Source organism: Mchenga conophoros, linkage group LG2, assembly GCF_057382185.1.
Source record: "Mchenga conophoros isolate Kocher_MC1m ecotype Shallow Benthic linkage group LG2, M_conophoros_male_GT1.1, whole genome shotgun sequence".
Classification (NCBI taxonomy): Eukaryota; Metazoa; Chordata; class Actinopteri; order Cichliformes; family Cichlidae; genus Mchenga; species Mchenga conophoros.
Genome location: NC_140527.1, coordinates 18,824,184 through 18,896,272, shown reverse-complemented (window position 1 = coordinate 18,896,272; position 72,089 = coordinate 18,824,184). Strand labels below are relative to the sequence as shown.

The 72,089-nt window shown below is 42.0% G+C and overlaps 2 protein-coding genes across 2 annotated transcripts; one reads left to right on the top strand and one right to left on the bottom strand.

Annotated features, from left to right (window-relative positions):
- Positions 1-56,309: 56,309 nt before the first annotated feature.
- LOC146581845 (uncharacterized) lies at positions 56,310-58,163 on the top strand. Its single transcript, XM_085245822.1, has 2 exons — positions 56,310-57,452; positions 57,519-58,163. Exons 1-2 carry the CDS (start codon positions 56,310-56,312, stop codon positions 58,161-58,163), a joined length of 1,788 nt encoding a protein of 595 aa, XP_085101948.1.
- Positions 58,164-64,572: 6,409 nt separating this feature from the next.
- Positions 64,573-67,178, bottom strand: LOC146581844 (uncharacterized). Its single transcript, XM_085287441.1, has 3 exons — positions 66,485-67,178; positions 66,033-66,168; positions 64,573-65,750 (listed from the first exon to the last, which is right to left on the bottom strand). Exons 1-3 carry the CDS (start codon positions 67,078-67,080, stop codon positions 64,998-65,000), a joined length of 1,485 nt encoding a protein of 494 aa, XP_085143567.1. The 5' UTR covers positions 67,081-67,178; the 3' UTR covers positions 64,573-64,997.
- Between the last annotated feature and the right edge of the window lie 4,911 nt (positions 67,179-72,089).

Sequence of the window (72,089 nt, the reverse complement as noted above, 5' to 3'; positions counted from 1 at the left end):
AGAGGGGCCTGAAAACTGAAGGCTCTCCCTCCCATTCTACTTTTAAATACTCTAGGAACAACAAGTAGGCCTGCAGAGCGAGAGCAAAGTGCTCTAATAGGGTGATATGGTACTACAAGGACATTAAAATAAGATGGGGCCTGATTATTTAAGACCTTGTATGTGAGGAGCAGGATTTTGAATTCAATTCTGGATTTAACAGGAAGCCAATGAAGGGAAGCCAAAACAGGAGAAATATGCTCTCTCTTTCTAGTCCCTGTCAGGACTCTTGCTGCAGCATTTTGGATTAGCTGAAGGCTTTTCAGTGAGTTTTTTGGACATCCTGATAATAATGAATTACAGTAGTCCAGCCTGGAAGTAATAAATGCATGAACTAGTTTTTCAGCGTCACTCTGAGACAGGATATTTCTAATTTTAGAGATGTTGCGCAAATGGAAGAACACAGCCTTAAATATTTGTTTAATATGTGCGTTGAATAGGGCTGCTCAATTAATCGAATTTTAATCACGATTACGATCTGGGCTTTCAACGATCATTAAAAATGACTTAGCCGATTATTAGCCCCTCCCTCATGCTTTATTCTCGCGCTGCTCCGTGTGGCAAATTGAGCGCACCTCTCTGCATTTCGAACACGGGTCACAACAATTAAGAGGACCCGAGGGAAGCTCTGAAAGCTAAGCAGAAGTTATTTGGAGAGGAGAGGTAAAAAAAAAAAAAAAACTTGGTGTGGAAACATTATGAGTTCGCAGAGTCAGACGTGGGTCAAGTAGACACAGTGTGTAAACTTTGCTACTGTGTCATAGCTGCACCACAGAGCAACACTGCAAAGTTCACTAAACATAGATGTTTACAGTTTTCATTTATTTCTTATATTGCAAACATTTGCACTGTTATCAGTATTTGCACACTATTTTATATTATTTTTTAAAGTCATTATTCAATACATTGTTATTGTTAAGCCTTTAAAGCCGGTCAGAGAGGTTTTGCTAACTATTTTTAAATCCCTGTAGAACCGGAACCATCAGCTTGTCCTCGGTCACGGTTTCCTTCCACATAAAGCTTTGCAAAAATTGCATTAAAAGTGCTTGCAGGAACAAAAACATAATATTCCAGAAACACGCTTTGCCGATCCGATCAGCTGTTCCTAACACTTCCCACATTGAAACAGACATCAGCACGAACTATCGCATTTCCTGCCCGAAACCGGAAGTGATGCCATTTTCGCAGAAAATGTAGTTTTTTACTTGTAGGCCTTAAAAGCCTATACTGGTGTTTTTATAAGTCATGTTTGACTTTTCTGAATAGTTGCTGGGATGCGTAGAACTCGAATTGCACTGCTGGAAATAGTTTATTTTGATGCACATGCTGTTTTCTTTGCAAATTTGCATCATAGGATTGTTTTTTTGTTTTTCCTTCAGTATATAAAAATTGCTGTATCTCCAAAATAAAACTATGAAGACACTCAAAATAAATTTCCTGTTGTTGTAAACTATTTTTTGCAACTTTTTTGTATTTAAAGTTTTGAGGGATAAACCTCTTAAATTTCTCCAAGTAGAAATATATGTAAAAACAAAACAAACGATTTTCAATTTTTTTGTAGTTTATTGCACTTTTTTGCAATTAATGTAGTTACTATGGACTTAATGCATACATATTATTAAAATATGGGCTATAACAGTTGTATTGATGTATAGCAACTTGAAATGCTCCCACAAATGGCACTACAGCATGTAAAAAAAATAATATGAGCTCTGGCGGACTTGGTACTATGGTAGGTCTTAAAGGGTTAAATAAATATCGTCAAATAATCGAGATCTCAATTTCAGTGAAAATAATCGTGATTATCATTTTTGCCATAATCGAGCAGCCCTAGCGTTGAAGGACAGATCCTGGTCAAAAATGACTCCAAGGTTCCTCACAGCGTTACTGGAGGCCAAGGTAATGCCATCCAGAGTAAGAATCTGGTTAGACACCATTTTTCTAAGGTTTTCAGGGCCGAGTACAATAACCTCAGTTTTATCTGAATTAAGTGTTAATTATTAAAAATCATGATTAATTCAGGCAGGTTATTTTGTGTGACCTCGTGTAAATTGAGGATTGTGCTTACAAAGCATTTATAAATAAAAGTGAGCAGTATGTCAAGACTCAAATGTCTCAGTTATCTTCATAACAATAAACACTGCTTGAGGTTACCAGACTACTGAAAAAACCAGAGTCAAACGGCACATTCTGGAAAGAATGAGACACACTGAGGCCCTACTGCCACAGAGTACGTTCACCTTAAATATGCTGATAATACAAAAAACCCAAAACACTTGTATAAGACTATCACAACACAAGCCTGAATGTTTTATAGAAATTCACAAAACGTTGCAGACATCATAAAGAAAGTTGGGTTGAGTGCTCTCAAGTTAAGCAAGTTTAAGTTAAATTACCCACTGCTGTGCTTTCATAACACAGGTGAAATGAAAGAAAAGGGGTGGGTCTTATCTTAACCCTACAATTCCTTTGTAAGCTAAGAATTTCACCTGGATGAATCGTATGCATTTGACTACATTTACATCCAAATAATACAGGCTGGTTTCTTTTTTTAAGAGTTGTCATTATGAGGTTGGACAAACATGAAGTCTAAGCTTAATAAATCACGTTCACCCACTCTGAGTTAGAAATGTAGTGTATATATTTTTGATGCTGTAGCGTGGCATTCCAAGCTTCCACACTATTGTGGAAGCTGAGATTCTCTGTTGCTTTAAACCAAGATTTGAAATCATGCTTCTATCACACAATCACAAATGCACTATTGCATTTGAAACATGTGACCCTTGGGGGGGGGGGGCATGCTGAACCGAACAGGTAAGACTAATGATGTGCTGGTGACCTGTGAGTGGAGCATATCAGTCATGCGGTGCTGTGCTGATCCTCCATCAGGTGGATCTTCACTGCCTTCCTGTGCTCTGATCCCACAGGGAGCAGCAGTGGGGCTGTGTCCACTCAATGGCTCACTGTCCTCTTGTGAATATCATTAGTGTCTTCTGTAGATTCGCCCACTGTCTCTGCACCAACAGATCGAGCTGCTCTCTGCAATTATAGGCGTGCTTCAGTTGCTTGGGAAGGTCTAGCTTTTCATCATCTTGCTGACGTAGCACACATTTAATGGATTATTGCATTGATAACTTCCCACCTCTTCTCTTTGACCAACCTTTGATTTCTCATCAGGTTTGACTGTCTAACATTCAGGGGAAAGTGGAACAGAAAGCTTCATGCTGCCACCACGACACATACAGACGCCATTCTGTCTGCCTCTTGTATGATGTATATGCTTTTATACTTGAGTGCACTGACTTTAGCATTGTGAGTTCATCCGGTTGTCGAGTAATGACTTAACAACCTCTGGCCAATTATCAAAGTCACTATTTGCTACCTTTGAAGGCCAAAAATGTATTGATCAGGCATAACATTATGAACACTGACAGGTGAAGTGAATAACACTCATTATCCTGTCAGCATTGCACCTGTTAATGAATAAGATAGAGCACTCAATGCTTATGTGTTAGAAACTGGAAAAAACGGGCAAGTGTAAGCATTCGAGTGAGTTTGACTCGGGCAGAATTCTGATGACTCGACAGCTGGTCATGGAGGGTCATGTGGGCTTTGTCTGATCTGTAGTGGTCAGTATTAAGAAAGGGACAGTTCAAGGAAGGAACAGTTCAAGGAAGGCGCAGTGATGAACCAATGACAGGGTCATGGGCAGCCAAGGCTCACTGATGCATGCTGGGAGTGAAGGTCTGTGAGGTCTGATCCAACAGTATGTGGCTGTACAGCCTCAGATCAGTCCGGGTGCTCATGCTGAGCCCTGTCAGTGCTGGAAGCATGAACAATGGCCACGTGAGCATCAAACCTGGACCATGGAGAAATGAAAGAAAGCGGCCATGTCTGATAAACCATGCACACATTTGCATGCGTGTACATCACCTACCTGGGGAACACCTTGCACTTCGATGCATTAGGGGAAGAAGACTAGCTGGTGGTTGCAGTGTGATGCTTTGGGCAATATTCTGCTGGGAAACCGTGGGTCCCATATGATTGTGTGCTTAAGATAAACAGATATTTTTATTTTTATTTGATGAGGCATCAGCAGAGTTGTGAAGACAAATTGAGAAAGTCCACCAAGAATAAAAGAAAATCCAATGTGAGAGAAGCAAACTAGAAGTGGATGGTCCAGAGAAAATACATTGGTTGTACCACCACTAGTGATGGGATTTCCGTCTCTTTTTAGAGATCACTAAAAAGAGTCGGCTCTTTCGGCTCCAAACCGGCTCTTCAGGTTGTTTTGTTGCTTTAATTAATTTATTATTAACAATAATATAAAATTATGCACAAAAGGAATTACTAACGTAAAAAAAAGTGGTTTTATTTATGTATGTTTATATATAAACATATGCGGTAGCCCCTAGAGACAAAACATACAAACTCCAAAACACATTTCTAGCATGAACTGAACTTCCAAAGCAGAGCTACTAGATCACTTAAATTACACAATTGAAAACATGTGTGTATTGTTTGTGTATTTATACACAGGCACTCATATATATTCAAATAATTTTAAAAAAAGTTCATTTACCTGTTATTACCACACACCAAATCCGGTCGTTGGTACTTGCTGGCTTGTGTAGCCACAAGATAACAAAAGCTCAACACTGCGTCCAGCATCCTGGAGCACTTCTGTTGTCTTTTGTACGTGTTTTGAGTTTTTATGTGCTTCGGAGTTTTTACGTGTTTTGGAGTTTGTACATGCTTCAGTGTTCGTATGTGATTTGAAGTTTGTATGTGCTTTGTCTCTAGGGGCCACCGTAAATATACTTTTATTTATTCACTCCACATAAAATGTAATAAATAAATCATATAATACAAAAATCAACTATTCACATTTCAACTTTTAAATATTTAAATTTTCAGCTTTTTCCTTTTACAAATTTAAAGTGAAAACAACACAAAACACTGCAAACCACAACACAATTAAATATAAATTATAATATGAAAACAAAAAGAACATGCATATTCTCTGTCATCTGAATCCTTTATCATCTGCAACCAAAAATAGTTGTGGATGATTACTATACCTTTCTAATGTGACGTTGTTGTCCCTGGCTCTCTTTCTCTCTCTCTCCCTCTGGCTCTGTTCCTGTGCTACTGAGTGTAACTACTGCCCCTCCCCCCTCTGCCCAGCGTAAAGCACAAGGCTCGCGTGCAGAGTGAAGCAGAAAAAAGTGCGAGAGAGAGGGTGAGAGAAAGAAAGAAAAAAAAACGACGTGACGGCTCGCAATAAGGAGCCGGCTCGCGTCGGCTCTAAGAGCCATTTCGTTCGCGAACAACCCATCACTAACCACCACTCCCCCAAAAGTCTGACTTAGTATTGAGCTCTGTATGTCTTAGTTGATAAATGGGTGGCTTTATCATATATTGTATTTAACAGCATTTTGATAATGCACTTGATCCTGGGTTTTGTGCAGAGCAAATAAATATACCAAATACAATTCAAATGAAAGATCCGTGATTGCATCGAGTCAAACATGTCATCTGCTTTGTGTATCTGTTACAGGTACCGGGTGGCAGCACCTGTAGGCAGCTATATATGTGTCCTGTAAACAGGAGAGAAATGATCAGACAGGGAGACGTGACTTGCCGTTTCCTGAATACTCCGCCATTATTTATTCAAATTCACAATTATGCACTCCTTTCATTACTTTTACAGTATTACAACTGTGTATTTACTTATTCTTAACATAGCTCACACACACATTCTCCATAACACATTCCAATGTTATAAACATGACCAATTTTCTTGTAAGACTTGGTTCAAAATGAATTCCAACAGGACAAATCTATAAATCTCAAATAGCTTGAAAGAATGGTATAATCAGCACCATCTTGACATGTGCACTGAATTCACGGAAACACTTTATGGCAGAAACAAGATACTAAAACAATACAGAATAACGGTGGAGCCGATCACTAACATCACAGAGCATAGGAGGTGTGCGACCCAAACTAACATGCTAACCTTAGCATGCTGCTAAAGCCGTAAACAAATACTTACAAAAGTGTAATTTACTGTACTACACAATGTTGTACGCTTTCACTTTCCAACCGTAATGGTTAGTCTATGCTATATAATGGATGTGATTGCTATTATATTCTATTTCGGGCACGATACGAACCTGTAAACAGGAGAGAAATGAGCAGACAGGGAGACGTGGCTTGCTGTTTCCTGAATACTCCACCATTATGAGAAAACAGCGCGGAGCATGCGCTGCTAACAACAGGCCAAACCATGGTCTCACACTGCCACCTATTGGTATAAAAATGAAGCGTCCGCTACAAATATCCCAGGGTAGTTACCAAGTTTCCTGTTACAATTACTGTAGTTATTTAGGGCATTTCCAAATGGAAATATCACTTACATTGAAAGTGAAATTACTTAAATTAATTCACATAAATGTGATCACACATTAGTGGGTATCACACACTCCCTGACAAAAATAAAATGGCTCCCAACATTCACAAAATCATGACATTTTTAACTTTTGATTCTCAAATTCTTATTAACTCTTATCAGTCCAGGAACTAGTTATGAAACAAACAGTGGGGGTGGTGTGTATGCAGTGCGTGATACTGGTATGGTGAGTATGGTATTGGGGTGCAGTACATTGGTGACTGTGACATACACACAGGCGGCACAATTGCCAGTGGTGGGTATGGAAATACAGTGTATGATGGTATGGTTGTGGCAGGTAACTGTGGTGCTGTGCGTTCCCCAACTAGATTAACTGCCGCATGTGACTGCACTGAGGGTTTACCCAGTGATTCATAAGTCAGAAACTGTCATGGCTTCCTGTGACGGGTAGATCTTCTAATGTCCGTACAAGTATGTCCCGGTGGTTGAACCTGTACGTTAGACTGCGAATGAGTTTCACACTCCTCACCAGACCCTCTGGGTTCAGATAGGTTGTCACTACCCACTTGCATTTCTTCCATCTCCTCTCTCAGAGAACATGGCAGGTGTGAGCATTCTCTCCCAGTTTCCTCTTCGAATTGTTCAATGCTGACGGATGGTGAATGCTCAGGCATAGTCAGTATGTCTTCCATCGTCTGCACAGGTGAATGTCCATTTTTTGTGTTTGTCGTCACTCTAATAGGTTCTTTGGTCTGGTATGACTGAGATGCAGGGTGTTGCTCATGGTCCAGGTTTCTTCTCACAGTCCTTTCAACAGGTGCTCTTAGCCAGTACCCCGAGCAATCACTCTCAGAACCGCTGTCAGAGTTGTCCCACATGTCTGTTTGTCTTTGTGCATCTGCAGATCTTTCCATCCTTCGTCTGTTGCGTGTTGTCTTTCCAATCGCAGGCTTTGCCAGGGGGGGAGTGATTTGAACAGGTAAGTCATTTACAAGTAACAGCAGATTGCGATGCAATGTTCGGGTTCTTTTTGGGTCTCCAGCTTCAGGATGGACTACGTAAACTGGGCTATCTGCTAGCTGCTCTTTTACTATATAAATAGTCCTCTCCCAATATGATCTCAACTTGCCAGGTCCTCCCCGCTCACTGAGGTTTCTGACCAGAACTCTGTCTCCTGGCTGAAGCATGACTCCTTTTGCCTTTTTATCATATGTTATTTTGCCTCTTGCACTAGACTTCTTGCTATTTTCACTAGCAATCCGATAAGCTTCCGACATTCGTTCGGCCCATTTCTTGGCATATCCTGTAGGTGAGTATGTTTCATTCTCCCCCTTCAATCCAAACAGCAGATCAACTGGTAGATGCGGGTGTCGTCCATAGAGGAGATAGAATGGTGAGTAGCCGGTGGACTCATGTCGAGTACAGTTGTACGCATGTACAAGATGTGGGAGGTGGTCCCACACTGTACTTTTTCCTTTTCGGTTAATGTTCTCAACATCTGGAGTATTGTCCTGTTGAGACGTTCTGAAGGGTTAGTTTGAGGATGGTAAGGTGATGTTCTAGAATGTCCGACACCAGATAATTTTTGTAGTGTCCTGAACAGTTCATTCTCAAACTCACGACTCTGGTCGTGATGTAGTTTGGATGGGTATCCAAATCTGGGTATGAAATCCTGGAAAATCCGTTCAGCAGCTGTTTTCCCACTCTTGTTCCTTGTGGGGTATGCTTGAGCAAATCTAGTGAAATGGTCAATTACCACGAGAATATACTCATACCCTCCACGGCTGGCTTCCAAATGCAAAAAGTCAATACACACCAGTTCTAAAGGGTAGTCCGATCTTATACTACCCATGGGAGCCCTGACGTGTGTTACTGGTTTCTTGGACATGATACAGGGACACTTCTGGGTCACATAGGCTTCAATGTCCTTAGCCATAAAGGGCCAATAGAATCTGTCCCTTGCGAGATGTAGCACTCGGTCTGTCCCAACATGACCCATCGTGTCATGTAAATGTCTTAATGCTAACGTCCTGTACTTGGCAGGAAGCACCAATTGTCTTCTGTCACTGGTACATCTATACAAGAGGTCATTTTCAAGATGTAACTTACCCCACTCGTGGAGGAGTTTATGGGCAGTTCCTCTTACCATCTTGCGTATTTCATCTGTCAGTTTTGCTCCATCTAGTTTCAGCTTGAGGATTTGGCCAATGGCTGGATCCTCTCTTTGAGCTTTAACCAGATCATCATGGCTGATGCTCAGCGAGTTGATATGAGGCTGCTGATGGGGGTCCAGAGAAGAGATATTGAGCATGGCTACCCAAGCAACATCTTTCTGTCTGGCCACCTGGCTTCCATCCCAGACTGCCTGCACCGCCTCATCTGGAAATCCCTCTGTACAAGCAGTTTCATATTTCTGTATATCCAAGGGGAGACGAGAAAGAGTGTCTGCGTCTACATTTGACTTTCCTGGCCTGTATCTGATGTCGAACCGGAAGTCTGAGAGCTCTCCAACCCACCTATGTCCCACTGCGTTTAACTTTGCGGTACTCATTACATAGGTTAGGGGGTTGTTATCTGTATAAACTGTGAAGTGTGGGGCATAGTACAGGTAGTCACGGAATTTTTCACATACAGCCCATTTCAACGCAAGGAACTCTAATTTTCCACTATGCAGGTGGTAGTTGCGTTCTGCTTGTGTCAGAGTCCTAGATCCATAGCCAATTACTCTCAATTTCCCATGTTGACGCTGATACAGGACAGCTCCTAAGCCCTGGTCAGATGCATCTGTATGCAATGTGAAAGGCAGGCTAAAATCGGGATATGTCAGAACAGGGGGGTTGGTGAGGAGGGTCACCAACTGTTCTAACGCTCTCTGGTGTTTCAGGGTCCACTCAACGTGCTCTCGAGAGGATAGCTGTGGGTGTTTGCTGTTTCTCACAGATTTTGGACACTGAGTTTTGCCTGGCTTGGTCTGAAGGAGTTCATAGATTGGTTTAGCTATCCGGGAAAAATCCTGGATATACGAGCGGTAGTAGCTTAGAAAGCCTGCCAGCTTCCTCACATCACCAACTGTTTGAGGTGTCTTAGATGTCAGGGTTTTGACAGCCTCCAGGTCTGCCGGGTCTATTTTGACTCCTTCAGCGGACACAAGCCGACCCACATATCTGACTTCTTGTTTGAAGAGGTCACATTTCTCCGGCCTCAATTTTACTCCATGCTATTGGAGTGCCTGGAGAACCTTGCGGAGGGTCTCAACATGGTCGTCAAATGTTTTTGCATAGCAAAGCACATCGTCGAGGTATGGGATGCAACATTCATCTCTAAGAGAGCCAAGCATCTCTTCCATGCTCCGCTGAAAAGCAGCTGGGGCATTTGTAAGACCAAATGGGATGCGAACCCATTCATAAAGACCCCATGGTGTTATGAAGGCGGTGAGGTGGCGAGAGCCCTCAGCTACAAAACCCTGGTGGTAAGCTTTTCCTTGGTCTAAGATGCTAAACCACGAGTACCCACCCAGAGTATCAATCAGATCCTGTATCCTGGGCAGTGGGTGTCGATCGGGAACAGTCTTTTTGTTCAGAAGGCGATAGTCTATGCATAAGCGTAAACTGCCATCTTTCTTTCTGACACAGACGACTGGGGCGGCGTACGGGGACTGAGACTTTACTATCCAGCCTTTTACCAAAAGTTCTTGTATGTACTCTTTAACCTCTTTAAAAAGTGGCTTAGGGATGGATGAGTAGGTTTTCTGAACAGGGATATCATCTTTCAAGTTGATTGCCATTTGCAAACTGGGTATGCATCCTATATCACTACTGTCACGAGCAAAAGCCCCAGCTTCCTCGCAAAGCATTTTGTTAACTTTTGCCTGTTGTTCCTCATTAAGATGGCTGATGTCGACAGGAGGCTGCCATAGGGGTAAGTTGGTATGAGTAGATGTAGAGGTGGCATTATTGGCTGTCACTGTGGGCTTAGATTCTCCTAGTGAGTCCATTGTAATCACCTTCTCAACAGAATGAATACTGCCAAGGGCTGTTTTCCTTGGTAGTGTGATGTTATGTTTTGTGTTGTTGCCCACAGGTACCTCTACAAAGGGCCTCTTGGTGCTTTGCACTTCAAGCAGTCCTTCACAGACATCTAGCTCAGCAAGCTGTGTGTTGTTATCATCAGGCTCAAAGAGGAAAACAGATTCGGACAGGTTCATGGCAGGTGAGACTGGACACTTAACCCAAATCACCTGACCCGCTGGAATAAGGGTGTCATACCTGCCAGTCCGCAGACGTCCACATTGTGCAGGGGCTTCATCAGCCTTGATGAGGTTTACCAGGAGCTCTGCCTTTTCTGTTGGTATTGACATGGCATTTCAAAGCAGGGTGACGAGAGTTGGCATGAACCGTCCTGGTTGTTCCTGCACAAGTTCCTCCATCACATTGAAACCCAGCAGCGGTCTCTCCAAAACAAAACTGCTTACAAGAAAAGGCACAGTTATTGACAAATTAGGGTCTTCATTCCCTCTCAAATTAACTGTGATTGGCACCCAGCCATCAAATGGGAGAGTGTCACCATTCACAGCACGGACTTTTAACTCTTCTTCATTATCAATGACTTCATCAAGTGACCTTACAGGTGTATCTGGTAGATACTTATTTTTCCACTCTCTGTCAATCATGCTCACTTGAGCTCCCGTGTCCAACAAAGCACTAACTGCTAAACCATTTAGATGGCACTGGGTGAGAGCTTTTTTTCCAATTAGTTTGGCTAATTTTTCACTTTTACTGTTGGGTGAACTGCCAAGAAGTATAGCAGATTTATTTTCTTGGTTATTCTGTCTCTGGGTTGGCACTACATTATGTTTGGTGTCAGCGTCACATTTTGCCAAACTTACAGCAACAGTCTCACTAGTACTACATAGGTCAGATTGGGACGGAGAGTGGGGCACAGTCACTGTTTGTCCCGTGACAGGGACCGGCTCCCGTTTCCCTGACGTATTGTTTTCTTCATGCAGCCAACTGCGCGGTGGCCTTCCTCACCACAGTGAAAACAGTGGGGACAGTCGGGGCGGTCTTGTTCTATGCACTTTTCACAGCCATACTTTCTTTCTCTGTGGTGATCGGTTTTGATTTTCTTGTACTGGCTGCTCTGTTCAGCTGTTATTTGTAGTGACTGTGTCATTTGTTCAACAATGCTTGCAAGTTTTTCCACTTTATCTGACAGCTGCTGGATCATATCCACCTTAGGTCTTTTTCCTGAATTTTCCTCTTTCAATACAGGACACTGCGTACCGTTAATCTCAACTTGTGTGCTGTGCACATTGGTGTTTCTCTGACGGGTGACTGATCCTAGACGACGCTGTCTTTCACTTTCATCACTCATTACTTTCTTCATTTGTTTAAGGATAGTCTCATCTGTGACATTGGCATCTGCAAGGAGTGGCTTTAACTCTCTACGAATGTCACTATGTTTGTGGCCCAGTCCTTGATACACAGTATGAAGAAATACATCCTGAACTGTACTGGCTGAGTACTTTACATCTGAGTTGGTATGCTTCGAGGTGAGCAAAATCTTTTGTTTGAGACCTATGACTCGATACAGAAACTGTTGTGGTGTCTCACTGTCACTTTGTTTGGTGCACATGAGTTCCTGGAAGAGTTCTGTGTTGTTTTGCTCACCAAGGTGAGAATGGAGGAAGTCTTTAAGCTCCTCTACTGTCAGTTCATCCTTGTTCATTAGCATGTCTTTGAAATTACCAGGTTTGATAACTCTCATGACAGCCCTCACAATTTCGACATCATTAAACTGTTCTTTGAGACCCTCTTCAATCTGGCGGCAGATGCTGTTATAACTGATGGCTGATCCCTGGTCTCCAATCTGGCCCCCGTGAATCTTAAACTCCCTGCGATGGAGGTAAGACAAGTCTCTTAGGGACACCACCTTGTCATGTCTCATGGGTGCTTGAGTTTCAGCTAAGCTGTCATTGTGTGGTGTGCTTCTACAATGAGCCTGTGATGGTGTCTGAGAGGTGAGTTGAGAACCTGATGTGGGCATGTACTGTTTAATTTTCTTAGAAAGCTCTTCGTAACTGAAGAGTATTTTTTGTAGTTCTATATCACGTTGGGAAACAGCAGTAGAGCTGGTATTCTGGGTCACACTGTCAGTTACTTCTGTACCACTATTATGACCATCTTCTAAAAACATTGCATTAGTTGGACTCATTTCAACACTGACATCATGAGGCTGAGCATTTGGACATAGATCACATGAATCATTACCAGTGGCAGCCTGTATCTGCAAATCAGAAACATGACCCTGGGTAACAGCATCAACAACATCTTTCAGTGACAATAAGTGTGACATGCCCTGATCTTCTGACTCTAATAAAACCTTACTGCACATGAAACCACTGATGTACTCGAAGCAGCTGTCTTCATCCCCTGACTTAAGGCAAGACTGGTCCACTCCTGGCACTGGACCCAGAGACTTGGCAATCTGGAACAGTTCATCAGCAGAGAGGGTGAGAAGGTCTTTCTTGATGGCCCACACCAAGCTCCTCCTCTCACCTTCCGCCATGGTTGCTTCCCTATCCCTTGCAGTGGGTCACACAATGTCAGCTTTCCTACAGTTTTTGCCTTGATGGGTGATGGTCCGAGCACCAAGCAGCACCAAGCAGTCCTTATTTGTCTTTTTTTCCTTACTTCTTGTCCATTGCGCTAGTTGTGACACATGGCCAATGCATTTCCTGCACAATCAGTAGCATCTGGCAGCAGCAGGTGTAGGTAACAACCAGCAGACTGGAGTTGTTGGTGTTTTCTTGCTACTCTTGGCCCAAAGTACCGGTATTACTGGATCAGCTCCCAGCCTCAAAGGCAGGACTGATCCCGGACGAGCCCCCAGAAAACTGTTACAGGTACCGGGTGGCAGCACCTGTAGGCAGCTATATATGTGTCCTGTAAACAGGAGAGAAATGATCAGACAGGGAGACGTGACTTGCCGTTTCCTGAATACTCCGCCATTATTTATTCAAATTCACAATTATGCACTCCTTTCATTACTTTTACAGTATTACAACTGTGTATTTACTTATTCTTAACATAGCTCACACACACATTCTCCATAACACATTCCAATGTTATAAACATGACCAATTTTCTTGTAAGACTTGGTTCAAAATGAATTCCAACAGGACAAATCTATAAATCTCAAATAGCTTGAAAGAATGGTATAATCAGCACCATCTTGACATGTGCACTGAATTCACGGAAACACTTTATGGCAGAAACAAGATACTAAAACAATACAGAATAACGGTGGAGCCGATCACTAACATCACAGAGCATAGGAGGTGTGCGACCCAAACTAACATGCTAACCTTAGCATGCTGCTAAAGCCGTAAACAAATACTTACAAAAGTGTAATTTACTGTACTACACAATGTTGTACGCTTTCACTTTCCAACCGTAATGGTTAGTCTATGCTATATAATGGATGTGATTGCTATTATATTCTATTTCGGGCACGATACGAACCTGTAAACAGGAGAGAAATGAGCAGACAGGGAGACGTGGCTTGCTGTTTCCTGAATACTCCACCATTATGAGAAAACAGCGCGGAGCATGCGCTGCTAACAACAGGCCAAACCATGGTCTCACACTGCCACCTATTGGTATAAAAATGAAGCGTCCGCTACAAATATCCCAGGGTAGTTACCAAGTTTCCTGTTACAATTACTGTAGTTATTTAGGGCATTTCCAAATGGAAATATCACTTACATTGAAAGTGAAATTACTTAAATTAATTCACATAAATGTGATCACACATTAGTGGGTATCACACACTCCCTGACAAAAATAAAATGGCTCCCAACATTCACAAAATCATGACATTTTTAACTTTTGATTCTCAAATTCTTATTAACTCTTATCAGTCCAGGAACTAGTTATGAAACAAACAGTGGGGGTGGTGTGTATGCAGTGCGTGATACTGGTATGGTGAGTATGGTATTGGGGTGCAGTACATTGGTGACTGTGACATACACACAGGCGGCACAATTGCCAGTGGTGGGTATGGAAATACAGTGTATGATGGTATGGTTGTGGCAGGTAACTGTGGTGCTGTGCGTTCCCCAACTAGATTAACTGCCGCATGTGACTGCACTGAGGGTTTACCCAGTGATTCATAAGTCAGAAACTGTCATGGCTTCCTGTGACGGGTAGATCTTCTAATGTCCGTACAAGTATGTCCCGGTGGTTGAACCTGTACGTTAGACTGCGAATGAGTTTCACACTCCTCACCAGACCCTCTGGGTTCAGATAGGTTGTCACTACCCACTTGCATTTCTTCCATCTCCTCTCTCAGAGAACATGGCAGGTGTGAGCATTCTCTCCCAGTTTCCTCTTCGAATTGTTCAATGCTGACGGATGGTGAATGCTCAGGCATAGTCAGTATGTCTTCCATCGTCTGCACAGGTGAATGTCCATTTTTTGTGTTTGTCGTCACTCTAATAGGTTCTTTGGTCTGGTATGACTGAGATGCAGGGTGTTGCTCATGGTCCAGGTTTCTTCTCACAGTCCTTTCAACAGGTGCTCTTAGCCAGTACCCCGAGCAATCACTCTCAGAACCGCTGTCAGAGTTGTCCCACATGTCTGTTTGTCTTTGTGCATCTGCAGATCTTTCCATCCTTCGTCTGTTGCGTGTTGTCTTTCCAATCGCAGGCTTTGCCAGGGGGGGAGTGATTTGAACAGGTAAGTCATTTACAAGTAACAGCAGATTGCGATGCAATGTTCGGGTTCTTTTTGGGTCTCCAGCTTCAGGATGGACTACGTAAACTGGGCTATCTGCTAGCTGCTCTTTTACTATATAAATAGTCCTCTCCCAATATGATCTCAACTTGCCAGGTCCTCCCCGCTCACTGAGGTTTCTGACCAGAACTCTGTCTCCTGGCTGAAGCATGACTCCTTTTGCCTTTTTATCATATGTTATTTTGCCTCTTGCACTAGACTTCTTGCTATTTTCACTAGCAATCCGATAAGCTTCCGACATTCGTTCGGCCCATTTCTTGGCATATCCTGTAGGTGAGTATGTTTCATTCTCCCCCTTCAATCCAAACAGCAGATCAACTGGTAGATGCGGGTGTCGTCCATAGAGGAGATAGAATGGTGAGTAGCCGGTGGACTCATGTCGAGTACAGTTGTACGCATGTACAAGATGTGGGAGGTGGTCCCACACTGTACTTTTTCCTTTTCGGTTAATGTTCTCAACATCTGGAGTATTGTCCTGTTGAGACGTTCTGAAGGGTTAGTTTGAGGATGGTAAGGTGATGTTCTAGAATGTCCGACACCAGATAATTTTTGTAGTGTCCTGAACAGTTCATTCTCAAACTCACGACTCTGGTCGTGATGTAGTTTGGATGGGTATCCAAATCTGGGTATGAAATCCTGGAAAATCCGTTCAGCAGCTGTTTTCCCACTCTTGTTCCTTGTGGGGTATGCTTGAGCAAATCTAGTGAAATGGTCAATTACCACGAGAATATACTCATACCCTCCACGGCTGGCTTCCAAATGCAAAAAGTCAATACACACCAGTTCTAAAGGGTAGTCCGATCTTATACTACCCATGGGAGCCCTGACGTGTGTTACTGGTTTCTTGGACATGATACAGGGACACTTCTGGGTCACATAGGCTTCAATGTCCTTAGCCATAAAGGGCCAATAGAATCTGTCCCTTGCGAGATGTAGCACTCGGTCTGTCCCAACATGACCCATCGTGTCATGTAAATGTCTTAATGCTAACGTCCTGTACTTGGCAGGAAGCACCAATTGTCTTCTGTCACTGGTACATCTATACAAGAGGTCATTTTCAAGATGTAACTTACCCCACTCGTGGAGGAGTTTATGGGCAGTTCCTCTTACCATCTTGCGTATTTCATCTGTCAGTTTTGCTCCATCTAGTTTCAGCTTGAGGATTTGGCCAATGGCTGGATCCTCTCTTTGAGCTTTAACCAGATCATCATGGCTGATGCTCAGCGAGTTGATATGAGGCTGCTGATGGGGGTCCAGAGAAGAGATATTGAGCATGGCTACCCAAGCAACATCTTTCTGTCTGGCCACCTGGCTTCCATCCCAGACTGCCTGCACCGCCTCATCTGGAAATCCCTCTGTACAAGCAGTTTCATATTTCTGTATATCCAAGGGGAGACGAGAAAGAGTGTCTGCGTCTACATTTGACTTTCCTGGCCTGTATCTGATGTCGAACCGGAAGTCTGAGAGCTCTCCAACCCACCTATGTCCCACTGCGTTTAACTTTGCGGTACTCATTACATAGGTTAGGGGGTTGTTATCTGTATAAACTGTGAAGTGTGGGGCATAGTACAGGTAGTCACGGAATTTTTCACATACAGCCCATTTCAACGCAAGGAACTCTAATTTTCCACTATGCAGGTGGTAGTTGCGTTCTGCTTGTGTCAGAGTCCTAGATCCATAGCCAATTACTCTCAATTTCCCATGTTGACGCTGATACAGGACAGCTCCTAAGCCCTGGTCAGATGCATCTGTATGCAATGTGAAAGGCAGGCTAAAATCGGGATATGTCAGAACAGGGGGGTTGGTGAGGAGGGTCACCAACTGTTCTAACGCTCTCTGGTGTTTCAGGGTCCACTCAACGTGCTCTCGAGAGGATAGCTGTGGGTGTTTGCTGTTTCTCACAGATTTTGGACACTGAGTTTTGCCTGGCTTGGTCTGAAGGAGTTCATAGATTGGTTTAGCTATCCGGGAAAAATCCTGGATATACGAGCGGTAGTAGCTTAGAAAGCCTGCCAGCTTCCTCACATCACCAACTGTTTGAGGTGTCTTAGATGTCAGGGTTTTGACAGCCTCCAGGTCTGCCGGGTCTATTTTGACTCCTTCAGCGGACACAAGCCGACCCACATATCTGACTTCTTGTTTGAAGAGGTCACATTTCTCCGGCCTCAATTTTACTCCATGCTATTGGAGTGCCTGGAGAACCTTGCGGAGGGTCTCAACATGGTCGTCAAATGTTTTTGCATAGCAAAGCACATCGTCGAGGTATGGGATGCAACATTCATCTCTAAGAGAGCCAAGCATCTCTTCCATGCTCCGCTGAAAAGCAGCTGGGGCATTTGTAAGACCAAATGGGATGCGAACCCATTCATAAAGACCCCATGGTGTTATGAAGGCGGTGAGGTGGCGAGAGCCCTCAGCTACAAAACCCTGGTGGTAAGCTTTTCCTTGGTCTAAGATGCTAAACCACGAGTACCCACCCAGAGTATCAATCAGATCCTGTATCCTGGGCAGTGGGTGTCGATCGGGAACAGTCTTTTTGTTCAGAAGGCGATAGTCTATGCATAAGCGTAAACTGCCATCTTTCTTTCTGACACAGACGACTGGGGCGGCGTACGGGGACTGAGACTTTACTATCCAGCCTTTTACCAAAAGTTCTTGTATGTACTCTTTAACCTCTTTAAAAAGTGGCTTAGGGATGGATGAGTAGGTTTTCTGAACAGGGATATCATCTTTCAAGTTGATTGCCATTTGCAAACTGGGTATGCATCCTATATCACTACTGTCACGAGCAAAAGCCCCAGCTTCCTCGCAAAGCATTTTGTTAACTTTTGCCTGTTGTTCCTCATTAAGATGGCTGATGTCGACAGGAGGCTGCCATAGGGGTAAGTTGGTATGAGTAGATGTAGAGGTGGCATTATTGGCTGTCACTGTGGGCTTAGATTCTCCTAGTGAGTCCATTGTAATCACCTTCTCAACAGAATGAATACTGCCAAGGGCTGTTTTCCTTGGTAGTGTGATGTTATGTTTTGTGTTGTTGCCCACAGGTACCTCTACAAAGGGCCTCTTGGTGCTTTGCACTTCAAGCAGTCCTTCACAGACATCTAGCTCAGCAAGCTGTGTGTTGTTATCATCAGGCTCAAAGAGGAAAACAGATTCGGACAGGTTCATGGCAGGTGAGACTGGACACTTAACCCAAATCACCTGACCCGCTGGAATAAGGGTGTCATACCTGCCAGTCCGCAGACGTCCACATTGTGCAGGGGCTTCATCAGCCTTGATGAGGTTTACCAGGAGCTCTGCCTTTTCTGTTGGTATTGACATGGCATTTCAAAGCAGGGTGACGAGAGTTGGCATGAACCGTCCTGGTTGTTCCTGCACAAGTTCCTCCATCACATTGAAACCCAGCAGCGGTCTCTCCAAAACAAAACTGCTTACAAGAAAAGGCACAGTTATTGACAAATTAGGGTCTTCATTCCCTCTCAAATTAACTGTGATTGGCACCCAGCCATCAAATGGGAGAGTGTCACCATTCACAGCACGGACTTTTAACTCTTCTTCATTATCAATGACTTCATCAAGTGACCTTACAGGTGTATCTGGTAGATACTTATTTTTCCACTCTCTGTCAATCATGCTCACTTGAGCTCCCGTGTCCAACAAAGCACTAACTGCTAAACCATTTAGATGGCACTGGGTGAGAGCTTTTTTTCCAATTAGTTTGGCTAATTTTTCACTTTTACTGTTGGGTGAACTGCCAAGAAGTATAGCAGATTTATTTTCTTGGTTATTCTGTCTCTGGGTTGGCACTACATTATGTTTGGTGTCAGCGTCACATTTTGCCAAACTTACAGCAACAGTCTCACTAGTACTACATAGGTCAGATTGGGACGGAGAGTGGGGCACAGTCACTGTTTGTCCCGTGACAGGGACCGGCTCCCGTTTCCCTGACGTATTGTTTTCTTCATGCAGCCAACTGCGCGGTGGCCTTCCTCACCACAGTGAAAACAGTGGGGACAGTCGGGGCGGTCTTGTTCTATGCACTTTTCACAGCCATACTTTCTTTCTCTGTGGTGATCGGTTTTGATTTTCTTGTACTGGCTGCTCTGTTCAGCTGTTATTTGTAGTGACTGTGTCATTTGTTCAACAATGCTTGCAAGTTTTTCCACTTTATCTGACAGCTGCTGGATCATATCCACCTTAGGTCTTTTTCCTGAATTTTCCTCTTTCAATACAGGACACTGCGTACCGTTAATCTCAACTTGTGTGCTGTGCACATTGGTGTTTCTCTGACGGGTGACTGATCCTAGACGACGCTGTCTTTCACTTTCATCACTCATTACTTTCTTCATTTGTTTAAGGATAGTCTCATCTGTGACATTGGCATCTGCAAGGAGTGGCTTTAACTCTCTACGAATGTCACTATGTTTGTGGCCCAGTCCTTGATACACAGTATGAAGAAATACATCCTGAACTGTACTGGCTGAGTACTTTACATCTGAGTTGGTATGCTTCGAGGTGAGCAAAATCTTTTGTTTGAGACCTATGACTCGATACAGAAACTGTTGTGGTGTCTCACTGTCACTTTGTTTGGTGCACATGAGTTCCTGGAAGAGTTCTGTGTTGTTTTGCTCACCAAGGTGAGAATGGAGGAAGTCTTTAAGCTCCTCTACTGTCAGTTCATCCTTGTTCATTAGCATGTCTTTGAAATTACCAGGTTTGATAACTCTCATGACAGCCCTCACAATTTCGACATCATTAAACTGTTCTTTGAGACCCTCTTCAATCTGGCGGCAGATGCTGTTATAACTGATGGCTGATCCCTGGTCTCCAATCTGGCCCCCGTGAATCTTAAACTCCCTGCGATGGAGGTAAGACAAGTCTCTTAGGGACACCACCTTGTCATGTCTCATGGGTGCTTGAGTTTCAGCTAAGCTGTCATTGTGTGGTGTGCTTCTACAATGAGCCTGTGATGGTGTCTGAGAGGTGAGTTGAGAACCTGATGTGGGCATGTACTGTTTAATTTTCTTAGAAAGCTCTTCGTAACTGAAGAGTATTTTTTGTAGTTCTATATCACGTTGGGAAACAGCAGTAGAGCTGGTATTCTGGGTCACACTGTCAGTTACTTCTGTACCACTATTATGACCATCTTCTAAAAACATTGCATTAGTTGGACTCATTTCAACACTGACATCATGAGGCTGAGCATTTGGACATAGATCACATGAATCATTACCAGTGGCAGCCTGTATCTGCAAATCAGAAACATGACCCTGGGTAACAGCATCAACAACATCTTTCAGTGACAATAAGTGTGACATGCCCTGATCTTCTGACTCTAATAAAACCTTACTGCACATGAAACCACTGATGTACTCGAAGCAGCTGTCTTCATCCCCTGACTTAAGGCAAGACTGGTCCACTCCTGGCACTGGACCCAGAGACTTGGCAATCTGGAACAGTTCATCAGCAGAGAGGGTGAGAAGGTCTTTCTTGATGGCCCACACCAAGCTCCTCCTCTCACCTTCCGCCATGGTTGCTTCCCTATCCCTTGCAGTGGGTCACACAATGTCAGCTTTCCTACAGTTTTTGCCTTGATGGGTGATGGTCCGAGCACCAAGCAGCACCAAGCAGTCCTTATTTGTCTTTTTTTCCTTACTTCTTGTCCATTGCGCTAGTTGTGACACATGGCCAATGCATTTCCTGCACAATCAGTAGCATCTGGCAGCAGCAGGTGTAGGTAACAACCAGCAGACTGGAGTTGTTGGTGTTTTCTTGCTACTCTTGGCCCAAAGTACCGGTATTACTGGATCAGCTCCCAGCCTCAAAGGCAGGACTGATCCCGGACGAGCCCCCAGAAAACTGTTACAGGTACCGGGTGGCAGCACCTGTAGGCAGCTATATATGTGTCCTGTAAACAGGAGAGAAATGATCAGACAGGGAGACGTGACTTGCCGTTTCCTGAATACTCCGCCATTATTTATTCAAATTCACAATTATGCACTCCTTTCATTACTTTTACAGTATTACAACTGTGTATTTACTTATTCTTAACATAGCTCACACACACATTCTCCATAACACATTCCAATGTTATAAACATGACCAATTTTCTTGTAAGACTTGGTTCAAAATGAATTCCAACAGGACAAATCTATAAATCTCAAATAGCTTGAAAGAATGGTATAATCAGCACCATCTTGACATGTGCACTGAATTCACGGAAACACTTTATGGCAGAAACAAGATACTAAAACAATACAGAATAACGGTGGAGCCGATCACTAACATCACAGAGCATAGGAGGTGTGCGACCCAAACTAACATGCTAACCTTAGCATGCTGCTAAAGCCGTAAACAAATACTTACAAAAGTGTAATTTACTGTACTACACAATGTTGTACGCTTTCACTTTCCAACCGTAATGGTTAGTCTATGCTATATAATGGATGTGATTGCTATTATATTCTATTTCGGGCACGATACGAACCTGTAAACAGGAGAGAAATGAGCAGACAGGGAGACGTGGCTTGCCGTTTCCTGAATACTCCGCCATTATGAGAAAACAGCGCGGAGCATGCGCTTCAGGCTGCTAACAACAGGCCAAACCATGGTCTCACACTGCCACCTATTGGTATAAAAATGAAGCGTCCGCTACAAATATCCCAGGGTAGTTACCAAGTTTCCTGTTACAATTACTGTAGTTATTTAGGGCATTTCCAAATGGAAATATCACTTACATTGAAAGTGAAATTACTTAAATTAATTCACATAAATGTGATCACACATTAGTGGGTATCACATATCTTTTTGGAGTAACCCACTGAACCGACTAAACTACTGGGCTACCCAGTTTTACTCAGTTTCTACTTTATCTACACAGCAATAGATTCTACCTGTGACCTGGATTTCTTTTTCATTTCTGAGAGCATTTTTACCCCCTTTTCAAATCTTCTGTCCATGATTCTATCAAATTACAGCAAAAGTGACAGGAAAGACTGTGGAAAGTTAATTACGTCTGACAAGGCAGCCAGCTAACGGGCTAACGCCACAGGCTGAACTGTGTGTCCAGTTCATTTCAGGTTATTTCACATATGCATGAATTAAATTTGTGTAATGGCTTTCTTAGATTTTCCAATGATATAGAGGAAATTAATTCATTACAGTCTGTGACTCATTGTGAGATTCAAAATGAAGTGTCACAGAGAAGGTGAAATGCATGGAGGAGTGAAATTAAAGTTAAAAGAATTAATTGTGCCATTTGAATTTGGCATACAGACACATTAGAACTACTACCCCACATAGGCAGCTGATTTTTCTGGTCATTGGTGACTTGATAAAATCAACATATAGCCTAAAACAAAAAAACAAGGACATGATATCCCCTCAGCCACATTCTGGTGAGAAAGGTCGAGCGTGTGTCTGATTTAATACATTTCCAATTATGACAAACATCTTCAAGCAAGTGCAATTGCAGACAAAAAACAAAAACAACACAGCAGGACAATGACAAAGATCAGTGTAGTCCAGCACTAAAAGCATGCAGTCTTAACTTCTCCTTGGGGCTTTTGTGTGTCATTGGAGTGTGAATGCGAGTGAATGCAGGTTAGTTTGCACTTGTGTACAGGGAGTGCAGACTTATTAGGCAAGTTGTATTTTTGAGGAATCATTTTATTATTGTGGGGATAGGTTAATTGGATAATCCAAATTGCCACTAGGTGTGAATGTGCGAGTGAATGTGAGTGTGAATGGTTGTCTGTCCCTATGTGTTAGCCCTGCGACAGACTGGCGACCTGTCCAGGGTGTACCCTGCCCTGTATAGAAATGCTTGTATGAGTGGGTGTGAATGGGTGAATGAGGCATGTTGTACAGGGAGTGCAGAATTATTAGGCAAATGAGTCCACATCATCCTCTTCATGCATGTTGTCTTACTCCAAGCTGTATAGGCTCGAAAGCCTACTACCAATTAAGCATATTAGGTGATGTGCATCTCTGTAATGAGAAGGGGTGTGGTCTAATGACATCAACACCCTATATCAGGTGTGCATAATTAATAGGCAACGTCCTTTCCTTTGGCAAAATGGGTCAAAAGAAGGACTTGACAGGCTCAGAAAAGTCAAAAATAGTGAGATATCTTGTAGAGGGATGCAGCAGTCTCAAAATTGCAAAGCTTCTGAAGTGTGATCATCGAACAATCAAGCGTTTCATTCAAAATAGTCAACAGGGTCACAAGAAGCGTGTGGAAAAACCAAGGTGCCAAATAACTGCCCATGAACTGAAAAAAGTCAAGCGTGCAGCTGCCAAGATGCCACTTGCCACCAGTTTGGCCATATTTCAGAGCTGCAACATCACTGGAGTGCCCAAAAGCACAAGGTGTGCAATACTCAGAGACATGGCCAAGGTAAGAAAGGCTGAAAGACGACCACCACTGAACAAGACACACAAGCTGAAACGTCAAGACTGGGCCAAGAAATATCTCAAGACTGGTTTTTCTAAGGTTTTATGGACTGATGAAATAAGAGTGAGTCTTGATGGGCCCGTGGCTGGATTGGTAAAGGGCAGAGAGCTCCAGTCCGACTCAGACGCCAGCGAGGTGGAGGTTGAGTACTGGTTTGGGCTGGTATCATCAAAGATGAGCTTGTGGGGCCTTTTCGGGTTGAGGATGGAGTCAAGCTCAACTCCCAGTCCTACTGCCAGTTTCCGGAAAACACCTTCTTCAAGCAGTGGTACAGGAAGAAGTCTGCATCCTTCAAGAAAAACATGATTTTCATGCAGGACAATGCTCCATCACACGCGTCCAAGTACTCCACAGCGTGGCTGGCAAGAAAGGGTATAAAAGAAGAAAAACTAATGACATGGCCACCTTGTTCACCTGATCTGAACCCCATTGAGAACCTGTGGTCCATCATCAAATGTGAGATTTACATGGAGGGAAAACGGTACACCTCTCTGAACAGTGTCTGGGAGGCTGTGGTTGCTGCTGCACGCAATGTTGATGGTGAACAGATCAAAACACTGACAGAATCCATGGATGGCAGGCTTTTGAGTGTCCTTGCAAAGAAAGGTGGCTATATTGGTCGCTGATTTGTTTTTGTTTTGTTTTTGAATGTCAGAAATGTATATTTGTGAATGTGGAGATGTTATATTGGTTTCACTGGTAAAAATAAATAATTGAAATGGGTATATATTTGTTTTTTGTTAAGTTGCCTAATAATTATGCACAGTAATAGTCACCTGCACACACAGATATCCCCCCTTTTTTTGGGATCATTGAGAACATGATTGTTGTTCAATAATAAAATTATTCCTCAAAAATACAACTTGCCTAATAATTCTGCACTCCCTGTATAGAGCGGTTTGAGTACTCCGGGAGAGTAGAAAAGCGCTATGTAAGAATCAGTTCATTTACCAATAAATTCAGCAGAACACAACAAATTAAAACATTTAAATCCCTTAAACATGTTGCCCACTCCGGTCGAGAAGAGGGGAACCTTCATTTAGGCAAACTGTCCTCTTTTTGGAAACCAAGACTTGCATAGTGTGCTGTGCTGATGGCTCAACAGTAACTTTTATTTTGGAACCATTTTAAACAAACTTTTTTTTTTTTTTTTTTTTTTTTGCCTGTCCCGTTTGGCTCTTTTGCCATCAGAATTGTTGTCTAAAGGCAAAGAAAGATGCCCAACGCATTTACTTTACCAAATTGACCATCCCAGCCTTGCCGTAATGGTCCATTTGATTCACCTTTTATTGTTTATTTTATTTTCACTTACTGAGTACGGGACAGACTTGACTGGGGGAAAGAAGGGGAGAAAGAAAGAGGGAAAGAGAAACAGCTGAGAAGAGGGATGGGGGAGAAGGGCAAAAGACAAAAACCAACAGAATGAGCAGAAAAAAAAATGCATATATCAATCACCTGGATCACCTGCTGAGAAAGAAAAAAGAAAACAAGCAGAAGAGAACAAGAGTAATAGAATAAACAACATCACAATGATATATGGGAATATGACAGTAAATACTAAATATTAAACATTATTGTGCAGCACATAAGATCAACAGAATACAATGTGCTTTGAGGTAGGAGCCAAAAAGGGTTTAGTTTGTGGGTGTGATCACCCGTGTGTACACCTGTGAGCATGGACGTGCTTGTTTTTTTTTAAAAGGTTCCTTCATGTAATGATCTGCTAGAGGGTGTGGGGGGGGGGGGGCACAGCCCCGTCCTCCAGGGCATGAAGCAGGCATGGAGGAGATCAAAACTCCAGACATCCAGAGGCCCCCAGAACACAAGAGACCAAGGAAGATCAACAGAGGGGCAGCCGCGCCACTGTCCCAGAAAGAGCTGAGGAGAGTCCCAGATGAGGGCTCACTCAGCAGCCGCGGAGCAGAAACCAGGGGGAGTTGCAGTGACGCGCCCGTGAGCTCCGCCGGCAGCCAGCTGTGCCTGAGTGACCGAGCCCCAGGCCGAGAGGCCGGGGGCACCCCACCTCCGAAGTGGCCCAAGCGAGCCTCAGGCTCCAGGCCCCATTTTAAACAAACTTTATGTTTTGCAACAATCACGTGTTTGATTGACCAGAAAAATAAAACGGGTCAGTGGAAACCGTAACACCAGACTGTATTAGTTTCAGTATGAAAGCAGAGCCAAAGCACTGAAAGCTGCGGAGTTTAAACCGACTGGAGCTGTCAGGAATACTGGTGTGTCTGGCAGAAACACTCCATATATGCCATAAATGCAGTTCTTGATAGGTCAAAAAGGTTGTTTGGTTAATGTGCACAAAGAAGGTAACGAAGCACAAAATGAAACTTTAAGTTGGCAGAGGCCTCAAAAAATCCCTTCTTCCAATCATTTGTTGTCCTTTTACTAAGCATAAAAACAACATAAGTACATGTGTGCAACACTAGCAGAAAATACACATTTGGAAACATTAAAAACACAAAGTTCACTGCCTGGAAATATCGTTTTCTTCTGCCCAGTTCCTGTTCTTAAAGACAAATGGATAGTAGCATGTACACAAAGGCACAATATTCAAATGAATAGAAACCCGTCTGTTTTTTTCATGTTCAGTCCCACACTTGATGTGCATCAGCTGATGCTTTGTCTGTTTGCAATAAATCTGTTAAACGCCGCTGCTGATATGAACACAAAGAAGCAGCAGATATTTTTTTTTAAAAAGGCATTTGGCTCTACAGTGACAACAAAAGAAATTATGCACTTAATATAATAACAAGGACATTCTGCAATTAGGAGTCAGGCTTGTGCCTTTGTCCTTTCTTGTTTTGATTTGTTTTGGGGTTTTACAAAAGTTAACATTTTTAAAAAGTTGCTGTTCCAGAACAGTTGTTTTGACTGTACAGTATGTGGAACAGGAAATAGACACAGACTGTTGGATGCCAGCTTCTTCATTTTACTACATACATTTACTGCAGTGGAATACAGAGCTGCTGAGACGTGTTTTCTGGAGTCGATCACGATTCTCTGTCTTCACTCTCCAGACTTTGTGGGGACAGTTTGGGAATGGCCTCTTCCTGATCCTGAGGTAACTGTTGCTGTGATTGGTGCTATATAGAGAAATAGTAATTGATTTATATGTTTTATATATCTAAATATTAGCCTGTAGACTGTTCAGTCAGGATTAATGCAAACATGTTTAGAATACTCCTCTCCTAAACTTCTCCCGAACAAATCCAGGCGTAGTCAGGAAGCACTCAATGTGTATAGTTTATTCTGCTGGCCTCCGAGGTTCACAAAAGATTATTTACAAAGAAAATAAACAACTGACTTAATTCAAAACAAAACAAAAAAATCTATATACAAAACACAAGCGGCTGAGCCAGTCTGCATGTTACCCTCACTGTAACATCTCACAGAATGCCCAGGTCGGCCCTGACGGCCTCCTTTTATACCCCGTTGTCCCTCCGAACAGGCATAATAGTCATCAGTCATCCCTTTATCATTTCTTTCCCCCAAAACACTCTTTTTTCCTCAGCATATTTCCAGCTGTATTCCTACAATACCTTGCCTTGGAAAAAGTAAGTAATCAAACAGACATCATGAGAGGAAATATCTGTATTAGAGCTTTGAAAAACTAACCAAAAAAACACACACATGCTGCATTGATCCCAGTTTCATTCTGGGATTGTCCACATTGTCCACACATTCTCAACAAATTACCACAGACATACAGTCAGTTAGCAATCTGCTAACATGTTACTTAAACACCAACTCAGTCAGTAATTTTTAGTCATTATAGGCATCACCTCTCTGTTTTAGTTGCTATTGTTAATGTGTTCATGATGGCAACACTCACTCAACCACGTACAAACATACGTACTGTAAGGAGAGGATCTTGGAAGGGTGATTAACTTTAAAAAGTGACATCGTAGTTCAAAAGATGTTATTTTCAGGAAGACACAGGTCTTTTGTGATTGGTTAGAGGAAATCAAATCTCCTGGAAATGCGTTGTGAATACACGAAGACGATGAAGACGATTTTATTAAATAGATCGAGTTCACCATTCTGCTCTGCTTCTGCTTTTGACATGAAGCCAGGCAGAAGGAAATGATTTGTGCAGGTATGCAGCAACACTTACAACTGATATTGACTTAGATGATGAATAGAGTCAGGCTAAATGAAATGAAATAAAACAGCATTTTTTCTGCTGCTTGCTGTAATGTTTTCTGTGTTATTTTACAGTATTTAGTCACACAAACGTCTTTGGTTTTTACCACTGAGCTTCAGTACACTTAATGAGATTACTTCTGCCTCTGGAATGAGTTTGCCCCCCAGAAATGTTTGTACAATTCGCTCTCGTATCTGCATTTACCCCAATGAGTTCAACCACGACACGAGTTTCAATGGGGCGTGAGCTGCAGCCACCCAAGTAGAAGCAGAGATGTGTTCAGTTCAATAAACTATTCCAACACAGCAGGCACGGAAACAGGCGTGGGATCCTTCCTAATGCTTTCACCTAGAAGAAAATGTGTGTCCTGATCTGTAGCTTTCAGTGGAAATCGTCCGAGCAGAATTGCTCTGTAGCGGATGTGAGTGGTGAACTGGTAGCTCAAAGTGCCGAAGGGCCCGGCTTATAGGTTTCTCGCCATCGTTTCATTGCCAAGTGAGTGCTGCAAAGAGAAGGCTGAGAGGTGAAAGCCCCTTTCTGGCAGCTGCTGCAGTAATATGACATAAGAAGCTGGAGTGAAAAATTACTGAAGCACAAACATCAAAGGAGGTTTTCTTAAATTCTGTCAGCCCAGGACACCAATAGATGGATATAGCATTACCCAAGAACTGAGTTAGAAGTGTGTACTATCTGCAGCAGGAACCTGCAGAGCATGATCATGTGCTCATCTTGGAGGAAGCATCCACATCCTCATCACGTCCTAAAGTAACGTGAACAACAGACCAGCTATGATGACAGCTAACCCATTTCCAAGGGGAACATCTTACTTTTGACCGGGTGGCTCCCTCACTTCCATAAACATGGTGACACAACAGCTGGCACATCCTTTCTTCTGATGCAACTGGATGACATCAAAACTTGGGGGATGAGGTGAATGCCGCAGTTTAGAAGCCAAACAAATCGGTCATTTCAATGTAATCTCACACAGTCTGCTGTGAAAAACATATAACTGTTCCCCAAACCTAAAAACACAACTGTCAATGGTTTAAAACAACTGAAGCACCTATTGACTGTTGGGAAGAACCACGATGAAAACAAAGGTTTTGTTATCCAACGCCGAATATGTATGTTTTACTGACTTATTTCTGCTGTTCTGTAACCATCATTTTAGCAGAGACATCGAGACAGATCAACGTTTTACTTTTATTAAAGTTACATGACTTCTTTCTTCACATGAGCAATCTCAGTTTTTCTAGCTTAAGCCCTGTTCCAGCAAATAGTCCAGCACTTCCTCAATAATTTTAACAAAAAAAACCCAAACCAAGCTTTTATACGATAGTTAACTTCTGTGAAAAAGTAAGAGGCTTCACTGTATTTTTAAACAGCAGAACACAGGAATCATTCCTGCTTGCAGTAAATGTGCATGATGTAAATCAACTGTCAGGTGAAAGAGTTTGTCGGAGTCATTGGTTTTAGTCAGTGCACAAGTAGAATATTTGTCTTTTATCACATGGCAGAGTGGTTTAAAATATCTATTAGAATATGCTAACATAAAAGCCTTAAACCTAAGAAAGAAGAAAGCAATGAATTGCAAAGTCCAGATTGAAAAACAAAATCAGAATTGGAATTATCCTGTCATTGACATAAGGAAGGGGTAAGGAAAAACAACAAACTTTTATTTGGCTGAAGGCAGAAGTCCAAGAAAAAAACAAAGTGCAGTCCACACTGAAGAAAAAAGATCACAACACAAACTAATTAAAACAATAAAAGAAGTAACATGACAGCTGGGATAGGCTCCAGCGCCCCCCGCGACCCTGAAAAAGGATAAGCGGAAGCGAATGGATGGATGGATGGATGGATGGATGGATGGATGGATGGATGGATGGAAAAGAAGTAACACTAAGAGCACAACACAAACGAAACATGAGACACTAACCGAATAACATAAAACAGGCAATAACTCAGCCATGGAGAACTCAGGACAGAAGACTGCAGAGAGCAAAATGAGCGTAATAGTCATAGTGAGTCACAGAAACCAACAATAAGAAAACTTTGCCTAGAATCAAAATCAAAGCTAAAGTCTAGAATAATGAAAATCCAAAACCTACCAAAGAATCAAACAAAGAAAAACACGGATTGTGACATGTCCGAGGTTTGATAGCAGCGCCAGACCTCAGTGGATGTTTTGTCCAGTCAGTCATTGAGTTATTGAGTTATTTGGTTTAAAACTGAAGAACCTCCAAGAACGTGATTGTTCACATGCTGCTGTGAGATGGTGGGGGTGAACCAAAGTTTAGTTGGTTGTCAGAATGAGAACGGTTGTTTTACTTTTCAGCTACATTCAGACAGACATACATCTCTACATTTTTAGCAAAGGCTTTTTTATCCTTTCAGTTTTTAATTGAATGTAAGTATTGTTCAGATGCTTTTGATTAACCTTTAATAATGTGATAAATTATAATGAGTTTTATATTTAATTAGTTTTAATTAGTTTTATGAGGTTTCTTTTGCAAAAAAGTTCCAAAACAAAAGATGAACTTTGGTGCAGATAAGAAAACAATACACAAAAGACTTTCTTGACTTAAAGCTTCAGTGATTCTCATTATTTGACATACAAAAATGAATCAATTCAAGAACCTTACACAAAACACTGTTAAGGAGTCAAGAAATCAAATAAATAAATGAAACCTACTCAAAGCAGAGTCTTTAAATTCGTTAGTTGGCCAGAGACAGGATTCTAGGTTAATGCTATTCTTCTGTGTCTGCTAAATGTGGACATTGGAATAAGATCATCTTTATATGTACAGCATTAATAGCTTTTAAAGCTCAGCCGTTCATAAATTATTCTACCAAATGATAAAGACTATAAAACTTAAGAGAATAGATGAATGAAGAGAGCACAGTGAATCAGAGTCAAATCCCTCGTTAGCACAAACCTGGTCAAATAAAGATAATTCTGCTTCTGATTGTCAAAACAAAAATGTACCAACCAATGTTGTTAGCTGGATACGTGTTGGTTTGAAGGAATAATAATGTGATTATCTCTCAGACATCAAAGCCATCACCCTAACCCTAATCCCAGCTTTACTTTGGGAGAACCGTACATGCAAATGGAATCTCAAATATCTGTTGAGACAGACATCACACATTCAAAAGCAAAATGATTCTTTTGTATGTATCGTGTTTGTCACATCACAATATATCTACAAAGATTCAGTGGCATCTATATAAGATGTGTCCAAAACAAAGACAACATGTTATTTTGTTGGCTTCAGTGTCTGTTTGTGGTGCAGGGTGTACATGCATCAATAAAATCCATGTAACAGCACTGTTAGCATAAATCGTTTGAAACGAAGAATTGGTGAGGCTGTCTTGCTGCTAGCTCATCTTAAATGCCAGTAATTTAACTGAGTCCTGAGGGCTTTTATTTTTTTAAACATTTATTTTTCGTGTTAAAAAATGATTGTTATAGACGCTAAAACAACATTTTGGATTTTTTTTGGTTACAAGCCCAACACACACCCGGCATTGCACTTGCTTAAAATGCAAAGGTCCACTTCATGAGCATATGGAGTAAAGCCTGTGTGCACGGGTGGGCTGATCACAGTCTATAACTCTTTTTAACCACCTGAAGAAAAAAAAAACATAATCGAATCCAGTCAGTAAAAGCAGCACAAGTCTGAGGCCAACATGAACTCCCTCTGTGCTCTATGGATCCACAGTAAACAAATCAAGTCTCTGTCCCCATCAACAGGCAAGAGTGAGGTTTGCAAAACACTGAATGACTGTAAGGTCGTCAAATAGGGAGAAAACACTGTTAAACCTGCTCTTACATTAAGTACATCTCTGTCAAAAATATTAAAAAAAGATAAGAATAAATATATAAATAACCCATGTGTCATAAAATGCACCACAACATTCAAACTAAAATAAATACAGCTGAAAACAGGTAATTAATACAATGTTCCATAAGTTGATCACATGTGAAATGTAACTTTAACTCATCTAATGTTTTTTGTGAAGCTATTATTAGGCTATTAGGCTAGCGCCTGTGCAGTTATTTGCTGGCTTACACAGTCTCACTTAAAGCTTGTTAATGTTACTCGCAATGTGTTGATCGCAATATGAAATAAAAGCATAATGTTATGTTTGAATGAGTGATGTGATAATGGCAATAAAAGTGTCTAACTTTCTTTTATTTGGAAGATCCTTTTTCACCATGATGTTCTTCTTCTATCCTTCCAACACACAGTGTTGGGGAGTAACGGAATACATGTACCGCCGTTACGTATTTAAAATACAAAATATGAGTAACTGTATTCCGTTACAGTTACCGTTTAAAAAGGTGGTATTCAGAATACAGTTACTTTGTTGAAATAAATGGATTACACTGCGGTACTTTCCCGTTTCATTTTGTCATGGGTCAGGACTGTTTGGGTTTTGTTTGACAGCTACGGTCTGTTGTTCCAGGCGGCAGCGTTACGGTTTCCATGGTTACAGGGCAACGCTCTCTCTCTCTCTCTCTCTGCGACTGTGTGTTTCCTGGGTGAGAGAGCGCCTTTTCGTTGTTGTTGTTGTGCTAAGCTAACAGGCATAATGCTACAAGCATAGCTCTAAAGAATGTAGCATCATGGGCAGTGTAGTCCGTGTTGCAGGGAGAATGGATTGCCATACACGTTGTGGGTCTGTGAGCGCGAGGAGGGAGAAAAAGGGTGGAAAGGTAGGAGTTGTCATCGAGCAAAAACGGGAGCTGGAAGCATGTAAATATAATAATAACCACTTCAGCCAAGAAGAGTGCCTGACGAGCCCAGTTGTAAGTAAGCTATTAAGACTCGACTGTACACCGTGTTCGTGTTTTCCTCCGAAAACAATAAGTTCCGTTGGAGCAGCCTTTCAACGCCTCTCTCTGTCTCTCGCAAGAAAAATTGACCCACACAACAAAGTAAAGCTATTTTTCGGCTATGAGCCGACAGGGACCCCGCCGTATTAGTCAGAGGTCCCTTTACTACAGTTCGGAGTCGCGGACCTTCAGTAATAGTAATAAATCACACAGCAATAGTACATTCACGTTGTTGTAAAAAGCATGATTGCCAGGCGTTGTGGGGAGGCGAGGAAGAAGGAACCCAAACACAGGACTCGCAGGTACAGAAATGACGGGGATTTATTGGAGCGGGTGAATGAACAAAGCAGGAACGAAGGACTGGCTGACTGAAAGACTGGATGAATGGCTGGCTGACTAACTAACTGAACATACAACAGGAACATCACATGTACATCAATGACACGACAGAGAACTGGTGAAACAGAGGAACTTAAATACACAGGTTGAATGATGACAATGATTGGAAACAGGTGAGTACAGGGCTGAACATAATCTGACTAATGACACGGGAGACAAGCTGACACGGGAAAAAACAGGAAGTGAGAACATTAATGTGGCGAACTAAACTGAACATGAACAAACTGAAATCACTGGGTCAACGACCCAGGAACCCTGACAATGATAATATATTAAGTAATCCAAAGTATTCAGAATACGTTACTGTCATTGAGTAACGTAACGGAATACGTTACAGAATACATTTTGGGGCATGTATTCTGTATTCTGTAATAGAATACATTTTAAAAGTAACCTTCCCAACACTGCCAACACACCATATTTTTTGTACTACTTTCTCTTTTCAAAATAAAAGCATTGCATTTCACAAAAAAATATGACAATTTAAAAAACGAACTACAAAACATTCATGATGGCTTAGTGGATGTGGTGGGCTACACTATTTACACCGCAAAAAGTAAAATCATTACAAAATTCCAATGTTAAAAGTGTATTTTCTGCTATAGTATCTAAGGCTACGTTCACACTGCAGGCGAAAGCGCATCAAATCCGATATCCGATCATGCTATGACAGTGTGAACGGCGCAAATCCGATATTTTCAAATCCGATCTGGGTCACTTTCGTATGTGGTACCGAATCCGATACATATCCGATGTTTTAGAAAGCGACTGCTGTTTGAACGGTTAAGTCGCATTAAATCCGCCTTTTACGTCACCGACACAAGACTGAAGCCAATTATCAGCGCCAGAGAAGAGCGCAAACGCTTCCTGGCCATCCAGTGTAGATGTTAGTGAAACTGTTGGGAAGACAACGTGAACATTTTATTTGTACTGTATAATCTGCAGATTCTGACAGAAATCTGCAACTATCCTTTGAAGCACCGCTCCTCTCTTAAACAGCAATAAGGATCATTATTAGGTTATTTACATTATTATGTAAATAACAAAATAACTTAAAGCAAAAATTGGGAAACGTGAAGTCCGAAGTCTTTATAATAAGGGCCATCAATCAAACAATACTGTTGTTCTGGGTCTAAACAGAGTTCGTTGTGTGTGACATCTTCTTTTGCGCATGCGGGCCGCTTTGAGCGTTCACACTAGAGCGCGTTTGCTGTCGCATTTTATTTGTAGTGTGAACGAGCAGACAAAAAAATCTGATTTGATCAAAAAATCGGAATTGAGCATTAAGACCTGCAGTGTGAACGTAGCCTAAACCTCCTGTTTGTTTTGATGCCTGTGCTTTTATTTTGGAATGGTGTTTGCTCTATTGCAGAGCTTTGAAGGAAGAATAGACATCACTTGTCATTTTTGGATTTTTTTTTTCATTAGCTCTGTGTTATCCTGCCACAAACTGGCAATCTATCAGGGTACCTGCCTCTTACCCTGTTGTAGCTGAGTTAGGCACCACCACCCAAGACCTGGAATTGCACAAGATGGATGTATATTTGGTATAGTTATTTACTTCCTGATTCTTCTTTTCCAAACTTCATGATAGTCTGGCAGAAGTGATTGGGAGTGTCTGCAGAACTAAAGAAACAGGACAGATGCAGCAGTCTCACAGAGAAGTGATGGATGAGGCAAAAGTGTGACTTAGAAGGAAAAAAAGCAAGAATTAGTGCCACTCTGTGCAGACAGAAAATAAATCAGCTTCAGCAGCTGCATAAAATATGATTTCTAAACTTGATTATGCATGCTGACAAAGCGTGTGTTCTACAGTAAGTAGGCTCTTGAGATCTGCACAGTGAGGCTGGAAACAAATAAAGTTAATAAGGTAAATATGTTAATATTGCATGGAGGTTCAACAGTAGAGGTCACAGAAGTGGAAAAACAATGGATGAGTTCTGAAGGCTGTGGAACTGTTGCTGGTGTAGATACAAAGTTACAACCCATAGCTTTTTAAAATTACCCTCAATCAATCATAGCAGCAGGCAATCACACCAACACAAAGGACCTGAGTTCACTGTGAATACTGTTACTATGTGGAAAACGAATGAACTCGTAACGCTCTCCAGTGTATGTGATGCTACACTTTGCATTTTACAGGGGAAAGAAGAGCTGTAGTGTGGGCCACGCAGAGACAGAAAACAAACAGCGATTGGCAATGTGAAGACATGGCTGGAGTGTGTCTTCCTCCAACAAACACATGACTGGGCCTGATACGACTCAGTGTATTCAGCACTGTGAACAATGGAAGGACAAAGTATTTATGATGTCCAAAAAGAAGTCAACCCTAACCCAGAGGAATTCCATGTAAACAGAATGATATTAACCAAACCCTAATACCCGCACTGTTTGGTAGATGACAGGATGTTGATCCAGTGGCACCAGTCTTCACAGAGAGCTGAACCTGGTTCCAGTGTTTTGCTGTTGCTTCCATTTTTAATTAGAAGTTTTGATTAATTTGCAAATGTATTTAGTATTGTTTTCATTTGAATCACAATTGTTTTGATGACAGGTGTTATACAGGCCAACAGAATCTTGGTGTGTGATCTTAAACTCCCTCAGAGCGCTCCAACCACTGACCAAAGAGTCAATAAATCAGATGGTAACTGTAATAAATCACATGACTAACAGGAAGACTGAGCCCCACCATCAATACACATCTGTTTTATTAGTGAAACAGTCTGACTCCTGTGTGCAATCACCTTTACTTTCTTCATGACGGTCTTTCAGCCTGCACTCTCTGGACTCATGAACCCCAGGAAACTGTACCTGTTTCTGTCACATTTCCCATATCAACACTTGTTGTCAGCAGAAGTTTTTCTTTCATTCTGGGTTAAAAATATAAATGACTTTTTCCTCACTGTGATTTTTGTTGTTTCTGTGGAGGTTTTCATTGTTAGCAGTGATTCAGCTTTACGCTTTACAGTTCTGTTTCACAAAACTATCCATATTTTGTTTAGCACACATACCTGCTGTAAATACAAAACCATTGAATAAAATGAAGTGAAGGCATTTAGTTTGAGCTGGACGTCTACAGTAGATCATGCACGGTACACCTCATGGCCACATTATCTACCGAATACATCGTTCCAATTTAGGTATTTAAATAACAACAAGTATTTTCCAAAAGATCAAGGTTTACATCAGATTCCTGTTTTCAACAAAAGCCAGTCTAACAGAGTGTATGGACAAATACTGTGCCCAACGATCTGGGTCACATAGCACACCATCAAGAGCTGCTACCATGGAAACTCCTGCCATGAAGTTTTTTCTGCTGATGTTAATGTTAGAGGAGGTTTGGAGCTCACCACTTACACTTGATTTGATGTAGCAGTGCCATCCTGTTAGCGTACCATTCAGCTACTTAGCCATCCAGCCTTTCAAAAATATTTGTGACACAGTGAGTCATTCTAATGGTTCAAACCAGCGGTAGCAATGGGACTGAAAACACCTGAATTCAAAGGCTACTGTTGTTACGATTTGGTGCTTTATAACCAAACTTGAACTGAACTCACTTGAAGCCTGTGGCCATCCCCGGAGTTCCACTTTCCTGTTCCACTCAACTTTCCATGAAAATGCTTTTCACCAAAGAGCTGTGGTTTATCCTCTTTGTAGAGGATGTGAATGATCTTCTCCTGGGCCAATTAAAGTCAGCTGTCCTCCCCATGTTAACGTCTCCGTAATCTAGAACAAGAGATGTTCAGTATTTTTACTGTTTGAATAATCATGTACTTACACTCAAATATACTCTTTTTATGATCAATAAACCTTGATCATCAAAACTGAAACTAAATTTTACAACTAAAATGGACCTTTTCAAGATATTGACATTTTCTGAGATGACCATGTAAATGCTTGTCCACTTACTAACCTTAATAAACATATACTGTGCTCCAGTGGGCCTGTCTTATTTCTAATGGCTCTTAAAGGCTCTCCAGAGGCCTTTGTGTTCATCCAATGAAAGTATGTTAGGAATAATAACATCAAACTCATGATTATCTATTACAAAAAAGAGATGACTTTAAAAATATGTTTAACTCACGATCTGACCTTGAGGGTTTGTTGTTGTTTTGTTTGTGTGGTTATCTAAAAAAGTAGCCAGGGTCAGTTTGCCATAAGGTTTGTCATGCAGGTTAACGCGGTCGCCCCTGGAGAACGACCAAAGTGTTTAACTAACAATGTGACCCTGGTCTGTCGGCCATAAGGTTTAAAAGCAGCTAGAGTTGTCAGCTGTCAGAGGACGGAGCACCTGCTACGCCAGCATCTGTCCGCCTGCACACACACACGCACATACATCATGCACACTCCCTCATATTTAAATGCACAAGATGATGACTTTAGTACCAAAACACGCGTACCATATTTCTTTGGGAAGTTTTAGGAAGTTCTTGCATTTTGTATCAGTATTTTGTTGCTGTCCACTGAGAGTGTGAGTTCAAGGAAGGGCAGCATAAATATTCACGTTAGGATAAACTAATGTTTTTTGTTTCTTGTGTTACCACTTCATTTGGGTTCTTCTCTAAAGGAAAACAACGTTCAAACCTCTTTGAGAGGTGTTATGTTCATTTTTGTCACTTACTCGCTGGCCCTCTGGCCTCAGCCTCAGTGTCTTGGTCCCGGAGACACACCACGATACAAAATCCTTTTGGTTTTACAGCAGGAAATATAATCTTAAGTTTATATTTACCACTAAGATTGTGTCGCTTCTTTTTAGGTTTATTTCATCTATGGTGTTGAATGTTGAGGATGAATGAGTAGAGTGTTTACAGCTGGGCTAAAACACTCTTTTAATGAAGCTCTGCATCACCAGTCTCGTTCTGCTGTTGCCAGCTGCTCTGTGTTTCCTTTTATTAGTTTATACGACCAGCCAGTGTGCACGTCTAACCATGTTTAGAAACTATTTCCATTTTCAATATACTATTTCATCCCTGGCAGCACAGTGGCACGGTGGTTAGCACTGCATATCAAGAAGGTCCTGAGTTCAATTCCCCCATCCCCCGATGAATCTCCTCCTCTCTCCGTTCACGTCCGTCCGCTCACTCCCTCGACCTCCTATCTGCTTCCTGGAATCACATGGACACAAATCAGCCTTGATTATCTAATGTTAGTATTTGTTGTTCTTCTACTGATTCTAAGGTCTGGTTCTGCATCATTCCTCTAATATATCAGTCCAGACAGTCATGCCAAACGAAGCTCTCGACCTGTAACTCATATGAGCACATTTGCAGTGTGTAGAAATAAAATAATTTAAACAGCTTTGTTTAATAATTTCAATAAAAAGTTTCACTCCTAACAGACCTGAGGCTCAGTGAAACGCCACGACAGCCAAACTGTCTGTTCTCTGATTGGATTGTTAAATTTGTGACTGACATGACATTGACATGACAATCAGCTGAAAGGAAGAAAAGTCTATTCAGAATTTGTACTCACAGACAGGCGAGGGCTCTTGGGAGTTTTACATGTAGTTTTTTGCTTTGTATCTGTAACCAGACCTTAACATAAAAGCACAAATCACACAAATCCTCTGTGGATGCACAAACATAAAATATTTTCATTTACAAGGTTAAAAAAAACTAATTTCACAACTACGCAGTCTGACTTAAAGTACAAAAATATTCATGGCCACGGTTTGAGCCCATACACAATGTGGCCGACTCCATTTGATGTGAGAAAGTGCAGCCAGTTGACTCTACACGTTCTGAGATTGGTGATGTTTTCACATTAATATGTTTCTAATACAGAGTGTGTGTTTGTGTGCTGGAGCAGCTGCTTTCGATTACTCTGTTCTTGGCCTCACTTTTAGCTCCGATTCACTGCTCTGTGTTGTTGAAGCAGCTACTAACACTCACATGAAGTATGAGAAGAGCTGGCTTTCCTATAAGAGGACGGGTCTCGCTTTTGGCCTTTGCCCAGTCTGATCGCATGGAGTACAGCCGAGCAACCAGGTGGTCTTCCTCAAGCAGGCCCCCCAGACCTGGCTCCGGGGTGGGGTCCCAGTAACCCGACCCTGGACAGAGCAACCATTTCACAGGTTTTAGTCTGCAGTACTTGGATCACATTCAGGACCAGCTTCCTTGAGAGACCCTACCCTTAGGGGCAAATTGCAGATGGGAACAGACCACCTGGCATCGTTTGGGCACCAACCGCTCAATCATAAAGGTGGCGATTCACAGAGGGAAAGAAATAGTGTTTTTTCTTTTGTTTGTTTTGTAATTGAGAAATTGCGAGTGCTTTTTAGTTAATCCACCTGATCACCTCTTAAAACTCGCCTACATCTTGCTAATTGTGTCATACGCAGATCAATTTTCAATTTATTTATTATTCTTTTTTTTTTTTAAGGTACTGTTTAACAATTCTAGATAAAAAATAATCTTTTCATCCTGTGGCTTTGAGATTCACGCACAAGTCTTGTACTAATGGTTATCCACTCACCACGGAGATAAAAATCTCGCTTCATGACTGCATCCTTCATCATTCTGACACTTCACTAAGCTTCTGTTTACTGATTTTACAGGTGAACACCGCTGCCATTTATACTTTAGCCCTGCTTTTCATTAAAATATGAAGAACAGCAGTTTTATGACCTTTGAAAGTAATGTGTGCTCCATTTCAGATGATTCAGTCTTAAGAAGTCTGGTAAATATGACCTTTGATTTTCAGATAGTCTTCGTCTCTAACAGATTTAGTCATGATGGACTCGACAGTCAAATATGACACCTCGCTGTCGACACAGCATGTCTTCATCCTGTCTTCCTTCTCTCACCCCAACCGGTCGCAGCAGATGGCCCCGCCCCTCCCTGAGCCTGGTTCTGCCGGAGGTTTCTTCCTGTTAAAAGGGAGTTTTTCCTTCCCACTGTCGCCAAAGTGCTTGCTCATAGAGGATCATATGATTGTTGGGTTTTTCTCTGTATGTATTATTGTACGATCTACTGTACAATATAAATAGAATAGAATAGAATAGAATTCAACTTTATTGTCATTGCACATGCACAGGTACAGGGCAACGAAATTCAGCGCCCTGAGGCAACTGTTGTTGTTATTTGGTGCTGTATAAATAAAATTGAATTGAATTAAAAAATATAATCACCTTCTGTTGGACTACAAAATAGACTCAAATGAAAAAAAAAAAACACCTAAAAACTGCTTAAAACTATAACGGTGTGAATGGGACATTTTAGGCTTTTTTTAAAGCAGCTTTTTTTTTCATATAGCAATGATTCAGATTCATTTTCTCTTAAATTATAAAATCCTGTTTGTGGAGTGAAGACGAAAATGTGAAAAGATGTGAGAGATGCTGTGAACTTGCTGTTAAGCTTCTCCATGTTTAGTGGAGCACAGTCAGGTTGTATTTTTAAAAAATCTTTTGGAACCCACGGTGTGACATATCAGTAAATGTCTACAAACTTACCAACCCGTGCTGCTACTTTCCCTCCTTGTTAGATACAGCATGTAGCATAGAGCACAGTCTGATTGTGTATTTCTGAGGAAATGCATCAGTGGCTGGGCAGTAAGTTAGATGTGAAGATGAGAATAACTCTGTTCAGCCTCTTAAATCATATTTTTCATTGGTGCCTGTACGAGTATTTGCCCTTATTTAGAGCTGCTACATTGATCACATTATAAGATGAAGGACCACGTTGAACACTTCATGGTCCCTCTGTATCAGTTTGCTTTGCAGACTAAGAAACATTAGGAGAAGCTCGTCCTCACTGCTTGGCCTTAATCTTTACTACATCTCCTTTAGTGTAGGTAATTAAAGTTTCTGCTGCTGAAGCATTTTTGTGTTTGTTAAACAACAGTTACTTTTTTCTCTTGTGATGCTGTAAAAGGATTCCGACACAAAACTCGTGTTTCCGTTTTGTTTGATGTTATTGCACACACAGTTAGATTTTCCTCCTGGCTCAACAGCAGCTGCACATTCGTTCTCCTTCCCTCTGGTCTCAAACGTCACTGAAAAAGGGAAATCCTCATCAGCACAATCACATCCACCTGTCGCTCCAGCCTTCCTGGCACCACCCCCTGAGCTCACTGCACCACCCCTTCCCTGCAGCTGAGCCAGGGACCACACCTCCGCACAGATGTAAAATAGTTTCTACTCATATGAGAAAACACTTCTCGTATAGAAAAGGATTCAAAGTGATGTTTTGAGTATTACAAACTTCTTGGAATATGGAACATCTAGAGCCTGGTTAATAGCTTCTTTAAATGGTGTTCTTCATACATTTCTGGCCAAGGCTCGATATTAAAGGTGTATTGGAGCAGCTGTCCTCATTTACATTTGTTATCCATATCATGCACCAAAAAATGATGCACAAATTAGCCCCGAAGCCAGTGAAGCATGCTCGCTATGATATAAGAAAATTGGCTGCTCAGAACATATTCACTGATTTCAAGCAACTGCACAAACATATTCTCAAGCTGGGAGAGCTCTCCATCTTAAATGTCACACTAGAGTAATCAGTTTTCAGGGCTTTCTGATTATGTTTACTGAGAATGTGTTGCACAGCAAAAGTACATGAAACTAGTATTTAACAACAGTATAAGGGAAGGAAAACATGAAGATGTTTTCAGACACTTACAGCTCTGCACAGATTTGCACATAGACTCTATGCAAAGAAGCCAAAGTAATAAATTCATTCTGAAATAGAAATGCATCCATACTTCATTTGAAGAGGAGCCTCGGGGTAAGTGTTTGTAGACTTTTCTCTGCTTAACTTTCCAGAAACACATTTCAAAGGTTCTGCTTCACTCATAAATCAAAGAGGTTACAGTCAGGACACCTGTCTCAGGTCTGACAAATTAAAGACAATGTGGAAGTGCCAAACACTGCAGGACCTCCAGAGTCTCCTGAGGCTGGCTTCAAACGCAGGTCATCCCCCAAACACAACCATGTTAAAATGAACCAATTCATCCATGAATATAACATGTCCAAGTTTTTACCTCTATAGCTAATGTCTCTCTTCTTCAGCACATGCATGATGGGGTTTAGGTTTCATCAAGACTGGGTGTAGCTGGGCAGCTGTGCCAGCAGCTGTGTGCTTGGCTTCACCTCTGCTAGCTGGAGTCAGTGAACTGGACCTTCCTGTTTATGGTAATTTTACATTTGGAGCAAAACATTTAAAGAGATAGCTTTGATTCACTGTCTTATCCAAGAGGTCTGCACTGCAGCTTTACTGAGTGTCATGCAAGTATATTAATATCACTGTGTTACTTTAGCAGATGTGTCTGTGTTTTGCACCTGTACAAAGTATGGATGCAGCTTGATAACCAACTGTGTTACCTTTGGTGTCCTTTGTACCAAAACAATGTGTTTGGTGTGTGTTTGTGGCAGACTGCAACCAACAAAGCGTCTAAGGATACAATTTGAAATGAGCCCTTTGTTACATGTGGACATAACACTAGTTTTTCATGCTTCAGTAATTCAATTCAATTTATAATGAGCCAAATCAAATCAACAGTCGCCTCAAGGCACTTTGCCAAAATAAAGACGGTACAATAATACAGAGAAAACCAAACGATAACACAATCCCTTATGAGCAAGCATGCACCAACAGTGGGACAGAAAAACTCTGTCTCTGATTCTACTTTTAAAACCCAAAGAACTACAAATAAACCTGCAGACTGAGGACGAAGGGCTCTGAGGCTTTTATGCTAAGACGTACTCTGACTATTCAAGACCTTAGATGTGGGGAGTATATAATCTCTCAAGCTCTTTGGAGGCAAAGACAGAGAGGCATGGATAAGAGATGATGAAGAAGGGATAGTGGACATGATGGATGCTGAGAGCAGAGCTACAGGCAGGAGGAAAAGAGGAAGACCAAAGATAAGGCTGGTGTGACAGCTGAGGATGCTAGCTTTAGCTCAGCGTTACATGTATCAGTGTGTGTGAAGCTAGATTTAAGAAATGCGTCTTTAAGGTAAAGTTATTAAGACATGTTTAGGGTCATCTTGTGCCAGCACAGAGTGTGACATCATCAGGTTGGTTGGTAGGTTACTAATGTGGTAGATTTATATTAGCTTATGTTAGCTTATGTTTGCTAACTAGTGACTGGAACAAAACTCAGAGGAAAGCAAGGGGACTAAAAACAATGTCCTGTGTCCACCTCAGCAGACAAGGAAATATCCGAGTTTGTGACTCCAGCCTATCTGTCTGCTAAACCACCTGTCCCCTGTCACAGGCTCTCCTCCACACTGTCCTCGCTTACAAAATGAGATATAGCGTCTGTCTTTTCAGATTATATTCTATCATTTATTTGATGCTGTCGAAAAAACAGTTTACGCATTAGAAGAAGCAAGAAAACAAACGACAAGGTGGTCAAATTAAACCTCAGACTGAACTACACTGCAGTATATGTCGTTATGGGGATAAGAAGAAAGTCTGCAGTCATGCCTAATGGCTGCATTGTAAAACCAGATTGCATGTTTTTAGTGAAAGGTTTCAACAACCGCTGGATGGATTGCCATGAAGTTTACACAAGTCTGAGCAACTCAGAAATGAATCATAATTACTTTGCTGTGTAACAAGAGGAACACACAGCCATACATCACAAGTCTAACTGTACAATATATCACACTTGTAGTGCAAAGTGGTGGAGCAAGGAAACAATCTCTGATATCATCGAGATTACTGCAACCATGCTTTCAAGTTATAAAGAGTTCCTCTAAGTTTGTGAATTCATCTCATGCAGACAGTAGGGAGTACATTCACTAGAAAAGGAAGTCATTTACAGCTGCAATGACAAAAGTCAGCAAGCTATAAAAAACTACGAATCTACAATTTGAAAACAGCACTCACTGAACTGAACCCTAATTCTGCATGTTAATGACTGTGGCAGTGATCATCGTTTTCTTTAATGTTCCGCAGGAAACAAACTGGAACGGCACAATGGCATCTGCTTTCTCCTGCACACACACCTACGCACATTAAGCTCTGAAGATGTCACGCTGTGCTTGTCTTTTCACATCGTAATGATCAACAGTGAGCAGGCATCAATAACAGCCGCACCACAAAGTATAACGCTGATGAAATGAGGAGCAGAGTGTTGTCACCTGTCACCTTAGGCAGAGAAAGTGTGTTCTCTGTTACTGACTGGAAACATTCAGGATGCATTTAGGGGCCCCCACTTCTCAGGAAACACAGCTGTGATTGTCTTGAAATGAGCAATTTACCAAAGAAAACTTTTTTTTAAAGAATATAATTCATTTGATGAATCAGAACACGTTATTAATCCCACAGGAAGTTATGTGGTCACAGTTGCTCTAAGACTGCAAGAACACTAACTAACTAAACTAAATTAAATAATATAATATATTTACTTAGAAAATATCACAAATGGCTCTAATTATAAATACCCCAGTATTACACAAAACTAAGTGTATATAGTTCACATGGTGGTGCTCCTTATCATATTGAAAATTAATAAAGCATAGATCTTACATAAAGGGTTATTCTATATCATTTATATGCAGAAAAATATGTTTTTACAAAAAAATCTGTGAATCTGTTCCATTTGTCACATTGTTAAATGTTATTGTATGTTATTTTAAACTGTGGCAAGCTGCGGGAACAAGAAACAACCCACTCTGAGGTTGAGCCTGCTATTCCACTGTGAGCAGAAAGGGGGAGCTCTTTCTTGAACAGCTGTGAGCTACTGTGCTTCAGAGGGTCAGTAAGCCCACACATGAACTCGCTCATGGTGTAACGTCTCTTTCTATCAGAACAGCAACCATCAGGGAATTTAACAGGAATAAGAGTTATGTAGAAATGCAAATACACAGTTTAAACCTCTGAACTGGCAACACATGTTCCCGAGCCATGATGGGAGATAACTAGCTGCTCAAGACACACCACATTATATTTATCGTAATATCAGCCAGCCTATATATTTTCTAATATATTTTACATATTTCTAAAGGGGACCTATTTGTTATTTTCTATCACAAAAGATTCCCAGTTCCATCTGGGAAGGAGGCACATCCCTTTGAGGTTAAAGGTCACATATCATAAAAAATCTAAGATGCAGGTCAGCCTGCATTGATGGCCCCTAATGAATCTCACAGTAGTTTACTTTTAGTCACAGCATTGAACCTGTTGCTGGACATGAATATTTTAATGTGTTGTATATTTCTCAACAAAACATTTCTAACATTATTTTCTGTCCCTGAATGTGACTTTGCATCAGTCTGCCCTCGTGCTTATTAAAAGGCAAATGGTCTGTATTTATATAGCGCTTTTACTAGTCCCTAAGGACCCCAAAGCGCTTTACATATCCAGTCATCCACCCATTCACACACAGGTGATGGCAAGCTACATTGTAGCCACAGCCACCCTGGGGCGCACTGACAGAGGCGAGGCTGCCGGACACTGGCGCCACCGGGCCCTCTGACCACCACCAGTAGGCAACGGGTGAAGTGTCTTGCCCAAGGACACAACAACCGAGACTGTCCGAGCCGGGGCTCGAACCGGCAACTTTCCGATTACAAGGCGAACTCTCAACTCTTGAGCCACAGTCGCCCCGTGGCGATTGTGGCTATCGTGGCTCGGGGCATGGAAGAAGCCTCCATTTAAAAGTTGGAGTGGTGGTGGAGGACTACGTCATCTTGGCTTTAATAATAGACACGGACATTTGAGTCATACGTGCTCTTTTCACATATCATTTTAAGTATGTTATCCATTACAAATATGTTGGTTGGTTAGAATTAGGCATTAAAGTACTAGGATCTGTTTGAGCATTAAAAACTACTCAGTTAACCTCAGAAAAACAATTCAGTGTTTTCATGTCCAAACTTTGCTTTCCTCGTTGCCATAGCAACACCTCCCTGTTTTTTCTCCTGACACAAAATATATTTTCTGTTTACATGAATTATTTACAAATGTTCACACTGACATGAAAAAAGGTAACAATGCATGTCCATGAACATGAAAAAACAGGTTCGCTTATGTCACGAGTAACTGTTGGCTGGGCTGTTTGGCAACAGAGGATCTCCACCAGCTGATGATGCAGGCAGATTTAAAGGGAGGCGAGGAGGACAGAGGACCACGAGGAGACGGTGGGTGTCAGAGCTGGAGATAAGTAGGAGTATTAACAGCCTGTTCTACCTTTCATCATGAGGGATGTGAGGTCCTAACATACAGTAATATACTTTAATACAGCAGCAGATGAAATTTGCTTTCGGAGTATCGCTTTTAAGGGGAAATCTGCTCAGGCCATCCAAGTCTGCAAGTAAAGCTTGAGTATATCATTAAAACAGCTGGAACATTTTAATCACCATCCACTCTCCTGCAACAGATTCTTGTGTAATCTAATTACATAATAATTCTGTGGTATCGTGACAGAAAACTGCTTCATTGTGAATTAAACAGCCTGCACTGTTGTTTTACAGCAGGCTATGTTGTGCTGTGTTTCTGTGAGGAAACAGCTCTCGTGTACGGAGGCTACAACGAAACGTTGCTTACAATCCATTTGGATGTGTTATCAACTTTGATTTTACAGCGTTTTATCATTCTGCACCACGCTGATAAAACACATTACTGTTGTCAAAACTGACACAAAGCAGGCAGATTTACAGATTTGATCAAAATTTGATTTTGGCTTTAGGCACATCGGGACTTCAGTGAATGAAGAAATTATTATTCATGGACACCAAAGATGAAACCTTACACATCCATGGTTATATGCATGCGCTTAACTCATTACTGTGAGACTGCTTTTTACTTCTCACTTTAAAACTTCATGCAGAACACGCGTGTCACCAAATGTACATTTGAATAAACACCTTTGTTCATGTAGGCACAGTGATTTATATTATACTGTGTTTTCTAAAGTAAACTAAACTAATATTTGACAACAACTAAGAAAATATTTGTAAAGAACACGTTTAGCCTAATGTGAAGAATTAAGAAGGACACTTCTGTTTGCAAGATCATCAGAGTCAGACTCAGCCAGTGAACATTTAAATGAAATGTGTGTCTCACTTTCCTGCAGTCGCTGGATGAACTGGTGATGATTACGTCCTCGTGTTCACACAAAATTGATACTTCGTTTCAATTTCGGCTACAGGATCAAGTGAGAAGACAGATTTACACAGAGATTCCTGATGAATGATGCAGTGTAGAAAGTTCACATCAGAGCTTGGGTTGGCATCCCTTGCCTGGTCCTGAATCTTCTGCAGGAACCCAGAGTTCTTCTCTGTGAGGTTTGGTGATTCATCACTAGTTCCATTCAGCGATTTAGTCCATGGCAAGTTTAGTTTTCTCCAGACACCCTGATAGAAGTCTGATCCCCATGCTGTCTTCGTCATGGATTCCATGGCAAGAAACTCCTCCTACTTCAAACCTGTCACTGGACTGCATCTTTGATACGCTCTCATCCAAAGTGATCCAGGAATATGTGAAGTCAGCTCCCTTTTTAACAAACAGCCAACACGTCTTGATGAATTTCTTCCACACACTGATTGACTGACATTGTCAGCCTAGGCCTTGTTGTTGGGACTGATTACAGCAGGTGCTGCTAGCAGTTTTTCAAAACTTTGCCATCAGAAAAAAGGCTTGCTGATTTTGTAAGGTTTGAAATAATTTTGCCTGACAACTGTGAAGATCATGGCAGCATGCTTGGTTAGAAATGGTCTCTTGATGTCATTGTTTGTTTTGTTTTTTTAAATATAGGCGTTTTAATTTCATGTATTATGTGTTTTATTTATTTATTTATTTTTGCTGTTTACTGTTATTCTATTGTTTTTAACTTATTTTCTGTACAGCACTTTGATCCTGTGCTGGGTATTTTAAAGTGCTTTATAAATAAAAGTGGATTGGATATTCCTTGAACACCACTACACTCTCTCAAACACACTGCCTAAAAACACAACAACACCTCTCTTTATCATCATAACAGCAAGTGTTACTTGACCCTCATTTGAGGTGCATGAGGGTAAAGTTTTACTCAAACAACTGCTGGGGGATCCCATGATGCATTGAGTTTTTCCTTTCCAGTCACCTTTCTCACTCACGATGTGTTTATACACCACTCTGCATTGAATCATTAGTTACTGTTAATATGTGTCGCTCTTCCACAGTGTGCACCACATTAAATTTAGCTGGATGTATTAGTGTGCTGCCATTTTTGTGCATTGCACTGTAATATGGCCTCAATACAGCATCTCTACATCTGTTTAATAGAAAGTTAACATTATATTACCGTATACATAATGATTGTCAGGACCATCAAAACATGCAGAACATGAAGTTTCTTGCCTATAACTGACATTATGGCTGTTAACAGGCAAATTAATACCACTTGTCCTTTTCTCTTCTATATAAAAGTAAAAGTGTGATTCCAACTTTAAAACTCCAGGCTTACAAACCTATAACAAAGTCAGTTGTGTATGAAACTCCTACACACATAGATAAAAATTCACCCCACCACACCATCTCCTAAATCAGCTTGTATAATGTTTTCCAAGATGAACCATGTGTGAGAAGCAATAAAATGTACCAGCTCGTGCAGCAGTGAAACTGTCTTTGTTCTTCAGACTGTGGGGATAAACAAAAAGTATTTTACCAGCATAATATAATCTGCAGTATGAGCATTGCTTTAACAATATAACAGATAGCTTTAAGATGGCCTTAAGATGTTTATGATGATGTTAACTTTGTATTTCAGGGGCAGTTATAATTATTTTATACATATTGCATATCTGTGCTTATTTGAGTTGATGTTCAGGTTCATTAATGGTTTTGAGCTTCATCTAGTGAGAGTGTCTAGGTGATCCATGCTGAGGGAAAACTAGAACATAGAAGGAATTGCAATACATGCTTACAAAACACTTATATCAGTTTATTTTATTATCTTTTATATGTTCATATTCTTGTATTAAGGTTTTAGTAGAGGTTCTTGGTTAAAACATTTATTTAGTAGAAGACATACACATAGTCTTAGTGAGCTTCTGGTCTGGTAAAAGGTCAGAAGTGCAACAGGTGAATTGAGAAAGAGCATTTGAGGACGAGACACAGACAGTAGGTGAAGAGGTGACACAAAGAGCATGTGAGGTCAACACACACACACACACACACTTTAAATTAGATTTATTTAGAGGAAGAGGTTAGTTATGTTTGGCTGTAACTGCAAAATTGTCTTGGTAAAAGAGGAACCGTTTCTTGGTGTCTCGGCAAGAAAGAGGAACAAGACAAGAACTGAAAGGTAGACAGGAAGGGCTAGCCATGAAAATAGAAGATGATTTTCTAGGTGAAAAGTCAGGATGATGTTGATCTGATCTATGTATAAAATGTATCTGTGACGCATGAAGGGGCGTCAGTAAATAAACCCTGATGTTATAAAATAATTGTTTGTGCTTTAGTAAGTCGAAGATCAATTGCTGTGTTCAGTGATCTTCCCACATGTGAATTAAAATCTTCGTTTGACTTCACCCGGCCGGACCAGTGTGGTTATTTTTCGATCACCTCTTGTACCCTTTCTCAATTCTTGAATCTTAACATCTGGGGGCTTCGTCCGGTGGTTGAGTAAGGGAAAAAAGTGGAGGTGTGAGCGGTGGTCCGAGGTGGTCAGACGGGCAGACATGAATTCCAGTGGCCGAAGTGAGTGGGCATAAGCCGGCTTATCCAAAAGGTAAGGCACTACCTGTTGAATTATTTCCAAAGTGTGCCAAATTGGACATGATAAAATTTAAGTCTACTCACTGAAATTACTGGTGCATGTCTGTTTTGATTTTGATAAGAATCTGAGGATTTAAAGCAGTTGGACTGCTGGTAATGATTGAATGCGGTTGGACCGTTTAGTAGGTTAGGGAATTTGGTTATTTTTTGGTTATAAGGTTGGACCTGCTTCAGTCTTACACTTGGTTGGGTGTTTTACTGTTGTTCCAAAGTATTATAAATTACTCAAGAACGCCAGTTGGACTGGTAGGAAGCGCAGAGCCCGGAGGTTACGCTCCCTCCTTGTCGTGGACGCGCGACATTGACCTCTCGGCGAAGAGGGTTAGTTCAGTGTGGTTTAGCTGTGGGGTACAGGGCATCCCGGAATTAAGCTAGGAGATAGAGTCTCCTTACCGTTTGGAACGGTATCTGCGCTTTTTTGGGCAGCAAAGGTTGGACCTTGGGTGTTGGACACTTTTAAATTGAGTTAGGGAGTTTAGAGATGAGGCCAGAAACTGTTGGACAGATACTGGTTAATTGATCGTAAAAAACTCAGGGAGTTTATCGGTTAAACTGTTATGTTAAATTTGTCGAAATTTGATAGGTGTTAAAAGGTTTAAAATCTGTGCAGTTGTAAATATAAGACGTCTCTGTATTAAAAAAGATCTCTGTGGGTCGAGTCAGCAATGCACTGACTGCCTGCTGCTATTCTTAGATGAAGAGTGTGTGTGCATGCAAATGAGGCAGCTGATGCAGAGCGCATGAGAGGACTATGCTTTCGGTTTTGTGTGTCATTCAGCTCTATAACTATTGTTTGCAAATGTGGATAAATGTCTGCAGTTAAAATGCTGGCTTAGTAAATAACAACATTGTAAATATATGAATGGTGACAGCGTTTCAAAATAGAATATAAGAATTGTTTGTGTTTAAAACCAACGTTTAGGTAAAGAAGATTTAAGGTGGATTTGAAGGCATAAACAAAAAATAAAAGGGTTACAGTCTGCAAGGGTTGTTAATTCATGAGCTGACTGGATGCAGAGTAAGTGGAGTGGTCATCCTGAGAGGATTGAATGATGCTCTAACTCTGTGGTCAAGTCAGACATAGGCTTTAAGCAACCATGAGCCACTAATAAGCGTGACAAATTAATGAGTATGTGTAAATTGAACTTGTTAAATAGTTTTGATAGGAGTAACTCAATGAGCACGCAATAAAGTGGACTTTTTAGGGGCAGTTTATCACTGACACCATAAAAAGCAACTTAATTAGTAGTTCAATAACAAATTGTAAAGATAACCTTTGTTATTTGAAGAGAGAGAGAAAATTCAGGTTACATATAGTGAATAAATAAGGAAATGTTAATCTCTGCGTCATTCCACACTGAAATTTCAATTGTAGGGGATCATTTGGAGGTGAATTGTGTAGGACACGGGGAGACAGAAGAATCTCCCCATGAGTTTTCAGTGTGCATAGAAATTGAGGAGGCTGAACTGGAAGCCTGCCTGGGTCGTTGTTTTTGTTTATTTGAGGGTCTGCTGGAAGTTTGTGAAAACGACCACCTTGATATGTGGGAGCCTTCTCGGGCAGCGATTTTTTTGTTAAACCTGTGGCAGGCTGTGCAACATGGAGAAAGCTTTGACATAATGTCATAAAGGTGATTTCTTGGTTTTAGACTTATTAGTACGGGACAAGTTGAGGGACCCTTGAGGGTGTGTTGCTGTAAAGTATATAAGGGACGCGCAGCGCTGTTAATGGGTTTAAAATAAATGAAAAAACACTAATCCGAGGAACTATTGGAGAGGTAAGTATACGGAGGTGAGCGCGTTGCGCATAAGGGTTGCTGGTGTCATATATTAACACTTTGAGGGCGAATAATTTTGATTGAGTGTCAACGCTTGAGAACGCGAGGACAGCGTCTAAAGTGCTGGGTTAAACTTTGTGTATCACCGAGCAGGGGAAGAGGAGCCAGTGGTTGCGAGAACAGCGAGACGAAGACTGAAACCGAAAGTTAAGCGTGTCTGGGTGACCTAGACCAAGAAGGTGGAGTCGACCAACGCCATTGGAAGAGGTAAGTCTGTGTTTCAGAGAATGGCTGACAGCTCGAGTGCGACACCTAGTGGGAAAAGGGGATGCAAACCTTTGAAGGATCAGCTTGAACAGCTTAAGAAAGCTATTCGTTTGGCTTCACCTGGAGCATTAAAAGCAGCAGAGAAAGAGTGCCAAGCGATGGAGGTTGAGGTAAGTAAACTTATTACATCTCAACAGAAAGGGCTGGGTGATAAAATAGCTCTGAGCCTGGTGTTAAAAACTGAGGGAGAGAGATGTGAACAGAAATTGAAACAATTTGAAGAGGAGTCCAAGGGACATTCAGTGAACAGGAAAGCCAGAGGAGAAATTAAGGACCTAAAAGAAACTCATGACAGGTGCTGTAAGTGGCTGTTCCTGTGGAGGGCAGCCTCTTCCTGGATGACTGAGGAGGAGGATGACACAGGAAAATCAGGAGACATGGTGAGTATAATGGAGTCTTTGATACATTTGAAGGAGGAAAATAAGAAGCTAAAGGACCAAGTGAAGGACTTGACTCCGAAGGTAGAAGAGGCTAACAGGTATTACACACCGAAACTATATCCTTGGGCTGAATTGGCACGTTGTGCACCACCACCACCATATGTCATGCCTGTAATGACCCTTGGAGGGGGACAAGTTCGTGGTCCTGATGGACAGACTGGAGTTGTCCTTGGCGGAATAGCAGATGTTGAATATACTACTACTCCCCTGAATATCCCCGAAGAAGGGATAAGGGCAGTGGAATGTCAGTCCCAAGATATGGGAGGGAGAATGACAGCCTCAGCTGCAGATGAAGGCTCGACCTTGCCTCCCAGTTCGGTGGATAGTGGAAACATCATACGGGCCGAGGGGTCTACAGTGGAACAGCCAAAGCAGGACGGGGAGGCCAAAAGGACCCCTAGAATGAAGGACAAAATACCACAAGGAGTGATAACCAAGGGAGAACATTGGGAAGGAGAAGTGTATGGACAAATGCATGAGCCCCCACGTGCGTTAATAGAGGCATTAACAGCATTGGAGGTTATAAAGCAGAGAGTAATGCAGGGAGGGCCAGAAGAGGAGAATGAAGACCGTGCGACGTCATCAGAAGAAGAGGACGATAAGGAGGACGAAGATGGAGGACCTGAGCCCCAACCAAGTACAAGCCTAATTTTGAGGAAAAGAAGTGTGAAGAGAGACCAAGCACAGAGACAGCCCATATTTAGGAGCTCAAAGGGAAAAGGAAAGTCGAGGAAGAGTAGAAAAGTGAGTTTTGAACAAGGAGCTCCTGACCCTGGTTTAAATCTGCCTCTAATAGCAGGTCCAAAGAACGAACCAGTTTATCGCGCCTATAAGGTGAGAGATTTGGAAGCATTGGTTAAACAACTTCCACCAATAACTGAGGGAGGAGCTAGCTGGTTGAGAAGGCTGGGCGCGCTGACCGAAGGAGAAGAATTAGCGCTGGGCGATTTTCGCGCTTTGGCCGGACGTTGTATGCTGGGTGGTGGGTTAGCAGATGTAGAGCAGATAGCTCAAACAACCAGATATGCAAATGACCTACAATACCATGAGGTGCAGAATGACTTAGCAGATGCAGTCCGGGAGAAGTACCCAACTCCTAACTCTGGAGCCATTCCAAAAATTATTTGGGATCCCAAAAACACACCCAGAGAGTTTTTAGCTAAAGCAAAGGAACAATGGTTGTTAGAAACAGGAATACATCCGGGGAAGGAGGGTGAAAGTAGAGCGTGGTTTCGTTCGGCGGTGCTGGCAGGGCTGCCCAATCAGGTTGCAGTTGATTTGGAAAAGAACCCAGATTTTGCCGTTGCAGACTCGGTGCAGTGGGAGAGACATGTGACCCACAGACTTCAGCGGGAACAGGATTTGGCAAACAAACAAAAGAAAGAGTTGGAGGAGGCACAGGCGCAGCTGGTAAAGATACAGCTGACGGAGGCGAGAAACAAGGCAGGTGACAGAAAGAAAGAGGATAAAGAGAGCGCAAGGAAAATAATGGTGGCATGGTCTCAGCGCGATCCTGTGCCTGACTGGCCAGACCAGGATCCGGGTCTCTACCCTGATGACCGTTGGCCCGTCAATGCACCAAGGCAGCGTCAACCAGTAGGGAATTGGGGGACCGGTGGACCGCAGAGAGGGCGTGGTGGATCCGTGAGGGGAGGACAAAGGGCTCGGAATCCGGGGAATCCTGGCAGGGTGTCTTGGACTGCGTGTCTGAGATGTGGAGCAGAAGGACACTGGGCCCGAGATTGCCCTGAACCGCCGCAGAACTATCAGGGGCGAGGCTATCAATCCCAGGCACGAGGAGGCCCAAGACAAAGAGCTGCTTATAGGGGAGCACATCAAGCTCCAAACCCAAATGCAGCACCAGCCCCCCAGTACCCAGTAGCCGACTGGGGCTGGGAGGGGGAGCAATACTGACGGAGCCCGGAGAAACTGAACAGCGTGGGGGCGGCAGAACCCATGCTGTCAATGACCGTGGAAGGCACTGAATTGCCCTTCCTGGTGGACACTGGAGCAACATATTCAACATTGAAAGACACACCAGACAGTGCAACACTCTCCTGTCACACAGTTAATGTGGTAGGCTTTTCCGGGATTCCGATGACTCTGCCATTGACAGATCCAGCATTGACACAGCTGGGAAAACAGACTTTGAAACACCAATATGTGGTGTCCTCACAGGTGCCTGGAAAATCTCATGGGCAGGGACCTGCTTGTGAAACTGGGATCACCTTCAAAGACTCAATATTTAGTCCAGAACTCTGAACAACCCACTGCCGAAATCTACTGGGGGAGGCTAGTGGAAGAAGGCATTCTGAGACATTATCAGCTGTGGAAACCCTGGATAATGAGCCTGGCCGTCTATTCCCCCCGCGAGATCCTTTCCACGTTACACTCTTCTATGATAGGGAAGATAACGATATCTATCGGGAACAGTTTCAGTCTGATCTTGAGGGACAGACGTGGAATGTGCAAACACATAACATTTATGTTGGACCAGAAGGTGTGGCCGCGGCTGTGAAATTTACTGATGAACAACTGCCTTGGTACAATGTGGGAGAGGATTCAGCCCCTCACATTACATTGGCGGTCCACGAGGGTCATGGGCCAAGAGATCTGGGACCAATGGTCAAGCGGGCGCTGGACAACGCATGCTGGCAAAGCACCCAAATTCCAAATGTCTGGTATGCACCAAAATGTAAAATATATCGCATTACTTGTTTGTCCAACGATGCAGTGATCTTAGAACATAAAGAAATCTCCAGAATACATGGCAGGGAAAGAATGGATCATCCTGATGCAGTAGCTGAGCTCTCAAAATTGCCTGGTACTTTGTGGTCCGCAGGGCCCACAGATGTAGGTCTAGCTAACTGTTCGCCTGTCCTGTTCCAGCTGAAGTCTGACATACCATTTAACAGACCATAATAGAAGCACAAAACTGAAGACCAAGAGTGGTTCACATGTATTGACCTAGCGAATGCATTCTTTTGTCTCCCACTGCACGAGTCACTCAGAGACATTTTCTCATTCACATACAGAGGCCGCAAATTTAGGTACACACGCCTACCACAAGGCTTTGCACTCTCACCAGGAATTTTTAATCAGGTGTTGAAAGAGGCATTGTCCCCATGTCAACTGCCAGGGGGCTGTACATTAATACAGTATGTTGATGATCTTCTTGTTGCAGCCCCGTCAGCAGCGGCCTGTACGGCAGCATCGCTCGTGGTGTTGAACAGATTGGCGGAGTGTGGCTTCAAAGTGAGCAAAGAAAAACTGCAGTTGGTCCGGCCAGAGGTAACATTCCTGGGCCGGGTGATCGCACACAGATCAGTGGGGCTAATGAACACACACAGAGACCAAATTCTGACACATCCAAAACCAAGAACTGTGAAGGAGTTGCTTTCCTTTCTTGGCTTGACAGGTTACAGCAGGCAGTTCATTCCGAACTATGCGGGTAAAACGGCCCCTTTAAGGGACATGATCAAGAAAGTTGGTGTTCGAAATCTGAAGGCTGAATTGCCTTGGACGCCGGACACAGAGACAGCGTTCATTTCACTAAAACAGGATTTGTCAAGAGCCACAGATCTGGCCACACCTAACTATGATAAGGCATTTTATCTTGATGTTTCAGAAACAAAGGGAGTTGTGAATGGTGTGTTGTTTCAGAAAAAAGGGGGAGGTAGGGATGTACTTATGTATGTCAGCATAAGATTAAATTCAACAGAAGCAAGGCATCCCACATGCACACAACACGCAGCAGGAGTAGCAAAGATAATTCAGAAAACAGCACATATAGTGAGGGAACACCCACTGAAAGTGCTTACTACACACAGTGTAGTGGCCTATGTGAACTCACAGGCATTCACAATGACTCCACTGACGCAACAAAGGTTGAGCAAAATTTTAGAGGCGCCAAATTTGATATTCACACATGAAGGAATAAATATGGCAGACCTAATGGGGTCAGGAGAACCACATGACTGTATTAAGAAAGCCCAGGTTGAAGGAAAAATCAGGGAAGACCTGAAGGCAGAGCCCATATACGGAGCTGAGGATTGGTTCACAGATGGATGCTGCCACAGAGATGAAGAAGGATTGAAAGCGGGCTATGCAGTAGTCTGTAGAGTAGGAACTGAGTTTCAGGTCAAAGAAGCAGGAAAAATTGAGGGACAACAGTCGGCCCAGAGAGCTGAAGTGATAGCCCTAACTCGAGCCCTGAGGTTGGCTAAAAACATGAGAGTGAACATCTACACTGACTCAGCATATGCGTTTGGAGCAGCTCATGTGGAACTGGCTCAGTGGAAGAGAGCCGGGTTCAGAACGGCCACTAATGCACCCATCTGTCACAAAAAGGCCCTGGAGGACCCAGACGAGGTAAGTATTATAAAATGCAAAGGCCACTCACAAGCAGACAGTATGGTGGCAAGAGGAAATCAGAAAGCTGACGAAGCCGCAAAGGAAGCAGCGGGCTACAAAGGACAGAGACAACTGGTGCAGGTAACCCCAGAAGAGGAGGTTAGCACTAACAGCATGGAAGAAGTTAGACAGGCTCAGGAGGAGACATCCCCAGAGGAAAAGGGGGTGTGGGAAAACAAAGGAGCCTGGCAAGATGGCGGTTTGTGGAGGGGGCCAGATGGGCGTCCCGCTTTAACGGCCAAAATGGCGGAACAAAAGGTGAATGAGGCTCACGGGCTTGGTCACGTGGGAGTGAAACAGATGGAGAGAAATTTGTGCCGATGGTGGCATCCTGATTTGAGAAGGATGATACTGGAAAAGGCCAGAACGTGCCTAATTTGTGGGGCACACAACCCAAAGCCAGCAGTAAAACCTGAAGCTGGTAAGTTTCTCATGCCAGAAAGGCCAGGAGAAGAGGTCGTGATTGATTATACCGACATGATTGATACAGGCCCAGGTGGGGTGAGGTATTTGTTGGTGTGTGTGGATGTTCTGACTGGATGGCCCGAAGCATGGGCGACCAAATGTGAAGATGCGAAAAGTGTGATTAAGTGCTTAATCAATCATTACATTCCAAGGCATGGGTTTCCCAAGAGAATTAGATCAGACAATGGTACTCACTTCAAGAATAAAGATTTGCAAGAGGTAGAGAGGATGTTGGGAGTGCAACATAAGTTCGGGACGGTCTATCATCCTCAATCTCAAGGAAAGGTAGAGAGGATGAACCTAAATTTGAAAAACAAGTTGGCTAAAATTTGTGCGCAGACAGGGCTAAATTGGGTCGCAGCCCTGCCCATTGCTTTGATGACCATAAGATGTTCTGTTAACCAATCCACAGGTTTCACCCCTTATGAGCTGCTGACTGGGAGACAGTTTCCAGCACCCTGGACAGTGGTCCCGGTGGAGCAGCCCAGGACAAGCAACAGGTCTCATGCAGAATATTTTAATGAGTTGAAAGCTCTTGTGTCCAGCTTTACAAAACAGGTCACGTGTGAGAGACCCACGGGGAACGGAGAGGTCCCGGACGCAAAGGCAGTGTGGCTGAAGGTCATTAAGCGAAAGTGGAAGGAGCCCCGCTGGACTGGTCCGTATGAGGTGACCGCCCGGACGGCTACAGCAGTCCAGCTGAAAGGGAAAGGCGACACCTGGTACCATTGGTCGCAGTGTGCACCCGCACACGAGAGCTTGGTGGAGGAAAATTTGTCTTCAAAGAACGCAGGTGTCAAGAAACAGAGGCAGAATAAACCTCTTCACCTGTGCAACGGGCCGACCAGTAGTCTACCTGGAAGGCCGAAGAAAGAAGAGCAGCCTAGGAGGAGATCGCCGCGCCTACAAAAAGGAGTGGTAACAAATTGAGAGTTTGAAAAGGGGTGGTTTAAAAAAAAAAAAAAAAAAAAAAGGGGAAAGTGGAAGGGGCTTGTTCTGTCAATTATGTTGTCTCTATCTGTATTGGTGGGTATTTTGGTGACCTGTGGTTGTTGTCTCATTCCTTGTGCCCGAAGGTTGGTAGAGAAAGTGATTGTAAAGGCAGTGGACCCTGGGGCGGTGGCCCCTATGTCCATGATGCCGATGATGGATCTGGAGGTAGCCGAGTGGACTGAGGAGTGAACAACAACCTATGTATCGACCTCTGGGGTGTCAGAGGTCGAAAGGGGGATTGTGGGGATAAACAAAAAGTATTTTACCAGCATAATATAATCTGCAGTATGAGCATTGCTTTAACAATATAACAGATAGCTTTAAGATGGCCTTAAGATGTTTATGATGATGTTAACTTTGTATTTCAGGGGCAGTTATAATTATTTTATACATATTGCATATCTGTGCTTATTTGAGTTGATGTTCAGGTTCATTAATGGTTTTGAGCTTCATCTAGTGAGAGTGTCTAGGTGATCCATGCTGAGGGAAAACTAGAACATAGAAGGAATTGCAATACATGCTTACAAAACACTTATATCAGTTTATTTTATTATCTTTTATATGTTCATATTCTTGTATTAAGGTTTTAGTAGAGGTTCTTGGTTAAAACATTTATTTAGTAGAAGACATACACATAGTCTTAGTGAGCTTCTGGTCTGGTAAAAGGTCAGAAGTGCAACAGGTGAATTGAGAAAGAGCATTTGAGGACGAGACACAGACAGTAGGTGAAGAGGTGACACAAAGAGCATGTGAGGTCAACACACACACACACACACACTTTAAATTAGATTTATTTAGAGGAAGAGGTTAGTTATGTTTGGCTGTAACTGCAAAATTGTCTTGGTAAAAGAGGAACCGTTTCTTGGTGTCTCGGCAAGAAAGAGGAACAAGACAAGAACTGAAAGGTAGACAGGAAGGGCTAGCCATGAAAATAGAAGATGATTTTCTAGGTGAAAAGTCAGGATGATGTTGATCTGATCTATGTATAAAATGTATCTGTGACGCATGAAGGGGCGTCAGTAAATAAACCCTGATGTTATAAAATAATTGTTTGTGCTTTAGTAAGTCGAAGATCAATTGCTGTGTTCAGTGATCTTCCCACATGTGAATTAAAATCTTCGTTTGACTTCACCCGGCCGGACCAGTGTGGTTATTTTTCGATCACCTCTTGTACCCTTTCTCAATTCTTGAATCTTAACAAGACCCAGAAGCTGTCACAACATTGAATGTAAAGCTGTGCTGTGTGGCTATGGCAGCAGTTTAATTAGTAAGATGTGGAACCTGAGCCACGGTTGTTCACTGGTAGCTATTGTTTCCCCCACTGTTTAACACTGAGAGTGCTTAAAGATGGTTAGATGATCATAAGTAAGACTAACCCCTCCTTCTTGAATGAAAGCAATCAGAACTAGACAGCGTCTCCCACATAATGCCTCTTTGTTGTCTGACATGCCTTCAGCAGGTAGCCTGCTACGGCTGCACTGTAAGTATGCATATCAGATGATTGAGCTTACAGGTATCATGTATTTCCCAACCTCGCTGTGATTGCTGAACATTTGCTGTGCCTTGAAATTCATAAGTGAGAAAACTCTGAAAAGGCCTCTACTGATATACAATAGACACAAAGCCTCCAATGTTATATTTGCAACACACTATGACCCCAAACTGTGGCACTATTGTGAACAAGCAGAGTAAACAGTTGTAAATACATGTAATTAGTTATATGTATATAACAGCGATGCTAAACTCTAGTTTAGAAGCCCTTAATGGACTACTTGCACTAACACTTCCGCGTTCTATGTAGTCCTGCTCCAGTGCTTCCGGTGCGGTTAAACCATGGCGACGTTCTACACTCGATGCCTACAAGAGCTCCCAAAATTGAACATCACCGATGTTCATCGGATTTGCAGAGTGACGACTACCCCCGCCAGCAAATTAGATAAAGGATTTAAGTTATATGCTGCATCTTATATACACAACTACGAAGGTAAGAAAACGTAAATTAACCGACAAAGAAACGCTAGCTAACGTCAAATGCAAACACTACGTTACTCCGCTATGTCCTTCATTTGATGTCAGTTCTCTACATTACATGTTTTCTTAAACGGTGTTTTATGTCGTCCTAAACTATAGTTGAGGTTTTCTTAACTAATGTCACTTTTGTTGTTAGACACTGTTATATTAGCGTTAGGTAGTTGGCTAGGGTTGCCAACTCCCTGAAAAATAAATAAGGGACACCTCGTGGCCAGGGCCGGGCGACCCAGTTGTCTTCACCCTTCCCAGTGTGGTGAATTTTCTAGCTCTTTTTTTATGTGTGAAATTATTTTTTTAACCCTTTGACTTGAATTTGATTTAAGTAGATGTGTATTCTTTGTGATATGAACACATGTGAAACAAATGATCATTTAGCCATTTATTTTTAGCTCAAAATGACAACATTAACACAATAAAACAGGTCTCCTTCTTAAACAGAAGCCTGTCATGCTTAACTTTTGAGAATATAAGTAAATCTTTCTTTAAAAGAACTCTGTCCTGCTTAACTTAAAATAATAGAAAACAATAGAAAGAAAAACATTCTTGTAACAGTGCACATTTAGTGCATTTAGTACAATCGGCTTCAGTTGAAATATTATTTCAGCTTTTCTAATGCTAATCAGCTGCTCCTGTTTGTAAACCCACTTGTTCCCATGATTACGCATCTTAACTCATCATCATTATTCATCTATGTATTACTTTTATGTATTAGTCATCTATTTGTTGTAATCATCTATCCTTGCAGTTGTTTATTACACAAAATAAATTATATTATCACACTTCTGGCCACATAGCACTGATATTCATTGCACATGCCCATATTAACTTTTTCCAGCCAGGTGTTTTCCTTTTCCCATTCTTCCCTTTCTCTGAGGGGAACAAACATTGCTGCTCTAATGCTGGGCTCACACTGTGCGGTTTTAGGCCCATTTTGAGCTGATTTTTGACCGATTTTGGCCTTCATCGTGCATCGTGTAGTATACGTGGGGTAACGAGAAGTGATTAACACCTCACGACCAGCTCCCGATCATCAATCGCTCGTGAGGGTCTCATCACAGCCGCTCACACTGCTCGCGCGCAAACACGTAAACGTTGGTGTAAAAGATGGAGCAGCACGGCTGTGCAGCGTGTGATCTGGACACAAGCGATGGAGGCACAACTTGTAGAACTTTGGAAAGCTCATCCGAGCCTTTTCGATGTGGCATCACAAAATTATCACGACCACAACAACCGTGAAAACAGTTGGATTTACACTGCTGCTCAATCACAGCTGCCTGATCATGTTTTTCATTAGCAATTTAGCAAAGTTGATGGTGGTGGTGTGTGTGTCTGTGTGAGTGTAAGACGGAGAGAGAGAGAGCGCGACAGATTTTCTGTTATAACCTTCGTGTTATGGAGGCACAGTGTGAGCACTCAGGTCGCATCAGAGCATCGGGCGGTATAGTGTGAGACCCTGCATCGTGACCTACCAACTTCTAACCCCTGCGAGTCAATCGTGCAGTTTGAGCAGGAGCTGAATAACGTGACTGAAAAAAATCGCACAGTGTTTGCCCAGCTTTAGGTGTACTGTCGTCCGAGACTTGCACCGCCGTGTCGGCGTTTGTTTCCCTGTTGGCCATGCTTCTTGTTGTGGTCATCTGTTGTCTTCCGGTATTTTCTCCGTAAGCGACCTTTCCTCGACCAATGAGATGAGCGGTAATCTGAATTGTCATACTCGAATTGTCATAAGTGTGCTGTCAGCTCATTGGTCACAAAGCAGGAGAGGGGCTGGGAATTATGTTTTCAAACAAAGCGTTAATTCCATTAAAAGTTATAGACTACTTTTGATTCTCACTGTATTACGGGACAAAGTGCGTCCCTTATTAGCTCAATACGGGACGTGTACTTTTGTTTCGAAATACGGGATGATTCCGTATTTTAAGGGACGGTTGGCAACCCTATAGTTGGCTAACTATGGAGGTAGTTAACTACCTAATGCTACTCTTGCTAAGTGTAAAATATATATGTTTAAGACATGCTGAAATGAGTAATACAGAAATAATGCTAATGGTACTTGTATCTTTATTCAGTGTCCAATAAAGACAGGTTGTCAGGGGAGGTCGGTGTGAGAGCCCTGTGCTACAGGTCGATGAGGAAGAGTGAGGCCCCACACAGACTAAGTGTAGGCAGGAAGCTGTGTAAAGTTGTTAATCCCCGTTCTGTGGGGTTCAGTTCATTTAAGCATTAGTTAAGTTCATTCCTAAAGGCCCATCAACTTGAATGTTTTCCTTGTCTCCCTGCTTTATCACTCCTAATTTGACTAGTCAGATAGTTAAATCAACGTGTGTTTGGGTGATCAGAAACATTTGACAACAAGTTAATACTGCAAATATACACAATCTAAGTTATTACAGTTATCAAGCATGGTTAAGTTGTTTTAATAGGGAGAGAAGGAAACACTAAGCATTCAGGAGGGTACGTAACCATAACACTGAACTATGTTCCTGTTCAGCTCTTCCATGAAGATGTTACATTTTTAATTTTCGTTCTTTCTTCTTAGATTAAGCTTCTGGATTCATCGCCGGTGATACTGACACATAGCCAGTGCTCCTGTGTGGCAGGCGCTGTTATGTGCAATCACACAGTGGCACTGCTCTTCCAAACAGCACACTACTCACAACTCAGAGTGCCAGTTGTCCCCCTTGTGCATAGCTGCACGGAATCTGAACAGCAATGGCACAAGCCACGGACAGTGGTAATTTAAATGAGGTTAAAGTTTTTGAATTAGTCCATGTTTACATATGAACAGCAACACCATCCATAGTAAATGTGTCTTCTGTTAGGGTGTGAGGCCAGGACCCATCAACTCCATGATCTTCACTAAGCCAGTACCAAATAGGATGGCCCGGACTGGAGTACGGTAATTACATTTGTAAAATTTGGTTTCATGTGTTACAAATGTATGTTGCTATTTTTTTCATACATACATGTGTCAGAATAGGTATTAATTTACATACAACATTACACTTTCTGAAGACGGCTAACTCAGTCATGTACATATACATCCCAATCTCTAACTTATGCACCACTGTTTTACACCTTTTAGTTTTTAGTTTAGTTGTTGTTCAGTATAACAACCTTCTCCCTTACATTATTGTCATTGATGTTTTCTTTAGGAGTGGCTTCTACAGAGGCATGGTGGGTCCGTTACCAGATCCCTGCTTGTTCAGAATAACGGAGGCATATGCAAAATTTAATATTGAGGACAGGCCACTTGTGACCACAATGAACATGAGACCTGACAAGCCCCTTGTGGAAAGTGGCTTTGGGCTGGTGCAGGAGGGCAGTGTTCTGTCATATCAGCAGCCGGTTTTGACAACCCGGTACATCACACTACACCGCGATGCACCACCAACACCGCACTTGCCTCTGGAGGGGTATGACATCTTGCCATCAGATTGTGTGTTTGTGTGCTCAGAAGAAGAGCTTCTGCATCTGAAAATCTTGTCTGTAACTCTGGAAATGGCTCACAAAATAGAGGAAGCTACACGTGAGCAAAGCTCTTCGTCTGAGTGGCATCAGCTCCGCAGGCCCAGAGTGACTGCCTCTAGGTTTCGGGAGGTGTGTCACGTCAGAGGCCAGAGCTCGGCCGAGTCACTAGCAGAGCGTATATTGAAGGGAACAAGGCAGACAGCAGACATGAGGAGAGGAACTGAGATGGAGCCTGCAATAGCAGCAGAGTATAGTAGGCTAATGAATGTTAACTACTCACCCTGTGGTCTGGTCATTCACCCCATTGCCCCCTGGCTTGCTGCATCTCCTGATGGTGTTGTTTTTGACCCCAATGAATACCCCCAGTTTGGCTTCGTCGAATTCAAATGTCCCAATGTACAAAACTTTATTGACTGCAAATATGTGCAGATGGAATGTGGTACCCCTAAACTAAAAAAGAGCCACGCATATTACTGGCAAGTGCAAGGACAACTGCTCATCAGTGGGATGCAGTGGTGTGACTTTGTTGTGTGGGCACAAGAGGACTACCTAGTGCAAAGAATATACATGGATATAGATGTGCACAATGCAATCAGAGAAAAGGCAGACTATTTCTTTTTTTACATATATATGCCAAGATACCTGTGTTTGAAAAAATGAACAGTGAAAACAGCAAAAAGAAAAACAGATCCTTCAGGCTGGCTGGAACAAAATAACTGATGTTTTATTTTCAATATATTTCATGAATTCTTTTGTTGTTACATGTTACTTTTATGTGACATCAATAAACTGTTATTTAAGCAATGGCATCAATTTAATTTTTAAAAACACATTAAAACGTTGAATTTGTGCAGAACTTATTTACATGGTAAGTATTTAAAACTCCATGCCTAGCATACTGATATACATTTAGACAATAACTGAACTGTAGAAAATGACAAATGGTATTTTTGATGTTACAAAAGTTCAATGTCACTTATGGTTTTAAAACGATTTAGTGATTTACTTTATAATTTTGATAAATAGTTTTGTTGAATCTGAATAGTAATAATAGTAGTATAATTAAACAGTATTATTAACATTAAACATTTGCAATGAATTTGAATTATCAATAACTGAAACTCAACTATCGGCACTCAAGTACCAGTTCTGTAATCAAGTATTGTCAGCTGAGAAGGAAGAAATTCAACTGTAGTGGCCTCAGCTGCAGGTCATTTTCCATAAGTTACTTGTACTGGCACTGGTGTCTTGGGAAAAATCCATCTTGTCTCACTTAACCCATTTTTTAACTAATGCTGTGTTCTGGTAATTTGACAGCATACATGCCACTGCAAACAGTTGGTTGATATTATAAACATGTGACATGGTAATGATGCTATCAAAAAGTTTGTTCTGTTTGATCCTCCTAATGACTCGCTCCACATGTACCCTGAGTCTGGCTATGGCCTGCGTCTCCTTAACCTGGTATGCTGGCATCTGCTTCTGCTTAGATAGAAAAGGTGGGCAGTACACTTTGCATTTACAACAATCAGTGATTAGGAAGCCCTTATCTACCATCATTGCCATGTCTTCAGTCAACTTCTCAGCAATGCCTGATTGTTTGAATAGTTCCTTGTCACTAACCGAACCAGCATACAGATTAGAGATGAATGTCACTGGACCATGTGGAGCTATGCCAACCAGGGCTTTCATCGTACAGTGGGATTTGTACGAAGAGTACATTTCACTTTGGAGAAGTGGTGAGGATGGTGTCTGACACCTCAGCTCTGTACAGTCAAGGATCATCTGGGTGTCTGAGAAATCTTTGAATTCCTCAGGGAGGTAAGCTTGCACTTCTTCACGTGTAAGCCAGATGCACTGAGACCCCAGTGCAGTGGCAAGAAAATTTGTCCATGTTGCAATAATGCGGCTCACTGTGGACTGGTGTATGTTAAATCGGTGTGCCAGGTCCCTCTCCTTCAAACCAACTGACAGGAAAACCAGGAAAAGAAAAAACTCATCAATTGGCTGTAGCAGCTGCCTCTGGAAGGTGAAAACAAAAGGGAAAATGTTACTCCTTAAGCTATGAACTAGTAAAATTATTCTTTTCTTGGCTAAATGTTTTGTAATGGTTAGGCATACCATACTGTACCATGGGGTAAACAATGAGGTGCTGTAGTGCACAGGTGTATGTATGTAAAGGATACTGAGTCTAGCATACATACACCTGTGTATGTATGCTACTGTACATAAAGTAATGTTATTGTACATAAATACAATAACATTACACCTCTAGTTCTAACTACCAACAAACCCATAACCTACTGTTGATGTGCGTGCAGGTGTCAACACTTCTTCGTTCCGATTGGCAGCTGACTTGGCTCTTGAAACCCGGATCATTTTATAGATGCAAGGCTCAATCAAAACCCAGAATGCCATCAAATGATCATAGCTTGGAAATCTATTCACGAGAGAGACATACATCATGTCAATCATTAATTAACATTACACACTGACATAAAAATAATGTGAACTGTGACAAATATGCTAATGGAATGCTGTATAAAATAGTCTGATTAAGAGTATTTGGTGTTGTATTTTACCTGTAGCATTAGGATATTGTTTAAATACTAAAGCATCTACATAAAACATACAATCAGCAGAGAAAAAGTAAATTTCTATTTTGTTTTCATTAAGACTGGAAAAGCTTTCTAAATTTAACTGATGGTGACCTTGGTATATTTTAAACAGTTAGCTTGAATAGAACTTAGATGTACCTGGTATAGAATCGGATGTCAGTGTCGGAGCCAGCAAAACGCTGTAACCCAAATTCTCGCTGGACACGTAACTCCTGTATTTCCTTCCTCAGAGTCTCCACGTCTTCAGACAGGTCTTCTGCAGCTGATGCAGATATGTCCAATGCAGATGGCTCAGGGACTGAGCAGTAGTCATGATCTCTTGTAAGACTGTGCTCTTCTTGATCGTCAGGAGGAACTAGTTCAGGGCGTCGCTCCGTTCTCTCCCAAACACTACGCCGCGGTGGTTCAACTTTATAGCCATTCCACTCAAAAAGTGTTGGTACAGCACCTTTAATAAGCCGCCTTCGACCATCGAGGGTTGTTGGCTCTATGAGTTGATCACTGGCAAAGTGTCTGCAGCAGACCCTGGTGTGAGAGGTAATCGTGAAATGATCCCGGCGTATATTTACCAGCCATTGTCTTCTCAAGTCGGAATGGGTCGGAAAGGCATGAAAACTTAGTATGCCGTTAAATTTGGCTGAAGCTGAACAAAGTGGGACACAGCAATGCTCGGAGTATTTCTTCTCCTGTTTTTGAAAATGTTCTGTTTTAAATACTTTCCTTTTTATACTCATTCTGAAGCGACATTAGCATAGCTACCGATAGATAAGCAAACGTACCGGAAACGCACAAGCGGTACTATTTGGAAACGGAAATACGTCACATGCCCTAGTGCAAGTAGTCTATTTGTTTCCATTGCATGTTTGTTGGCACCATTTCTCATAGATGACATATTCAGTGAAAAGGTCACTGAGTATTACAAAGATTAAATTCAGTTCATTTGTATTTATATGGTGCTAAACCACACCAACAGTCACCTCGAGGTATTTAATGTTGTGAGGCATAAAGAGTGAAAAAATGATGTTAGATTAAACAGATGTCAGGTTAGTTGTGATTATTTTCTGTTACTAATGTGTTAATTGGCCAAGTAAGATTTAATATCAGGTTTAATGTCATCAGTAACACTGGCTCATTGTTAGATCGCTGGGTGTACCACAGACTCGGCCACACAGCCATGACAACAATGCTGTGTATAGAGAGCGCTGTTACTGGTGTGAGTGCATGAAGGAAGAGATGGTGACGGCAACGTTGTGTCGTGCAACAACACAAACTTAACAGCAACCAAAATCACCAACATCTGTGCTCCAGTGGCTTTTCTTGGGTTGTTGCTGACTGTTGACAAACCACACCTCCTCTCCAACAGCTGAGCACAGACAGGCAGAAAGGAAGGCTGGACGAGAGAGCGTACAGGTCAACTTGTGAACAGCTGCAATGTCTGATTCAAGACCAAAAAATCTAAATAATTAGTTATAGAAATATAATCAAAATGTTACTAAGCATGATATTATTGCAACCCAAGGTTGTTCTTTTTGAGTTTCCACCTGTCATTGACAAAATTCACCTTTTTCATGTCAAACTTTAGCCCAGGCCTGTGGCAGATTTGTGTAGACCACCCATCCATTTGCTTCCGGTTATCCTTTCCAGGGTCACAGGGGTGCTGGAGCCTATCTCAGCTGTCACAGGGCGAGAGGTGGGGTACACTCTGGACAGGTCGCCAGTTGGTCGCAGGGCTAACACACAGAGATAGACAACCAATCACACTCACTCTCTCATTCACACCTAAGGGCAATTTAGTATTGCCAATGAACCTATCCCCACTAACTGCATGTCTTTGCACTGTGGGAGGAAGCCAAAGTACCCAGAGAGAACCCACGCAAACACAGGGAGAACATGCAAACTCCACAGAGAAGGACCCCGGTCTGATGGTGGAACTGAACTCGGGACCAACAGTGCTAATCACCATGCCACCGTGCCACCGCCATAATAGAAATTCCTTATACTTATTTTAAAACCTGGAAATGTTGCACTTTCTGGAAAAAAAAGAAATGTGTAATTTCCCCATTGAAAGACATTTCAGATTCACAGTAAACTTGTAAACTAAAACTGTGGTTCTTAATGACATTAACTCTAAAATAAAAAGGTAACAAAATCTTTGTTACCAATTAGCTCGCTGTCGTTAATGCTTAATGCTCGTTCTATTACTTGTCCCCTCCAAGACTTGTTTCAGACAAGGACAAACAACATCAGAAATAAATTGGTACAACAAGCTTATAATGCTGCATAATGCAAAGTTTAAGCAAGGTATGAGCTTTAAATGGTGAGGTGACCTTACAAGTCATCTAGCTAAGATGTATAATCCTGTAGGTGCTTATGGCAGCCTGAGTTCAAATGAATGCCACTCGTCTGTCTTTCCTGTCAGGCCCCTCTTTGTCCCGTCAAATGGAGCAGAAATCCCATAAAAATAATGTCTGAGAAAACTGCAGCACTGCTGTTTTATTTGTGATGGTAAAAAAAACCCACCCTAGGGTATGAGTCTGCATCCTTGAACCAAAGACCATCACAGAGATGAGACACGGCTTCAGGGAAATGGGCTATTGAGACAGTAGCGCAGATATGCACGTTCACTCCAAACACACACACACACACACACACACGCGCACACACACACACACACATGCACGCGCACACACAGTGTGCCAAATATAAATCGTGTACAGATTCACTGACAGTGCTGCCAGAAAAGCCTTGCATGGATGAACTTGGTCTCTTCCTTCACTCACAAGAGCCAAAGCACATGAACTTAAAGGACAGAAACACACTCACTCAATTTGAGACTCTATTATGCATGAAAATCAATTCAATAGCACACATATGAAGCTGCCCTGAGAAAAAGAACATTGAAACAAATTTCTGTCAACGTTTGACTCTCTTATGCTTTAATCAAACAGAGACGGAGTCATTGGGTCTCATTGTCCCTTTAGTTTTTGTTAAATGAGGTTGATTGAGGTCGAGTCATCTTTTTGTTTTGATGACTAACAAAGTCTGAAGGTTCAAAGAAAGGTTGATCAGAACTGACCTTCTGTCTTTGCAGCATAAAAGACAATGCTTAGACTGCCAGCACAGTCATCCAGTCATATTCAGATTGGAAGCATTTCTTTAGTTCCTTTAGACTTGTGTTTTTAACACTACCAGCATCCTTTATGAGTGTAAGAGGACAACTGGCTCATTCCTTCATCTAGTAATGGCAGCCTAAGTTTCCTACTGATTCTCTCAAAACTCTCTGCTTCACCTGTAATTTAAATCCTGTACAGACTGATTCTTGCATTTTATGCAGCACCCACCACTTCATGAATATTATATGTAGTTAAGTACGTATAGTTATTATTATTATTATATTATTATAAGTTTCATATATAGGTTTTAGCCAAAGCACCTTCAAACTGTCTCAGACATGAAGCAGTAGCACAGAAACATACTCAAACCTCAGATGAGCGACAAATTCAAAGAAAGTCAGACTTAAAGTGTTGGACTGCCACATGTTTGAAGTCCGTGTGGACGGATGGAACATCGTTCACATGCTTATTCTCCTGAGTTTAGATTTGGTGAGTGCAAAGTCCTCGGGATTCCCATCATTTTTGGACTCATCAGAGCATTTGGTTAGAAGCGACCTTTGGATGGGGCCACTGTTGTCTTGGAAACTGCGTTTGTCATTAGGGTTTTATCAGAAGATAAAGATGCTTGCTCACAACATCTTTGTATTGATTGGCAGCCACCCTTCCCTCTCAGGGCAAGACCTAAGGCATACAAGCAAAAAGCTCCTCACAGAATAATACGGCCACCAGGCTTCAAACTTTCCTTTGTGATTAAACAAAGAATCTGGTTGGATCAGGTGACCCTGAATCCTTCCTTAGTCCATCATGGGAATCCCTCAGCAGCCTAGACCTATTGCACCTGAGTGGTTTTTTTTTTTTCATTCACTGTGTTTAGTTATTAGTTATTATACGATATACTCTTCCACAGCATGTGTTTATTCTGTCTTCCTTCTCTCACCCCAACCAATCACAGCAGATGGCCCCGCCCCTCCCTGAGCCTGGTTCTGATGGAGGTTTCTTCCTGTTATAAGTGATGTTTTTCCTTCCCACTGTCGCCAAAGCACTTGCTCATAGGTTGGGGGTGGTGTTGGGGGTCCCCTAATTGTTGAGGTTGTCTCTGTTTTCTTTGTGTTATTTTATATTCTTACCTTTTAATTTCATTTCATTCAATTAAGATCAGTTTAAAAAATGAGTAAAGATCATGGGAAGCCCAGCAGGATTCAGGTTCTGTTTCTGATTCAGGCTGCTATTGTGTGTGTGCATAACAGCAAAGACTGAAATACATTTTTTGCACGCAATGAATTTTGTTCACTCAAATTCAGTTTTTCTTCGCTCAAAATAAATTTCTCTTCAAAATACAACACTGCACCTGCAAACTTTTTTTACGTGCGCTCAAATTTTTTTTACGTGCGCTCAGAATAGTGGCACAAAAATAACGCCATAAAACCGGGCCAGATTTGAACAGATGGAGGAACATACATAGCTGATTATTAGAGAGGATGAAAGAACAAACAATGACAGAGAAAACAATATGAGAAACAAAGTGCAGCTGGAGGGAAAATACACAAATCTAAATAAAAACAGTCTGTGACAATGCTAAGAAGGACAAATAACAAAAATATGTGTGGAAATGTGTTCATTTCCACTGGCACTATACACAAGAGATGCTGAATGCTGAATATGGCATAGCTAGTGACCTTTCAAAGAACTTAGAGGACGGACCCAAAAAGCTGAATTTCATCCCAAACGTTGCATTTCAGCGTCTTTGTGCCATTGGTGGTTCTCCTTTAAGAAAAGAGACAAATTTAATGTAAAACACGAGTCCAAACTACCAGTTCAGTGAGTCACGCTCATTTACTGCCATTCTAGTTACTTTCAAACAGTGTTCCAGTTATACCTTCACTGCCACATTGACTCAAAACAACACTGATGTCTGTCAGTGGCCATGAAGTGTGGTTTGGGAACACATTTCATGTCATTTTCTATGAATTTGGGAGGCTGTTTGAGAAATACAGCAACGGACAACATCATTGGCTGTGCTCCACTTCCTGGCTTTTTACAATCTGTACTTGTGCATCCTCGTACTAGCTAGTTATTGCTTGATTCCACTTTCTTTACATATGAGTAATCAAAAGATTCATGGCTCAAGTTCATAGAACTAATTGAAACTGCTTCAAATACATCTGTTCTGCCAACTTGGGTCTCTAATGGATCACCATGTAAAGGGGATAGAGCAGGTAAAGGTAGTGAGTCACCAAAAGCACACGGTCAAAGATCCAGTCTCGCTGCAGACAAGACAAACTGCCAATTAAGGTCGCTGAGATTTATCTGCTGATACAGATTAGCCACACTGTGCAACTCTACAGCAGAAATCAACATTCTTACAGCCACTCATAATGGGTTCAGGCTCAGCTTCAAATAGTTTAGCTTTACCTGATAGTTCATGTGGAAACCATAGCCCTGAGATGATCCTGTTCAGAATGCAAAACAGTAGTACACACACCAATGGCTGATGTAATCATGGCTACATCCTATGCTGCTAATGCGCTCTTGGGATAATTTTGTTGTGCTGGTCACTGCTGGGAAGCTTTGCCACTGTTTCAAGTTTTCTCCCTTTGTGGATGATGGCTTTCACTGTGGTTCACTGGAGT

What these genes read in the sequence shown, in the direction of transcription:
- LOC146581845 (XM_085245822.1), top strand. Translation starts at nt 56,310, where the DNA reads ATGGGGTCAGGAGAACCACATGACTGTATTAAGAAAGCCCAGGTTGAA. An exon ending in AGAATAAAGATTTGCAAGAG is followed by an intron (nt 57,453 to 57,518) that starts GTAGAGAGGATG and finishes TCTCAAGGAAAG; the next exon opens with GTAGAGAGGATGAACCTAAA.
- LOC146581844 (XM_085287441.1), bottom strand. Translation starts at nt 67,080, where the DNA reads ATGAGTATAAAAAGGAAAGTATTTAAAACAGAACATTTTCAAAAACAG. An exon ending in GACATCCGATTCTATACCAG is followed by an intron (nt 66,169 to 66,484) that starts GTACATCTAAGT and finishes TCTCGTGAATAG; the next exon opens with ATTTCCAAGCTATGATCATT. An exon ending in CACCTGCACGCACATCAACA is followed by an intron (nt 65,751 to 66,032) that starts GTAGGTTATGGG and finishes TTCACCTTCCAG; the next exon opens with AGGCAGCTGCTACAGCCAAT.